Source organism: Pseudophryne corroboree, unplaced genomic scaffold, assembly GCF_028390025.1.
Source record: "Pseudophryne corroboree isolate aPseCor3 unplaced genomic scaffold, aPseCor3.hap2 scaffold_1375, whole genome shotgun sequence".
NCBI classification, from domain to species: domain Eukaryota; kingdom Metazoa; phylum Chordata; class Amphibia; order Anura; family Myobatrachidae; genus Pseudophryne; species Pseudophryne corroboree.
Genome location: NW_026968001.1, coordinates 12173 through 82931, shown reverse-complemented (window position 1 = coordinate 82931; position 70759 = coordinate 12173). Strand labels below are relative to the sequence as shown.

General features: G+C 39.9%; 12 non-coding genes and 2 pseudogenes across 12 annotated transcripts; 5 read left to right on the top strand and 9 right to left on the bottom strand.

Annotated features, from left to right (window-relative positions):
- Positions 1-849: 849 nt before the first annotated feature.
- Positions 850-1013, bottom strand: LOC134995144 (U1 spliceosomal RNA). The gene has a single exon (XR_010198008.1). It is a non-coding gene; the product is annotated as a U1 spliceosomal RNA (small nuclear RNA).
- A 152-nt stretch (positions 1014-1165) lies between these two features.
- LOC134995193 (U1 spliceosomal RNA) lies at positions 1166-1329 on the bottom strand. Its single transcript, XR_010198055.1, has one exon. It is a non-coding gene; the product is annotated as a U1 spliceosomal RNA (small nuclear RNA).
- Positions 1330-1999: 670 nt separating this feature from the next.
- On the bottom strand, positions 2000-2163 carry LOC134995208 (U1 spliceosomal RNA). The gene has a single exon (XR_010198069.1). It is a non-coding gene; the product is annotated as a U1 spliceosomal RNA (small nuclear RNA).
- Positions 2164-2998: 835 nt separating this feature from the next.
- Positions 2999-3134, bottom strand: LOC134995210 (U1 spliceosomal RNA; annotated as a pseudogene).
- A 152-nt stretch (positions 3135-3286) lies between these two features.
- Positions 3287-3450, bottom strand: LOC134995182 (U1 spliceosomal RNA). The gene has a single exon (XR_010198044.1). It is a non-coding gene; the product is annotated as a U1 spliceosomal RNA (small nuclear RNA).
- A 152-nt stretch (positions 3451-3602) lies between these two features.
- On the bottom strand, positions 3603-3766 carry LOC134995178 (U1 spliceosomal RNA). The gene has a single exon (XR_010198040.1). It is a non-coding gene; the product is annotated as a U1 spliceosomal RNA (small nuclear RNA).
- Positions 3767-4440: 674 nt separating this feature from the next.
- Positions 4441-4603, bottom strand: LOC134995191 (U1 spliceosomal RNA). Its single transcript, XR_010198053.1, has one exon. It is a non-coding gene; the product is annotated as a U1 spliceosomal RNA (small nuclear RNA).
- Positions 4604-4755: 152 nt separating this feature from the next.
- Positions 4756-4919, bottom strand: LOC134995169 (U1 spliceosomal RNA). Its single transcript, XR_010198031.1, has one exon. It is a non-coding gene; the product is annotated as a U1 spliceosomal RNA (small nuclear RNA).
- Positions 4920-44698: 39779 nt separating this feature from the next.
- LOC134995180 (U1 spliceosomal RNA) lies at positions 44699-44862 on the top strand. The gene has a single exon (XR_010198042.1). It is a non-coding gene; the product is annotated as a U1 spliceosomal RNA (small nuclear RNA).
- A 59-nt stretch (positions 44863-44921) lies between these two features.
- On the top strand, positions 44922-45038 carry LOC134995161 (U5 spliceosomal RNA). The gene has a single exon (XR_010198024.1). It is a non-coding gene; the product is annotated as a U5 spliceosomal RNA (small nuclear RNA).
- Positions 45039-45312: 274 nt separating this feature from the next.
- Positions 45313-45428, top strand: LOC134995154 (U5 spliceosomal RNA). Its single transcript, XR_010198017.1, has one exon. It is a non-coding gene; the product is annotated as a U5 spliceosomal RNA (small nuclear RNA).
- A 275-nt stretch (positions 45429-45703) lies between these two features.
- Positions 45704-45819, top strand: LOC134995158 (U5 spliceosomal RNA). Its single transcript, XR_010198021.1, has one exon. It is a non-coding gene; the product is annotated as a U5 spliceosomal RNA (small nuclear RNA).
- Positions 45820-60258: 14439 nt separating this feature from the next.
- Positions 60259-60421, top strand: LOC134995199 (U1 spliceosomal RNA). The gene has a single exon (XR_010198061.1). It is a non-coding gene; the product is annotated as a U1 spliceosomal RNA (small nuclear RNA).
- A 2083-nt stretch (positions 60422-62504) lies between these two features.
- Positions 62505-62683, bottom strand: LOC134995148 (U1 spliceosomal RNA; annotated as a pseudogene).
- Positions 62684-70759: the final 8076 nt, after the last annotated feature.

Here is a 70759-nt window from a genome sequence, read left to right as displayed (position 1 = left end):
CAGTACATTACTAATAGTCCAGTGCTGCATCTTGCTGCTCAGTGTCAGTTCTAGTATCCTCATCAGTGCTCACTATCACTGCTCATTGCATTGTGGTGTTCTGTATACTACAGTAACATAGTAATATAGTATATATAGAGGAGCGGGTTCGGTTCTCCGAGAACCGAATTCCCGACGAACTCCACGTGGTTTACACTGGTCCGTGGCAGGCTCGGTTGTTCCCGCCTGACTCGGAAAACCTGAACAAGGGAAAATGTCATCATCCCGCTGTCGGATTCTCGCGAGATTCGGATTCCATATAAAGAGCTGCGCGTTGCCGCCATTTTTACTCGTGCATTGAAGAGAGAGCGGAGAGGACGTGGCTATGTTCTCTCAGTGGAAATCTCAATATCAGTGCCCAGTATCAGTGGTTACTTATTGCTGCTCAGTAATACTAGTAGTGTGTCTCTCCTGCTCAGTGTCAGTTCTCAGTAGTATCCTCATCAGTGCTCAGTATCACTGCTCATTGTCTTGTGCTGCATTGTGGTGCTCAGCATACAACAGTACATTACTAATAGTCCAGTGCTGCATCTTGCTGCTCATGTTGGCTATGCCCCAGCCCCTGAAGCATTCAAGCTGATTTCTTGCAGCAGCTGGGCACTGTAACAGCTCCAGAGCTGCTCTGTAAGGCAAGTAAAAGGGTGTTGGCCCTGCAGCACTACCTGTAGTTTGCATTGTGCGTTGGAAGGCACAAAGTAAGCAGACAGGAGAAGTCAGGAGAGTGCACAAGGGCATAGAAGGCAGGGGCTCAAGAAAAGAGAAGTGGAAACAGACAGCAAACTAGGCTGGAGAGAGACCTGAGACAAAGAGATCTGAATTATACGAGTAGCCGACCAGAGGAAACACAAATTATGCAGTCAAGTGTCCCACATTTGGGGAAATCGTAGGAGCAGCACACCCAGAGTGCAATGGGTGAGCCTTGCCCTGGTAGAAGCACCTTCCTGATCATAGTATCTCACTTGGCAGGTAAGTAGGAGTTGGGCTTGAGCTGGGGAGGGTCGCTGCTCGGGCACCCCCCTGTCAAGTGAAGGAGATCCAACTGAGGCAGCACAAGGAAACTCTCAAAAAAAGAACAAGGCTAGAGGAAGATCTGAGACAAAGAAATCTGACTTTTACCAGAGCTGACCAGAGGAAAGCACAAACACAGTCCCCCACTACCACAAATAATGCAGTCGAGTTTCCCACATTTGGGGAAATCACAGGGGTCAGCATACCCAGAATGCAATGAATGAACCTCACCCTGGGAGAACAATCTTCATGACCATGGTATCTCCTATGCAAAATAAGTATGATTTGGGATAGGGCTGGGGAGGGCCGCTGCTCAGGCACATCTCTTTCAAGTAAAGGAGATTCAACTGAGGCAGCACAAGGGAACTCTCATCTGGGGACAACAACTGCAGGGAGAACACATATTTTCAGATGAACATGGGAGAGCTGAAGGCTGCCTAATACTGAAGCACCCCAAACAACAAACCAAATGCAACAACTAGTACAAGCATTCCTGGGGGAAGGTCTGCAGAAGACGGATTTGCATACGGTGATGTCATCCAAGCAGTGGGCCAAAGTTGGCTGGAACCCTCATCTGCATATGAAAAGAGAAAAGGGGTATGCAGGGCATGGCGGCCTTTTGCGGCGCTTGGATGACCCTTAGTTCGCATTAAACACCTCCACCCTCCGTCGGTGTGGGGCTCATGTTGGCTATGCCCCAGCCCCTGAAGCATTCAAGCTGATTTCTTGCAGCAGCTGGGCACTGTAACAGCTCCAGAGCTGCTCTGAAAGGCAAGTAAAAGGGTGTGGGCCCTGCAGCACTACCTGTAGTTTGCATTGTGCGTTGGAAGGCACAAAGTAAGCAGACAGGAGAAGTCAGGAGAGTGCACAAGGGCATAGAAGGCAGCGGCTCAAGAAAAGAGAAGTGGAAACAGACAGCAAACTAGGCTGGAGAGAGACCTGAGACAAAGAGATCTGAATTATACGAGTAGCCGACTAGAGGAAACACAAATTATGCAGTCAAGTGTCCCACATTTGGGGAAATCGTAGGAGCAGCACACCCAGAGTGCAATGGGTGAGCCTTGCCCTGGGAGAAGCACCTTCCTGATCATAGTATCTCACCTGGCAGGTAAGTAGGAGTTGGGCTAGAGATGGGGAGGGTCGCTGCTCGGGCACCCCCCTGTCAAGTGAAGTTCTGCAGAAGACGGATTTGCATACGGTGATGTCATCCAAGCAGTGGGTCAAAGTTGGCTTCAACCCTCATCTGCATATGAAAAGAGAAAAGGGGCGTGCAGGGCATGGCGGCCTTTTGCGGTGCTTGGATGACCCCTAGTTCGCATTAAACACCTCCACCCTCCTTTGGTGTGGGGCTCATGTTGGCCATGCCCCATCCCCTGAAGATGAACATGGGAGGGCAGAAGGCTGCCTAATACTGAAGCACCCCCAAACAACAAACCAAATGCAACAACTAGTGCAAGCATTCCTGGGGGAAGGCCTGCCGCAGATGGATTTGCATATGGTGATGTCATCCAAGCAGTGGGTCAAAGTTGGCTTCAACCCTCGTCTGCATATGAAAAGAGAAAAGGGGCGTGCAGGGCATGGTGGCCTTTTGCGGCGCTTGGCTGACCCCTAGTTTGCATTAAACACCTCCACCCTCCTTTGGTGTGGGGCTCATGTTGGCTATGCCCCAGCCCCTGAAGCATTCAAGCTGATTTCTTGCAGCAGCTGGGCACTGTAACAGCTCCAGAGCTGCTCTGTAAGGCAAGTAAAAGGGTGTGGGCCCTGCAGCACTACCTGTAGTTTGCATTGTGCATTGGAAGGCACAAAGTAAGCAGACGGGAGGAGAAGTCAGGATAGTGCACAAGGGTATAGAAGGGAGCGGCTGAAGAAAAGAGAAGTGGAAACAGACAGCAAACTAGGCTGGAGAGAGACCTGAGACAAAGAGATCTGAATTATACGAGAGCCGACGAGGGGAAACACAAATTATGCAGTCAAGTTTCCCACATTTGGGGAAATCGCAGGAGCAGCACACCCAGAGTGCAATGGTTGAGCCTTGCCCTGGGAGAAGCACCTTCATGATCATAGTATCTCACCTGGCAGGTAAGTAGGAGTTGGGCTAGAGCTGGGGAGGGTCGCTGCTCGGGTTCCCCCCTGTGAAGTGAAGGAGATCCAACTGAGGCAGCACCAGGGAACTCTCGAAAGAAGAACAAGGCTAGAGGAAGATCTGAGACAAAGAAATCTGACTTTTACCAGAGCTGACCAGAGGAAAGCACAAACACAGTCCCCCACTACCACAAATAATGCAGTCGAGTTTCCCACATTTGGGAAAATCACAGGGGTCAGCATACCCAGAATGCAATGGGTGAGCCTTGCCCTGGGAGAAGCACCTTCATGATCATAGTATCTCACCTGGCAGGTAAGTAGGAGTTGGGCTAGAGCTGGGGAGGGTCGCTGCTCGGGTACCCCCCTGTCAAGTGAAGGAGATCCAACTGAGGCAGCACAATGGAACTCTCGAAAGAAGAACAAGGCTAGAGGAAAATCTGAGACAAAGAAATCTGACTTTTACCAGAGCTGACCAGAGGAAAGCACAAACACAGTCCCCCACTACCACAAATAATGCAGTCAAGTTTCCCACATTTGGGGAAATCACAGGGGTCAGCATACCCAAAATGCAATGAATGAACCTCACCCTGGGAGAACAATCTTCATGACCATGGTATATCCTATGCAAAATAAGTATGATTTGGAATAGGGCTGGGGAGGGCCGCTGCTCATGCACATCTCTGTCAAGTAAAGGAGATTCAACTGAGGCAGCACAAGGGAACTCTCATCTGGGGACAACAACTGCAGGGAGAACACATATTTTCAGATGAACATGGGAGGGCAGAAGGCTGCCTAATACTGAAGCACCCCCAAACAACAAACCAAATGCAACAACTAGTGCAAGCATTCCTGGGGGAAGTTCTGCAGAAGACGGATTTGCATACGGTGATGTCATCCAAGCAGTGGGTCAAAGTTGGCTTCAACCCTCATCTGCATATGAAAAGAGAAAAGGGGCGTGCAGGGCATGGCGGCCTTTTGCGGTGCTTGGATGACCCCTAGTTCGCATTAAACACCTCCACCCTCCTTTGGTGTGGGGCTCATGTTGGCCATGCCCCATCCCCTGAAGCATTCAAGCTGATTTCTTGCAGCAGCTGGGCACTGTAACAGCTCCAGAGCTGCTCTGTAAGGCAAGTAAAAGGGTGTGGGCCCTGCAGCACTACCTGTAGTTTGCATTGTGCATTGGAAGGCACAAAGTAAGCAGACGGGAGGAGAAGTCAGGATAGTGCACAAGGGTATAGAAGGGAGCGGTTGAAGAAAAGAGAAGTGGAAACAGACAGCAAACTAGGCTGGAGAGAGACCTGAGACAAAGAGATCTGAATTATACGAGAGCCGACCAGGGGAAACACAAATTATGCAGTCAAGTTTCCCACATTTGGGGAAATCGCAGGGGCAGCACACCCAGAGTGCAATGGGTGAGCCTTGCCCTGGGAGAAGCACCTTCATGATCATAGTATCTCACCTGGCAGGTAAGTAGGAGTTGGGCTAGAGCTGGGGAGGGTCGCTGTTCGGGCACCCCCCTGTCAAGTGAAAGAGATCCAACTGAGGCAGCACAAGGGAACTCTCGAAAGAAGAACAAGGCTAGAGGAAGATCTGAGACAAAGAAATCTGACTTTTACCAGAGCTGACCAGAGGAAAGCACAAACACAGTCCCCCACTACCACAAATAATGCAGTCGAGTTTCCCACATTTGGGAAAATCACAGGGGTCAGCATACCCAGAATGCAATGAATGAACCTCACCCTTGGAGAACAATCTTCATGACCATGGTATCTCCTATGCAAAATAAGTATGATTTGGGATAGGGCTGGTGAGGGCAGCTGCTCAGGCACATCTCTGTCAAGTAAAGGAGATTCAACTGAGGCAGCACAAGTGAACTCTCATCTGGGGACAACAACTGCAGGGAGACCACATCTTTTCAGATGAACATGGGAGGGCGGAAGGCTGCCTAATACTGAAGCACCATCAAATATCAAACCATATGCAACAACTAGTACAAGCACTCCTGGGGGAAGGTCTGCAGCAGACGGATTTGCATACGGTGATGTTATCCAAGCAGTGGGCCAAAGTTGACTGGAACCCTCATCTGCATATGAAAAGAGAAAAGGGGCATGCAGGGCATGGCGGCCTTTTGCAGTGCTTGGATGACCCCTAGTTCGCATTAAACACCTCCCCCCTCCTTTGGTGTGGGGCTCATGTTGGCCATGCCCCATCCCCTGAAGCATTCAAGCTGATTTCTTGCAGCAGCTGGGCACTGTAACAGCTCCAGAGCTGCTCTGTAAGGCAAGTAAAAGGGTGTGGGCCCTGCAGCACTACCTGTAGTTTGCATTCTAGTGTCTTTCGTTTGGGAGAAAAATGCAAAGGTACAATACAGCTTTTCCTTGCCGATATCTCTCTTTTGCAAAGAGCTAGGCATTGGAAAATTCAGGGCTATACCGTGTAGATGAAGCACTAACAGGAGGCTTTTAAATTTTCATTCTAGTGTCTTTCGTTTGGGAGAAAAATGCAAAGGTACAATACAGCTTTTCCTTGCCAATATCTCTCTTTTGCAAAGAGCTAGGCATTGGAAAATTCAGGGCTATAACGTGTAGATGAAGCACTAACAGGAGGCTTTAAAATTTTCATTCTAGTGTCTTTCGTTTGGGAGAAAAATGCAAAAGTACAGTGCAGCTTTTCCTTGCCGATATCTCTCTTTTGCAAAGAGATAGGCATTGGAAAATTCAGGGCTATAACGTGTAGATGAAGCACTAATAGGAGGCTTTAAAATTTTCATTCTAGTGTCTTTCGTTTGGGAGAAAAAAGCAAAGGTACAATACAGCTTTTCCTTGCCGATATCTCTCTTTTGCAAAGAGATAGGCATTGGAAAATTCAGGGCTATAACGTGTAGATGAAGCACTAACAGGAGGCTTTAAAATTTTCATTCTAGTGTCTTTCGTTTGGGAGAAAAATGCAAAGGTACAATACAGCTTTTCCTTGCCGATATCTCTCTTTTGCAAAGAGCTAGGCATTGGAAAATTCAGGGCTATAACGTGTAGATGAAGCACTAACAGTAGGCTTTAAAATTTTCATTCTAGTGTATTTCGTTTGGGAGAGAAATGCAAAGGTACAATACAGCTTTTCCTTGCCAATATCTCTCTTTTGCAAAGAGCTAGGCATTGGAAAATTCAGGGCTATAACGTGTAGATGAAGCACTAACAGGAGGCTTTAAAATTTTCATTCTAGTGTCTTTCGTTTGGGAGAAAAATGCAAAAGTACAATGCAGCTTTTCCTTGCCGATATCTCTCTTTTGCAAAGAGATAGGCATTGGAAAATGCAGGGCTATAACGTGTAGATGAAGCACTAACAGGAGGCTTTAAAATTTTCATTCTAGTGTCTTTCGTTTGGGAGAAAAATGCAAAGGTACAATACAGCATTTCCTTGCCGATATCTCTCTTTTGCAAAGAGATAGGCATTGGAAAATTCAGGGCTATAACGTGTAGATGAAGCACTAACAGGAAGCTTTAAAATTTTCATTCTAGTGTCTTTCGTTTGGGAGAAAAATGCAAAGGTACAATACAGCTTTTCCTTGCCGATATCTCTCTTTTGCAAAGAGATAGGCATTGGAAAATTCAGGGCTATAACGTGTAGATGAAGCACTAACAGGAGGCTTTAACATTTTCATTCTAGTGTACTTCGTTTGGGAGAAAAATGCAAAGGTACAATACAGCTTTTCCTTGCCGATATCTCTCTTTTGCAAAGAGATAGGCATTGGAAAATTCAGGGCTATAACGTGTAGATGAAGCACTAATAGGAGGCTTTAAAATTTTCATTCTAGTGTCCTTCGTTTGGGAGAAAAATGCAAAGGTACAATACAGCTTTTCCTTGCCGATATCTCTCTTTTGCAAAGAGATAGGCATTGGAAAATTCAGGGCTATAACGTGTAGATGAAGCACTAACAGGAGGCTTTAAAATTTTCATTCTAGTGTCTTTCGTTTGGGAGAAAAATGCAAAGGTACAATACAGTTTTTCCTTGCCGATATCTCTCTTTTGCAAAGAGATAGGCATTGGAAAATTCAGGGCTATAACGTGTAGATGAAGCACTAACAGGAGGCTTTAAAATTTTCATTCTAGTGTCTTTCGTTTGGGAGAAAAATGCAAAGGTACAATACAGCTTTTCCTTGCCAATATCTCTCTTTTGCAAAGAGCTAGGCATTGGAAAATTCAGGGCAATAACGTGTAGATGAAGCACTAACAGGAGGCTTTAAAATTTTCATTCTAGTGTCTTTCGTTTGGGAGAAAAATGCAAAAGTACAATGCAGCTTTTCCTTGCCGATATATCTCTTTTGCAAAGAGATAGGCATTGGAAAATGCAGGGCTATAACGTGTAGATGAAGCACTAACAGGAGGCTTTAAAATTTTCATTCTAGTGTCTTTCGTTTGGGAGAAAAATGCAAAGGTACAATACAGCATTTCCTTGCCGATATCTCTCTTTTGCAAAGAGATAGGCATTGGAAAATTCAGGGCTATAACGTGTAGATGAAGCACTAACAGGAGGCTTTAAAATTTTCATTCTAGTGTCTTTCGTTTGGGAGAAAAATGCAAAGGTACAATACAGCTTTTCCTTGCCGATATCTCTCTTTTGCAAAGAGCTAGGCATTGGAAAATTCAGGGCTATACCGCGTACATGAAGCACTAACAGGAGGCTTTTAAATTTTCATTCTAGTGTCTTTCGTTTGGGAGAAAAATGCAAAGGTACAATACAGCTTTTCCTTGCCAATATCTCTCTTTTGCAAAGAGCTAGGCATTGGAAAATTCAGGGCTATAACGTGTAGATGAAGCACTAACAGGAGGCTTTAAAATTTTCATTCTAGTGTCTTTCGTTTGGGAGAAAAATGCAAAAGTACAATGCAGCTTTTCCTTGCCAATATCTCTCTTTTGCAAAGAGCTAGGCATTGGAAAATTCAGGGCTATAACGTGTAGATGAAGCACTAACAGGAGGCTTTAAAATTTTCATTCTAGTGTCTTTCGTTTGGGAGAAAAATGCAAAAGTACAATGCAGCTTTTCCTTGCCGATATCTCTCTTTTGCAAAGAGATAGGCATTGGAAAATGCAGGGCTATAACGTGTAGATGAAGCACTAACAGGAGGCTTTAAAATTTTCATTCTAGTGTCTTTCGTTTGGGAGAAAAATGCAAAGGTACAATACAGCATTTCCTTGCCGATATCTCTCTTTTGCAAAGAGATAGGCATTGGAAAATTCAGGGCTATAACGTGTAGATGAAGCACTAACAGGAGGCTTTAAAATTTTCATTCTAGTGTACTTCGTTTGGGAGAAAAATGCAAAGGTACAATACAGCTTTTCCTTGCCGATATCTCTCTTTTGCAAAGAGATAGGCATTGGAAAATTCAGGGCTATAACGTGTAGATGAAGCACTAATAGGAGGCTTTAAAATTTTCATTCTAGTGTCCTTCGTTTGGGAGAAAAATGCAAAGGTACAATACAGCTTTTCCTTGCCGATATCTCTCTTTTGCAAAGAGATAGGCATTGGAAAATTCAGGGCTATAACGTGTAGATGAAGCACTAACAGGAGGCTTTAAAATTTTCATTCTAGTGTCTTTCGTTTGGGAGAAAAATGCAAAGGTACAATACAGCTTTTCCTTGCCGATATCTCTCTTTTGCAAAGAGCTAGGCATTGGAAAATTCAGGGCTATAACGTGTAGATGAAGCACTAACAGGAGGCTTTAAAATTTTCATTCTAGTGTCTTTCGTTTGGGAGAAAAATGCAAAGGTACAATACAGCTTTTCCTTGCCGATATCTCTCTTTTGCAAAGAGATAGGCATTGGAAAATTCAGGGCTATAACGTGTAGATGAAGCACTAACAGTAGGCTTTAACATTTTCATTCTAGTGTCTTTCGTTTGGGAGAAAAATGCAAAGGTACAATACAGCTTTTCCTTGCCGATATCTCTCTTTTGCAAAGAGATAGGCATTGGAAAATGCAGGGCTATAACGTGTAGATGAAGCACTAACAGGAGGCTTTACAATTTTCATTCTAGTGTCTTTCGTTTGGGAGAAAAATGCAAAAGTACAATGCAACTTTTCCTTGCCGATATCTCTCTTTTGCAAAGAGATAGGCATTGGAAAATGCAGGGCTATAACGTGTAGATGAAGCACTAACAGGAGGCTTTAAAATTTTCATTCTAGTGTCTTTCGTTTGGGAGAAAAATGCAAAGGTACAATACAGCATTTCCTTGCCGATATCTCTCTTTTGCAAAGAGATAGGCATTGGAAAATTCAGGGCTATTACGTGTAGATGAAGCACTAACAGGAGGCTTTAAAATTTTCATTCTAGTGTCCTTCGTTTGGGAGAAAAATGCAAAGGTACAATACAGCTTTTCCTTGCCGATATCTCTCTTTTGCAAAGAGATAGGCATTGGAAAATTCAGGGCTATAACGTGTAGATGAAGCACTAACAGGAGGCTTTAAAATTTTCATTCTAGTGTCTTTCGTTTGGGAGAAAAATGCAAAGGTACAATACAGCTTTTCCTTGTCGATATCTCTCTTTTGCAAAGAGCTAGGCATTGGAAAATTCAGGGCTATAACGTGTAGATGAAGCACTAACAGTAGGATTTAAAATTTTCATTCTAGTGTCTTTCGTTTGGGAGAAAAATGCAAAGGTACAATACAGCTTTTCCTTGCCGATATCTCTCTTTTGCAAAGAGATAGGCATTGGAAAATTCAGGGCTATAACGTGTAGATGAAGCACTAACAGGAGGCTTTAAAATTTTCATTCTAGTGTCTTTCGTTTGGGAGAAAAATGCAAAGGTACAATACAGTTTTTCCTTGCCGATATCTCTCTTTTGCAAAGAGATAGGCATTGGAAAATTCAGGGCTATAACGTGTAGATGAAGCACTAATAGGAGGCTTTAACATTTTCATTCTAGTGTCCTTCGTTTGGGAGAAAAATGCAAAGGTACAATACAGCTTTTCCTTGCCGATATCTCTCTTTTGCAAAGAGATAGGCATTGGAAAATTCAGGGCTATAACGTGTAGATGAAGCACTAACAGGAGGCTTTAAAATTTTCATTCTAGTGTCTTTCGTTTGGGAGAAAAATGCAAAGGTACAATACAGCTTTTCCTTGCCGATATCTCTCTTTTGCAAAGAGCTAGGCATTGGAAAATTCAGGGCTATAACGTGTAGATGAAGCACTAACAGTAGGCTTTAACATTTTCATTCTAGTGTCTTTCGTTTGGGAGAAAAATGCAAAGGCACAATACAGCTTTTCCTTGCCGATATCTCTCTTTTGCAAAGAGATAGGCATTGGAAAATTCAGGGCTATAACGTGTAGATGAAGCACTAACAGGAGGCTTTAAAATTTTCATTCTAGTGTCTTTCGTTTGGGAGAAAAATGCAAAAGTACAATGCAGCTTTTCCTTGCCGATATCTCTCTTTTGCAAAGAGATAGGCATTGGAAAATGCAGGGCTATAACGTGTAGATGAAGCACTAACAGGAGGCTTTAAAATTATCATTCTAGTGTCTTTCGTTTGGGAGAAAAATGCAAAAGTACAATACACTTTTCCTTGCCGATATCTCTCTTTTGCAAAGAGATAGGCATTGGAAAATTCAGGGCTATAACGTGTAGATGAAGCACTAATAGGAGGCTTTAACATTTTCATTCTAGTATCCTTCGTTTGGGAGAAAAATGCAAAGGTACAATACATCTTTTCCTTGCCGATATCTCTCTTTTGAAAAGAGATAGGCATTGGAAAATTCAGGGCTATAACGTGTAGATGAAGCACTAACAGGAGGCTTTAAAATTTTCATTCTAGTGTCTTTCGTTTGGGAGAAAAATGCAAAGGTACAATACAGCTTTTCCTTGCCGATATCTCTCTTTTGCAAAGAGCTAGGCATTGGAAAATTCAGGGCTATAACGTGTAGATGAAGCACTAACAGTAGGCTTTAAAATTTTCATTCTAGTGTCTTTCGTTTGGGAGAAAAATGCAAAGGTACAATACAGCTTTTCCTTGCCGATATCTCTCTTTTGCAAAGAGCTAGGCATTGGAAAATTCAGGGCTATAACGTGCAGATGAAGCACTAACAGTAGGATTTAAAATTTTCATTCTAGTATCTTTCGTTTGGGAGAAAAATGCAAAGGTACAATACAGCTTTTCCTTGCCGATATCTCTCTTTTGCAAAGAGATAGGCATTGGAAAATTCAGGGCTATAACGTGTAGATGAAGCACTAACAGGAGGCTTTAAAATTTTCATTTTAGTGTCTTTCGTTTGGGAGAAAAATGCAAAGGTACAATACAGTTTTTCCTTGCCGATATCTCTCTTTTGCAAAGAGATAGGCATTGGAAAATTCAGGGCTATAACGTGTAGATGAAGCACTAATAGGAGGCTTTAAAATTTTCATTCTAGTGTCCTTCGTTTGGGAGAAAAATGCAAAGGTACAATACAGCTTTTCCTTGCTGATATCTCTCTTTTGCAAAGAGATAGGCATTGGAAAATTAAGGGCTATAACGTGTAGATGAAGCACTAACAGGAGGCTTTAAAATTTTCATTCTAGTGTCTTTCGTTTGGGAGAAAAATGCAAAGGTACAATACAGCTTTTCCTTGCCGATATCTCTCTTTTGCAAAGAGCTAGGCATTGGAAAATTCAGGGCTATAACGTGTAGATGAAGCACTAACAGTAGGCTTTAACATTTTCATTCTAGTGTCTTTCGTTTGGGAGAAAAATGCAAAGGTACAATACAGCATTTCCTTGCCGATATCTCTCTTTTGCAAAGAGCTAGGCATTGGAAAATTCAGGGCTATAACGTGTAGATGAAGCACTAACAGTAGGCTTTAAAATTTTCATTCTAGTGTCTTTCGTTTGGGAGAAAAATGCAAAGGTACAATACAGCTTTTCCTTGCCGATATCTCTCTTTTGCAAAGAGATAGGCATTGGAAAATTCAGGGCTATAACGTGTAGATGAAGCACTAACAGGAGGCTTTAAATTTTTCATTCTAGTGTCCTTCGTTTGGGAGAAAAATGCAAAGGTACAATACAGCTTTTCCTTGCCGATATCTCTCTTTTGCAAAGAGATAGGCATTGGAAAATTCAGGGCTATAACGTATAGATGAAGCACTAACAGGAGGCTTTAAAATTTTCATTCTAGTGTCTTTCGTTTGGGAGAAAAATGCAAAAGTACAATGCAGCTTTTCCTTGCCGATATCTCTCTTTTGCAAAGAGATAGGCATTGGAAAATGCAGGGCTATAACGTGTAGATGAAGCACTAACAGGAGGCTTTAAAATTTTCATTCTAGTGTCTTTCGTTTGGGAGAAAAATGCAAAGGTACAATACAGCTTTTCCTTGCCGATATCTCTCTTTTGCAAAGAGATAGGCATTGGAAAATTCAGGGCTATTACGTGTAGATGAAGCACTAACAGGAGGCTTTAACATTTTCATTCTAGTGTACTTCGTTTGGGAGAAAAATGCAAAGGTACAATACAGCTTTTCCTTGCCGATATCTCTCTTTTGCAAAGAGATAGGCATTGGAAAATTCAGGGCTATAACGTGTAGATGAAGCACTAATAGGAGGTTTTAAAATTTTCATTCTAGTGTCCTTCGTTTGGGAGAAAAATGCAAAGGTACAATACAGCTTTTCCTTGCCGATATCTCTCTTTTGCAAAGAGATAGGCATTGGAAAATTCAGGGCTATAACGTGTAGATGAAGCACTAACAGGAGGCTTTAAAATTTTCATTCTAGTGTCTTTCGTTTGGGAGAAAAATGCAAAGGTACAATACAGCTTTTCCTTGCCGATATCTCTCTTTTGCAAAGAGCTAGGCATTGGAAAATTCAGGGCTATAACGTGTAGATGAAGCACTAACAGGAGGCTTTAAAATTTTCATTCTAGTGTCTTTCGTTTGGGAGAAAAATGCAAAGGTACAATACAGCTTTTCCTTGCCGATATCTCTCTTTTGCAAAGAGATAGGCATTGGAAAATTCAGGGCTATAACGTGTATATGAAGCACTAACAGGAGGCTTTAAAATTTTCATTCTAGTGTCTTTCGTTTGGGAGAAAAATGCAAAGGTACAATACAGCTTTTCCTTGCCGATATCTCTCTTTTGCAAAGAGATAGGCATTGGAAAATTCAGGGCTATAACGTGTAGATGAAGCACTAACAGTAGACTTTAAAATTTTCATTCTAGTGTCTTTCGTTTGGGAGAAAAATGCAAAGGTACAATACAGCTTTTCCTTGCCAATATCTCTCTTTTGCAAAGAGCTAGGCATTGGAAAATTCAGGGCTATAACGTGTAGATGAAGCACTAACAGGAGGCTTTAAAATTTTCATTCTAGTGTCTTTCGTTCGGGAGAAAAATGCAAAGGTACAATACAGTTTTTCCTTGCCGATATCTCTCTTTTGCAAAGAGATAGGCATTGGAAAATTCAGGGCTATAACGTGTAGATGAAGCACTAACAGGAGGCTTTAAAATTTTCATTCTAGTGTCCTTCGTTTGGGAGAAAAATGCAAAGGTACAATACAGCTTTTCCTTGCCAATATCTCTCTTTTGCAAAGAGCTAGGCATTGGAAAATTCAGGGCTATAACGTGTAGATGAAGCACTAAAAGGAGGCTTTAAAATTTTCATTCTAGTGTCTTTCGTTTGGGAGAAAAATGTAAAAGTACAATGCAGCTTTTCCTTGCCGATATCTCTCTTTTGCAAAGAGATAGGCATTGGAAAATTCAGGGCTATAACGTGTAGATGAAGCACTAACAGGAGGCTTTAAAATTTTCATTCTAGTGTCTTTCGTTTGGGAGAAAAATGTAAAAGTACAATGCAGCTTTTCCTTGCCGATATCTCTCTTTTGCAAAGAGATAGGCATTGGAAAATTCAGGGCTATAACGTGTATATGAAGCACTAACAGGAGGCTTTAAAATTTTCATTCTAGTGTCTTTCGTTTGGGAGAAAAATGCAAAGGTACAATACAGCTTTTCCTTGCCGATATCTCTCTTTTGCTAAGAGATAGGCATTGGAAAATTCAGGGCTATAACGTGTAGATGAAGCACTAAAAGGAGGCTTTAAAATTTTCATTCTAGTGTCCTTCGTTTGGGAGAAAAATGCAAAGGTACAATACAGCTTTTCCTTGCCGATATCTCTCTTTTGCAAAGAGATAGGCATTGGAAAATTCAGGGCTATAACGTGTAGATGAAGCACTAATAGGAGGCTTTAAAATTTTCATTCTAGTGTCCTTCGTTTGGGAGAAAAATGCAAAGGTACAATACAGCTTTTCCTTGCCGATATCTCTCTTTTGCAAAGAGATAGGCATTGGAAAATTCAGGGCTATAACGTGTAGATGAAGCACTAACAGGAGGCTTTAAAATTTTCATTCTAGTGTCTTTCGTTTGGGAGAAAAATGCAAAGGTACAATACAGCTTTTCCTTGCCGATATCTCTCTTTTGCAAAGAGCTAGGCATTGGAAAATTCAGGGCTATAACGTGTAGATGAAGCACTAACAGTAGACTTTAAAATTTTCATTCTAGTGTCTTTCGTTTGGGAGAAAAATGCAAAGGTACAATACAGCTTTTCCTTGCCAATATCTCTCTTTTGCAAAGAGCTAGGCATTGGAAAATTCAGGGCTATAACGTGTAGATGAAGCACTAACAGGAGGCTTTAAAATTTTCATTCTAGTGTCTTTCGTTTGGGAGAAAAATGCAAAGGTACAATACAGTTTTTCCTTGCCGATATCTCTCTTTTGCAAAGAGATAGGCATTGGAAAATTCAGGGCTATAACGTGTAGATGAAGCACTAACAGGAGGCTTTAAAATTTTCATTCTAGTGTCTTTCGTTTGGGAGAAAAATGCAAAGGTACAATACAGCTTTTCCTTGCCGATATCTCTCTTTTGCAAAGAGATAGGCATTTGAAAATTCAGGGCTATAACGTGTAGATGAAGCACTAACAGGAGGCTTTAAAATTTTCATTCTAGTGTCCTTCGTTTGGGAGAAAAATGCAAAGGTACAATACAGCTTTTCCTTGCCGATATCTCTCTTTTGCAAAGAGATAGGCATTGGAAAATTCAGGGCTATAACGTGTAGATGAAGCACTAATAGGAGGCTTTAAAATTTTCATTCTAGTGTCCTTCGTTTGGGAGAAACATGCAAAGGTACAATACAGCTTTTCCTTGCCGATATCTCTCTTTTGCAAAGAGATAGGCATTGGAAAATTCAGGGCTATAACGTGTAGATGAAGCACTAACAGGAGGCTTTAAAATTTTCATTCTAGTGTCTTTCGTTTGGGAGAAAAATGCAAAGGTACAATACAGCTTTTCCTTGCCGATATCTCTCTTTTGCAAAGAGCTAGGCATTGGAAAATTCAGGGCTATAACGTGTAGATGAAGCACTAATAGGAGGCTTTAAAATTTTCATTCTAGTGTCTTTCGTTTGGGAGAAAAATGCAAAAGTACAATGCTGCTTTTCCTTGCCAATATCTCTCTTTTGCAAAGAGCTAGGCATTGGAAAATTCAGGGCTATAACGTGTAGATGAAGCACTAACAGGAGGCTTTAAAATTTTCATTCTAGTGTCTTTCGTTTGGGAGAAAAATGCAAAGGTACAATACAGTTTTTCCTTGCCGATATCTCTCTTTTGCAAAGAGATAGGCATTGGAAAATTCAGGGCTATAACGTGTAGATGAAGCACTAACAGGAGGCTTTAAAATTTTCATTCTAGTGTCTTTTGTTTGGGAGAAAAATGCAAAGGTACAATACAGCTTTTCCTTGCCGATATCTCTCTTTTGCAAAGAGATAGGCATTTGAAAATTCAGGGCTATAACGTGTAGATGAAGCACTAACAGGAGGCTTTAAAATTTTCATTCTAGTGTCCTTCGTTTGGGAGAAAAATGCAAAGGTTCAATACAGCTTTTCCTTGCCGATATCTCTCTTTTGCAAAGAGATAGGCATTGGAAAATTCAGGGCTATAACGTGTAGATGAAGCACTAATAGGAGGCTTTTAAATTTTCATTCTAGTGTCCTTCGTTTGGGAGAAACATGCAAAGGTACAATACAGCTTTTCCTTGCCGATATCTCTCTTTTGCAAAGAGATAGGCATTGGAAAATTCAGGGCTATAACGTGTAGATGAAGCACTAACAGGAGGCTTTAAAATTTTCATTCTAGTGTCTTTCGTTTGGGAGAAAAATGCAAAGGTACAATACAGCTTTTCCTTGCCGATATCTCTCTTTTGCAAAGAGCTAGGCATTGGAAAATTCAGGGCTATAACGTGTAGATGAAGCACTAATAGGAGGCTTTAAAATTTTCATTCTAGTGTCTTTCGTTTGGGAGAAAAATGCAAAAGTACAATGCTGCTTTTCCTTGCCGATATCTCTCTTTTGCAAAGAGATAGGCATTGGAAAATTCAGGGCTATAACGTGTAGATGAAGCACTAACAGGAGGCTTTAAAATTTTCATTCTAGTGTCCTTCGTTTGGGAGAAAAATGCAAAGGTACATTACAGCTTTTCCTTGCCAATATCTCTCTTTTGCAAAGAGCTAGGCATTGGAAAATTCAGGGCTATAACGTGTAGATGAAGCACTAACAGGAGGCTTTAAAATTTTCATTCTAGTGTCTTTCGTTTGGGAGAAAAATGCAAAGGTACAATACAGCATTTCCTTGCCGATATCTCTCTTTTGCAAAGAGATAGGCATTGGAAAATTCAGGGCTATTACGTGTAGATGAAGCACTAAAAGGAGGCTTTAAAATTTTCATTCTAGTGTCTTTCGTTTGGGAGAAAAATGTAAAAGTACAATGCCGCTTTTCCTTGCCGATATCTCTCTTTTGCAAAGAGATAGGCATTGGAAAATTCTGGGCTATAACGTGTAGATGAAGCACTAACAGGAGGCTTTAAAATTTTCATTCTAGTGTCTTTCGTTTGGGAGAAAAATGTAAAAGTACAATGCAGCTTTTCCTTGCCGATATCTCTCTTTTGCAAAGAGATAGGCATGAGAAAATTCAGGGCTATAAAGTGTATATGAAGCACTAACAGGAGGCTTTAAAATTTTCATTCTAGTGTCTTTCGTTTGGGAGAAAAATGCAAAGGTACAATACAGCTTTTCCTTGCTGATATCTCTCTTTTGCTAAGAGATAGGCATTGGAAAATTCAGGGCTATAACGTGTAGATGAAGCACTAACAGGAGGCTTTAAAATTTTCATTCTAGTGTCCTTCGTTTGGGAGAAAAATGCAAAGGTACAATACAGCTTTTCCTTGCCGATATCTCTCTTTTGCAAAGAGATAGGCATTGGAAAATTCAGGGCTATAACGTGTAGATGAAGCACTAATAGGAGGCTTTAAAATTTTCATTCTAGTGTCCTTCGTTTGGGAGAAAAATGCAAAGGTACAATACAGCTTTTCCTTGCCGATATCTCTCTTTTGCAAAGAGATAGGCATTGGAAAATTCAGGGCTATAACGTGTAGATGAAGCACTAACAGGAGGCTTTAAAATTTTCATTCTAGTGTCTTTCGTTTGGGAGAAAAATGCAAAGGTACAATACAGCTTTTCCTTGCCGATATCTCTCTTTTGCAAAGAGCTAGGCATTGGAAAATTCAGGGCTATAACGTGTAGATGAAGCACTAACAGGAGGCTTTAAAATTTTCATTCTAGTGTCTTTCGTTTGGGAGAAAAATGCAAAGGTACAATACAGTTTTTCCTTGCCGATATCTCTCTTTTGCAAAGAGATAGGCATTGGAAAATTCAGGGCTATAACGTGTAGATGAAGCACTAACAGGAGGCTTTAAAATTTTCATTCTAGTGTCTTTCGTTTGGGAGAAAAATGCAAAGGTACAATACAGCATTTCCTTGCCGATATCTCTCTTTTGCAAAGAGATAGGCATTGGAAAATTCAGGGCTATTACGTGTAGATGAAGCACTAAAAGGAGGCTTTAAAATTTTCATTCTAGTGTCTTTCGTTTGGGAGAAAAATGTAAAAGTACAATGCAGCTTTTCCTTGCCGATATCTCTCTTTTGCAAAGAGATAGGCATTGGAAAATTCAGGGCTATAACGTGTAGATGAAGCACTAACAGGAGGCTTTAAAAATTTCATTCTAGTGTCTTTCGTTTGGGAGAAAAATGTAAAAGTACAATGCAGCTTTTCCTTGCCGATATCTCTCTTTTGCAAAGAGATAGGCATGAGAAAATTCAGGGCTATAACGTGTATATGAAGCACTAACAGGAGGCTTTAAAATTTTCATTCTAGTGTCTTTCGTTTGGGAGAAAAATGCAAAGGTACAATACAGCTTTTCCTTGCCGATATCTCTCTTTTGCTAAGAGATAGGCATTGGAAAATTCAGGGCTATAACGTGTAGATGAAGCACTAACAGGAGGCTTTAAAATTTTCATTCTAGTGTCCTTCGTTTGGGAGAAAAATGCAAAGGTACAATACAGCTTTTCCTTGCCGATATCTCTCTTTTGCAAAGAGATAGGCATTGGAAAATTCAGGGCTATAACGTGTAGATGAAGCACTAATAGGAGGCTTTAAAATTTTCATTCTAGTGTCCTTCGTTTGGGAGAAAAATGCAAAGGTACAATACAGCTTTTCCTTGCCGATATCTCTCTTTTGCAAAGAGATAGGCATTGGAAAATTCAGGGCTATAACGTGTAGATGAAGCACTAACAGGAGGCTTTAAAATTTTCATTCTAGTGTCTTTCGTTTGGGAGAAAAATGCAAAGGTACAATACAGCTTTTCCTTGCCGATATCTCTCTTTTGCAAAGAGCTAGGCATTGGAAAATTCAGGGCTATAACGTGTAGATGAAGCACTAACAGTAGACTTTAAAATTTTCATTCTAGTGTCTTTCGTTTGGGAGAAAAATGCAAAGGTACAATACAGCTTTTCCTTGCCAATATCTCTCTTTTGCAAAGAGCTAGGCATTGGAAAATTCAGGGCTATAACGTGTAGATGAAGCACTAACAGGAGGCTTTAAAATTTTCATTCTAGTGTCTTTCGTTTGGGAGAAAAATGCAAAGGTACAATACAGTTTTTCCTTGCCGATATCTCTCTTTTGCAAAGAGATAGGCATTGGAAAATTCAGGGCTATAACGTTTAGATGAAGCACTAACAGGATGCTTTAAAATTTTCATTCTAGTGTCTTTCGTTTATGAGAAAAATGCAAAGGTACAATACAGCTTTTCCTTGCCGATATCTCTCTTTTGCAAAGAGATAGGCATTTGAAAATTCAGGGCTATAACGTGTAGATGAAGCACTAACAGGAGGCTTTAAAATTTTCATTCTAGTGTCCTTCGTTTGGGAGAAAAATGCAAAGGTACATTACAGCTTTTCCTTGCCGATATCTCTCTTTTGCAAAGAGATAGGCATTGGAAAATTCAGGGCTATAACGTGTAGATGAAGCACTAACAGGAGGCTTTAAAATTTTCATTCTAGTGTCTTTCGTTTGGGAGAAAAATGTAAAAGTACAATGCAGCTTTTCCTTGCCGATATCTCTCTTTTGCAAAGAGATAGGCATGAGAAAATTCAGGGCTATAACGTGTATATGAAGCACTAACAGGAGGCTTTAAAATTTTCATTCTAGTGTCTTTCGTTTGGGAGAAAAATGCAAAGGTACAATACAGCTTTTCCTTGCCGATATCTCTCTTTTGCTAAGAGATAGGCATTGGAAAATTCAGGGCTATAACGTGTAGATGAAGCACTAACAGGAGGCTTTAAAATTTTCATTCTAGTGTCCTTCGTTTGGGAGAAAAATGCAAAGGTACAATACAGCTTTTCCTTGCCGATATCTCTCTTTTGCAAAGAGATAGGCATTGGAAAATTCAGGGCTATAACGTGTAGATGAAGCACTAATAGGAGGCTTTAAAATTTTCATTCTAGTGTCCTTCGTTTGGGAGAAAAATGCAAAGGTACAATACAGCTTTTCCTTGCCGATATCTCTCTTTTGCAAAGAGATAGGCATTGGAAAATTCAGGGCTATAACGTGTAGATGAAGCACTAACAGGAGGCTTTAAAATTTTCATTCTAGTGTCTTTCGTTTGGGAGAAAAATGCAAAGGTACAATACAGCTTTTCCTTGCCGATATCTCTCTTTTGCAAAGAGCTAGGCATTGGAAAATTCAGGGCTATAACGTGTAGATGAAGCACTAACAGTAGACTTTAAAATTTTCATTCTAGTGTCTTTCGTTTGGGAGAAAAATGCAAAGGTACAATACAGCTTTTCCTTGCCAATATCTCTCTTTTGCAAAGAGCTAGGCATTGGAAAATTCAGGGCTATAACGTGTAGATGAAGCACTAACAGGAGGCTTTAAAATTTTCATTCTAGTGTCTTTCGTTTGGGAGAAAAATGCAAAGGTACAATACAGTTTTTCCTTGCCGATATCTCTCTTTTGCAAAGAGATAGGCATTGGAAAATTCAGGGCTATAACGTTTAGATGAAGCACTAACAGGAGGCTTTAAAATTTTCATTCTAGTGTCTTTCGTTTGGGAGAAAAATGCAAAGGTACAATACAGCTTTTCCTTGCCGATATCTCTCTTTTGCAAAGAGATAGGCATTTGAAAATTCAGGGCTATAACGTGTAGATGAAGCACTAACAGGAGGCTTTAAAATTTTCATTCTAGTGTCCTTCGTTTGGGAGAAAAATGCAAAGGTACATTACAGCTTTTCCTTGCCGATATCTCTCTTTTGCAAAGAGATAGGCATTGGAAAATTCAGGGCTATAACGTGTAGATGAAGCACTAACAGGAGGCTTTAAAATTTTCATACTAGTGTCTTTCGTTTGGGAGAAAAATGCAAAGGTACAATACAGCTTTTCCTTGCCAATATCTCTCTTTTGCAAAGAGCTAGGCATTGGAAAATTCATGGCTATAACGTGTAGATGAAGCACTAACAGGAGGCTTTAAAATTTTCATTCTAGTGTCTTTCGTTTGGGAGAAAAATGCAAAGGTACAATACAGCATTTCCTTGCCGATATCTCTCTTTTGCAAAAAGATAGGCATTGGAAAATTCAGGGCTATTACGTGTAGATGAAGCACTAAAAGGAGGCTTTAAAATTTTAATTCTAGTGTCTTTCGTTTGGGAGAAAAATGTAAAAGTACAATGCAGCTTTTCCTTGCCGATATCTCTCTTTTGCAAAGAGATAGGCATTGGAAAATTCAGGGCTATAACGTGTAGATGAAGCACTAACAGGAGGCTTTAAAATTTTCATTCTAGTGTCTTTCGTTTGGGAGAAAAATGCAAAGGTACAATACAGTTTTTCCTTGCCGATATCTCTCTTTTGCAAAGAGATAGGCATTGGAAAATTCAGGGCTATAACGTGTAGATGAAGCACTAACAGGAGGCTTTAAAATTTTAATTCTAGTGTCTTTCGTTTGGGAGAAAAATGCAAAGGTACAATACAGCATTTCCTTGCCGATATCTCTCTTTTGCAAAAAGATAGGCATTGGAAAATTCAGGGCTATAACGTGTAGATGAAGCACTAACAGGAGGCTTTAAAATTTTCATTCTAGTGTCTTTCGTTTGGGAGAAAAATGCAAAGGTACAATACAGCTTTTCCTTGCCGATATCTCTCTTTTGCAAAGAGATAGGCATTGGAAAATTCAGGGCTATAACGTGTAGATGAAGCACTAACAGGAGGCTTTAAAATTTTCATTCTAGTGTCTTTCGTTTGGGAGAAAAATGCAAAGGTACAATACAGCTTTTCCTTGCCGATATCTCTCTTTTGCAAAGAGATAGGCATGAGAAAATTCAGGGCTATAACGTGTATATGAAGCACTAACAGGAGGCTTTAAAATTTTCATTCTAGTGTCTTTCGTTTGGGAGAAAAATGCAAAGGTACAATACAGCTTTTCCTTGCCGATATCTCTCTTTTGCTAAGAGAGGCATTGGAAAATTCAGGGCTATAACGTGTAGATGAAGCACTAACAGGAGGCTTTAAAATTTTCATTCTAGTGTCCTTCGTTTGGGAGAAAAATGCAAAGGTACAATACAGCTTTTCCTTGCCGATATCTCTCTTTTGCAAAGAGATAGGCATTGGAAAATTCAGGGCTATAACGTGTAGATGAAGCACTAATAGGAGGCTTTAAAATTTTCATTCTAGTGTCCTTCGTTTGGGAGAAAAATGCAAAGGTACAATACAGCTTTTCCTTGCCGATATCTCTCTTTTGCAAAGAGATAGGCATTGGAAAATTCAGGGCTATAACGTGTAGATGAAGCACTAACAGGAGGCTTTAAAATTTTCATTCTAGTGTCTTTCGTTTGGGAGAAAAATGCAAAGGTACAATACAGCTTTTCCTTGCCGATATCTCTCTTTTGCAAAGAGCTAGGCATTGGAAAATTCAGGGCTATAACGTGTAGATGAAGCACTAACAGTAGACTTTAAAATTTTCATTCTAGTGTCTTTCGTTTGGGAGAAAAATGCAAAGGTACAATACAGCTTTTCCTTGCCAATATCTCTCTTTTGCAAAGAGCTAGGCATTGGAAAATTCAGGGCTATAACGTGTAGATGAAGCACTAACAGGAGGCTTTAAAATTTTCATTCTAGTGTCTTTCGTTTGGGAGAAAAATGCAAAGGTACAATACAGTTTTTCCTTGCCGATATCTCTCTTTTGCAAAGAGATAGGCATTGGAAAATTCAGGGCTATAACGTTTAGATGAAGCACTAACAGGAGGCTTTAAAATTTTCATTCTAGTGTCTTTCGTTTGGGAGAAAAATGCAAAGGTACAATACAGCTTTTCCTTGCCGATATCTCTCTTTTGCACAGAGATAGGCATTTGAAAATTCAGGGCTATAACGTGTAGATGAAGCACTAACAGGAGGCTTTAAAATTTTCATTCTAGTGTCCTTCGTTTGGGAGAAAAATGCAAAGGTACATTACAGCTTTTCCTTGCCGATATCTCTCTTTTGCAAAGAGATAGGCATTGGAAAATTCAGGGCTATAACGTGTAGATGAAGCACTAACAGGAGGCTTTAAAATTTTCATTCTAGTGTCTTTCGTTTGGGAGAAAAATGCAAAGGTACAATACAGCTTTTCCTTGCCAATATCTCTCTTTTGCAAAGAGCTAGGCATTGGAAAATTCAGGGCTATAACGTGTAGATGAAGCACTAACAGGAGGCTTTAAAATTTTCATTCTAGTGTCTTTCGTTTGGGAGAAAAATGCAAAGGTACAACACAGCATTTCCTTGCCGATATCTCTCTTTTGCAAAGAGATAGGCATTGGAAAATTCAGGGCTATTACGTGTAGATGAAGCACTAAAAGGAGGCTTTAAAATTTTCATTCTAGTGTCTTTCGTTTGGGAGAAAAATGTAAAAGTACAATGCAGCTTTTCCTTGCCGATATCTCTCTTTTGCAAAGAGATAGGCATTGGAAAATTCAGGGCTATAACGTGTAGATGAAGCACTAACAGGAGGCTTTAACATTTTCATTCTAGTGTCTTTCGTTTGGGAGAAAAATGCAAAGGTACAATACAGTTTTTCCTTGCCGATATCTCTCTTTTGCAAAGAGATAGGCATTGGAAAATTCAGGGCTATAACGTGTAGATGAAGCACTAATAGGAGGCTTTAAAATTTTCATTCTAGTGTCCTTCGTTTGGGAGAAAAATGCAAAGGTACAATACAGCTTTTCCTTGCCGATATCTCTCTTTTGCAAAAAGATAGGCATTGGAAAATTCAGGGCTATAACGTGTAGATGAAGCACTAACAGGAGGCTTTAAAATTTTCATTCTAGTGTCTTTCGTTTGGGAGAAAAATGCAAAGGTACAATACAGCTTTTCCTTGCCGATATCTCTCTTTTGCAAAGAGATAGGCATTGGAAAATTCAGGGCTATAACGTGTAGATGAAGCACTAACAGGAGGCTTTAAAATTTTCATTCTAGTGTCTTTCGTTTGGGAGAAAAATGCAAAGGTACAATACAGCTTTTCCTTGCCGATATCTCTCTTTTGCAAAGAGATAGGCATTGGAAAATTCAGGGCTATAACGTGTAGATGAAGCACTAACAGGAGGCTTTAAAATTTTCATTCTAGTGTCTTTCGTTTGGGAGAAAAATGCAAAAGTACAATGCTGCTTTTCCTTGCCGATATCTCTCTTTTGCAAAGAGATAGGCATTGGAAAATGCAGGGCTATAACATGTAGATGAAGCACTAACAGGAGGCTTTAAAATTTTCATTCTAGTGTCTTTCGTTTGGGAGAAAAATGCAAAAGTACAATGCTGCTTTTCCTTGCCGATATCTCTCTTTTGCAAAGAGATAGGCATTGGAAAATGCAGGGCTATAACGTGCAGATGAAGCACTAACAGGAGGCTTTAAAATTTTCATTCTAGTGTCTTTCGTTTGGGAGAAAAATGCAAAGGTACAATACAGCTTTTCCTTGCCAATATCTCTCTTTTGCAAAGAGCTAGGCATTGGAAAATGCAGGGCTATAACGTGTAGATGAAGCACTAACAGGAGGCTTTACAATTTTCATTCTAGTGTCTTTCGTTTGGGAGAAAAATGCAAAGGTACAATGCTGCTTTTCCTTGCCGATATCTCTCTTTTGCAAAGAGATAGGCATTGGAAAATGCAGGGCTATAACGTGTAGATGAAGCACTAACAGGAGGCTTTTAAATTTTCATTCTAGTGTCCTTCGTTTGGGAGAAAAATGCAAAGGTACAATACAGTTTTTCCTTGCCGATATCTCTCTTTTGAAAAGAGATAGGCATTGGAAAATTCAGGGCTATAACGTGTAGATGAAGCACTAACAGGAGGCTTTAAAATTTTCATTCTAGTGTCTTTCGTTTGGGAGAAAAATGCAAAGGTACAATACAGCTTTTCCTTGCCAATATCTCTCTTTTGCAAAGAGCTAGGCATTGGAAAATTCAGGGCTATAACGTGTAGATGAAGCACTAACAGGAGGCTTTAAAATTTTCATTCTAGTGTCTTTCGTTTGGGAGAAAAATGCAAAAGTACAATGCAGCTTTTCCTTGCCGATATCTCTCTTTTGCAAAGAGATAGGCATTGGAAAATGCAGGGCTATAACGTGTAGATGAAGCACTAACAGTAGGCTTTAAAAATTTCATTCTAGTGTCTTTCGTTTGGGAGAAAAATGCAAAGGTACAATACAGCTTTTCCTTGCCGATATCTCTCTTTTGCAAAGAGATAGGCATTGGAAAATTCAGGGCTATAACGAGTAGATGAAGCACTAACAGGAGGCTTTAAAATTTTCATTCTAGTGTCTTTCGTTTGGGAGAAAAATGCAAAGGTACAATACAGTTTTTCCTTGCCGATATCTCTCTTTTGCAAAGAGATAGGCATTGGAAAATTCAGGGCTATAACGTGTAGATGAAGCACTAATAGGAGGCTTTAAAATTTTCATTCTAGTGTCCTTCGTTTGGGAGAAAAATGCAAAGGTACAATACAGCTTTTCCTTGCCGATATCTCTCTTTTGCAAAGAGATTGGCATTGGAAAATTCAGGGCTATAACGTGTAGATGAAGCACTAACAGGAGGCTTTAAAATTTTCATTCTAGTGTCTTTCGTTTGGGAGAAAAATGCAAAGGTACAATACAGCTTTTCCTTGCCGATATCTCTCTTTTGCAAAGAGATAGGCATTGGAAAATTCAGGGCTATAACGTGTAGATGAAGCACTAACAGGAGGCTTTAAAAATTTCATTCTAGTGTCTTTCGTTTGGGAGAAAAATGCAAAGGTACAATACAGCTTTTCCTTGCCGATATCTCTCTTTTGCAAAGAGATAGGCATTGGAAAATTCAGGGCCATAACGTGTAGATGAAGCACTAACAGGAGGCTTTAAAATTTTCATTCTAGTGTCTTTCGTTTGGGAGAAAAATGCAAAGGTACAATACAGCTTTTCCTTGCCAATATCTCTCTGTTGCAAAGAGCTAGGCATTGGAAAATTCAGGGCTATAACGTGTAGATGAAGCACTAACAGGAGGCTTTAAAATTTTCATTCTAGTGTCTTTCGTTTGGGAGAAAAATGCAAAGGTACAATACAGCATTTCCTTGCCGATATCTCTCTTTTGCAAAGAGATAGGCATTGGAAAATTCAGGGCTATTACGTGTAGATGAAGCACTAAAAGGAGGCTTTAAAATTTTCATTCTAGTGTCTTTCGTTTGGGAGAAAAATGTAAAAGTACAATGCAGCTTTTCCTTGCCGATATCTCTCTTTTGCAAAGAGATAGGCATTGGAAAATTCAGGGCTATAACGTGTAGATGAAGCACTAACAGGAGGCTTTAAAATTTTCATTCTAGTGTCTTTCGTTTGGGAGAAAAATGTAAAAGTACAATGCAGCTTTTCCTTGCCGATATCTCTCTTTTGCAAAGAGATAGGCATTGGAAAATTCAGGGCTATAACGTGTATATGAAGCACTAACAGGAGGCTTTAAAATTTTCATTCTAGTGTCTTTCGTTTGGGAGAAAAATGCAAAGGTACAATACAGCTTTTCCTTGCCGATATCTCTCTTTTGCTAAGAGATAGGCATTGGAAAATTCAGGGCTATAACGTGTAGATGAAGCACTAACAGGAGGCTTTAAAATTTTCATTCTAGTGTCCTTCGTTTGGGAGAAAAATGCAAAGGTACAATATAGCTTTTCCTTGCCGATATCTCTCTTTTGCAAAGAGATAGGCATTGGAAAATTCAGGGCTATAACGTGTAGATGAAGCACTAATAGGAGGCTTTAAAATTTTCATTCTAGTGTCCTTCGTTTGGGAGAAAAATGCAAAGGTACAATACAGCTTTTCCTTGCCGATATCTCTCTTTTGCAAAGAGATAGGCATTGGAAAATTCAGGGCTATAACGTGTAGATGAAGCACTAACAGGAGGCTTTAAAATTTTCATTCTAGTGTCTTTCGTTTGGGAGAAAAATGCAAAGGTACAATACAGCTTTTCCTTGCCGATATCTCTCTTTTGCAAAGAGCTAGGCATTGGAAAATTCAGGGCTATAACGTGTAGATGAAGCACTAACAGTAGACTTTAAAATTTTCATTCTAGTGTCTTTCGTTTGGGAGAAAAATGCAAAGGTACAATACAGCTTTTCCTTGCCAATATCTCTCTTTTGCAAAGAGCTAGGCATTGGAAAATTCAGGGCTATAACGTGTAGATGAAGCACTAACAGGAGGCTTTAAAATTTTCATTCTAGTGTCTTTCGTTTGGGAGAAAAATGCAAAGGTACAATACAGTTTTTCCTTGCCGATATCTCTCTTTTGCAAAGAGATAGGCATTGGAAAATTCAGGGCTATAACGTGTAGATGAAGCACTAACAGGAGGCTTTAAAATTTTCATTCTAGTGTCTTTCGTTTGGGAGAAAAATGCAAAAGTACAATGCTGCTTTTCCTTGCCGATATCTCTCTTTTGCAAAGAGATAGGCATTGGAAAATGCAGGGCTATAACGTGTATATGAAGCACTAACAGGAGGCTTTAAAATTTTCATTCTAGTGTCTTTCGTTTGGGAGAAAAATGCAAAGGTACAATACAGCTTTTCCTTGCCGATATCTCTCTTTTGCAAAGAGATAGGCATTGGAAAATTCAGGGGTATTACGTGTAGATGAAGCACTAAAAGGAGGCTTTAAAATTTTCATTCTAGTGTCTTTCGTTTGGGAGAAAAATGTAAAAGTACAATGCAGCTTTTCCTTGCCGATATCTCTCTTTTGCAAAGAGATAGGCATTGGAAAATTCAGGGCTATAACGTGTAGATGAAGCACTAACAGGAGGCTTTAAAATTTTCATTCTAGTGTCTTTCGTTTGGGAGAAAAATGCAAAGGTACAATACAGCATTTCCTTGCCGATATCTCTCTTTTGCAAAGAGATAGGCATTGGAAAATTCAGGGGTATTACGTGTAGATGAAGCACTAAAAGGAGGCTTTAAAATTTTCATTCTAGTGTCTTTCGTTTGGGAGAAAAATGTAAAAGTACAATGCAGCTTTTCCTTGCCGATATCTCTCTTTTGCAAAGAGATAGGCATTGGAAAATTCAGGGCTATAACGTGTAGATGAAGCACTAACAGGAGGCTTTAAAATTTTCATTCTAGTGTCTTTCGTTTGGGAGAAAAATGTAAAAGTACAATGCAGCTTTTCCTTGCCGATATCTCTCTTTTGCAAAGAGATAGGCATTGGAAAATTCAGGGCTATAACGTGTATATGAAGCACTAACAGGAGGCTTTAAAATTTTTCATTCTAGTGTCTTTCGTTTGGGAGAAAAATGCAAAGGTACAATACAGCTTTTCCTTGCCGATATCTCTCTTTTGCAAAGAGATAGGCATTGGAAAATTCAGGGCTATAACGTGTAGATGAAGCACTAACAGGAGGCTTTAAAATTTTCATTCTAGTGTCTTTCGTTTGGGAGAAAAATGCAAAGGTACAATACAGCTTTTCCTTGCCGATATCTCTCTTTTGCAAAGAGCTAGGCATTTGAAAATTCAGGGCTATAACGTGTAGATGAAGCACTAACAGTAGACTTTAAAATTTTCATTCTAGTGTCTTTCGTTTGGGAGAAAAATGCAAAGGTACAATACAGCTTTTCCTTGCCGATATCTCTCTTTTGCTAAGAGATAGGCATTGGAAAATTCAGGGCTATAACGTGTAGATGAAGCACTAACAGGAGGCTTTAAAATTTTCATTCTAGTGTCTTTCGTTTGGGAGAAAAATGCAAAGGTACAATACAGCATTTCCTTGCCGATATCTCTCTTTTGCAAAGAGATAGGCATTGGAAAATTCAGGGCTATTACGTGTAGATGAAGCACTAAAAGGATGCTTTAAAATTTTCATTCTAGTGTCTTTCGTTTGGGAGAAAAATGCAAAGGTACAATACAGCTTTTCCTTGCCAATATCTCTCTTTTGCAAAGAGCTAGGCATTGGAAAATTCAGGGCTATAACGTGTAGATTAAGCACTAACAGGAGGCTTTAAAATTTTCATTCTAGTGTCTTTCGTTTGGGAGAAAAATGCAAAGGTACAATACAGTTTTTCCTTGCCGATATCTCTCTTTTGCAAAGAGATAGGCATTGGAAAATTCAGGGCTATAACGTGTAGATGAAGCACTAACAGGAGGCTTTAAAATTTTCATTCTAGTGTCTTTCGTTTGGGAGAAAAATGCAAAGGTACAATACAGCTTTTCCTTGCCGATATCTCTCTTTTGCAAAGAGATAGGCATTTGAAAATTCAGGGCTATAACGTGTAGATGAAGCACTAACAGAAGGCTTTAAAATTTTCATTCTAGTGTCCTTCGTTTGGGAGAAAAATGCAAAGGTACAATACAGCTTTTCCTTGCCGATATCTCTCTTTTGCAAAGAGATAGGCATTGGAAAATTCAGGGCTATAACGTGTAGATGAAGCACTAATAGGAGGCTTTAAAATTTTCATTCTAGTGTCCTTCGTTTGGGAGAAACATGCAAAGGTACAATACAGCTTTTCCTTGCCGATATCTCTCTTTTGCAAAGAGCTAGGCATTGGAAAATTCAGGGCTATAACGTGTAGATGAAGCACTAATAGGAGGCTTTAAAATTTTCATTCTAGTGTCTTTCGTTTGGGAGAAAAATGCAAAAGTACAATGCTGCTTTTCCTTGCCGATATCTCTCTTTTGCAAAGAGATAGGCATTGGAAAATTCAGGGCTATAACGTGTAGATGAAGCACTAACAGGAGGCTTTAAAATTTTCATTCTAGTGTCTTTCGTTTGGGAGAAAAATGCAAAGGTACAATACAGCTTTTCCTTGCCGATATCTCTCTTTTGCAAAGAGATAGGCATTTGAAAATTCAGGGCTATAACGTGTAGATGAAGCACTAACAGAAGGCTTTAAAATTTTCATTCTAGTGTCCTTCGTTTGGGAGAAAAATGCAAAGGTACAATACAGCTTTTCCTTGCCGATATCTCTCTTTTGCAAAGAGATAGGCTTTGGAAAATTCAGGGCTATAACGTGTAGATGAAGCACTAATAGGAGGCTTTAAAATTTTCATTCTAGTGTCTTTCGTTTGGGAGAAAAATGCAAAAGTACAATGCTGCTTTTCCTTGCCGATATCTCTCTTTTGCAAAGAGATAGGCATTGGAAAATTCAGGGCTATAACGTGTAGATGAAGCACTAACAGGAGGCTTTAAAATTTTCATTCTAGTGTCCTTCGTTTGGGAGAAAAATGCAAAGGTACAATACAGCTTTTCCTTGCCAATATCTCTCTTTTGCAAAGAGCTAGGCATTGGAAAATTCAGGGCTATAACGTGTAGATGAAGCACTAACAGGAGGCTTTAAAATTTTCATTCTAGTGTCTTTCGTTTGGGAGAAAAATGCAAAGGTACAATACAGCTTTTCCTTGCCGATATCTCTCTTTTGCAAAGAGATAGGCATTTGAAAATTCAGGGCTATAACGTGTAGATGAAGCACTAACAGAAGGCTTTAAAATTTTCATTCTAGTGTCCTTCGTTTGGGAGAAAAATGCAAAGGTACAATACAGCTTTTCCTTGCCGATATCTCTCTTTTGCAAAGAGATAGGCATTGGAAAATTCAGGACTATAACGTGTAGATGAAGCACTAATAGGAGGCTTTAAAATTTTCATTCTAGTGTCCTTCGTTTGGGAGAAACATGCAAAGGTACAATACAGCTTTTCCTTGCCGATATCTCTCTTTTGCAAAGAGATAGGCATTGGAAAATTCAGGGCTATAACGTGTAGATGAAGCACTAACAGGAGGCTTTAAAATTTTCATTCTAGTGTCTTTCGTTTGGGAGAAAAATGCAAAGGTACAATACAGCTTTTCCTTGCCAATATCTCTCTTTTGCAAAGAGCTAGGCATTGGAAAATTCAGGGCTATAACGTGTAGATGAAGCACTAACAGGAGGCTTTAAAATTTTCATTCTAGTGTCTTTCGTTTGGGAGAAAAATGCAAAGGTACAATACAGAATTTCCTTGCCGATATCTCTCTTTTGCAAAGAGATAGGCTTTGGAAAATTCAGGGCTATTACGTGTAGATGAAGCACTAAAAGGAGGCTTTAAAATTTTAATTCTAGTGTCTTTCGTTTGGGAGAAAAATGTAAAAGTACAATGCAGCTTTTCCTTGCCGATATCTCTCTTTTGCAAAGAGATAGGCATTGGAAAATTCAGGGCTATAACGTGTAGATGAAGCACTAACAGGAGGCTTTAAAATTTTCATTCTAGTGTCTTTCGTTTGGGAGAAAAATGCAAAGGTACAATACAGCTTTTCCTTGCCGATATCTCTCTTTTGCAAAGAGATAGGCATTTGAAAATTCAGGGCTATAACGTGTAGATGAAGCACTAACAGAAGGCTTTAAAATTTTCATTCTAGTGTCCTTCGTTTGGGAGAAAAATGCAAAGGTACAATACAGCTTTTCCTTGCCGATATCTCTCTTTTGCAAAGAGATAGGCATTGGAAAATTCAGGGCTATAACGTGTAGATGAAGCACTAATAGGAGGCTTTAAAATTTTCATTCTAGTGTCCTTCGTTTGGGAGAAACATGCAAAGGTACAATACAGCTTTTCCTTGCCGATATCTCTCTTTTGCAAAGAGCTAGGCATTGGAAAATTCAGGGCTATAACGTGTAGATGAAGCACTAATAGGAGGCTTTAAAATTTTCATTCTAGTGTCTTTCGTTTGGGAGAAAAATGCAAAAGTACAATGCTGCTTTTCCTTGCCGATATCTCTCTTTTGCAAAGAGATAGGCATTGGAAAATTCAGGGCTATAACGTGTAGATGAAGCACTAACAGGAGGCTTTAAAATTTTCATTCTAGTGTCTTTCGTTTGGGAGAAAAATGCAAAGGTACAATACAGCTTTTCCTTGCCGATATCTCTCTTTTGCAAAGAGATAGGCATTTGAAAATTCAGGGCTATAACGTGTAGATGAAGCACTAACAGAAGGCTTTAAAATTTTCATTCTAGTGTCCTTCGTTTGGGAGAAAAATGCAAAGGTACAATACAGCTTTTCCTTGCCGATATCTCTCTTTTGCAAAGAGATAGGCTTTGGAAAATTCAGGGCTATAACGTGTAGATGAAGCACTAATAGGAGGCTTTAAAATTTTCATTCTAGTGTCTTTCGTTTGGGAGAAAAATGCAAAAGTACAATGCTGCTTTTCCTTGCCGATATCTCTCTTTTGCAAAGAGATAGGCATTGGAAAATTCAGGGCTATAACGTGTAGATGAAGCACTAACAGGAGGCTTTAAAATTTTCATTCTAGTGTCCTTCGTTTGGGAGAAAAATGCAAAGGTACAATACAGCTTTTCCTTGCCAATATCTCTCTTTTGCAAAGAGCTAGGCATTGGAAAATTCAGGGCTATAACGTGTAGATGAAGCACTAACAGGAGGCTTTAAAATTTTCATTCTAGTGTCCTTCGTTTGGGAGAAAAATGCAAAGGTACAATACAGCTTTTCCTTGCCGATATCTCTCTTTTGCAAAGAGATAGGCATTGGAAAATTCAGGACTATAACGTGTAGATGAAGCACTAATAGGAGGCTTTAAAATTTTCATTCTAGTGTCCTTCGTTTGGGAGAAACATGCAAAGGTACAATACAGCTTTTCCTTGCCGATATCTCTCTTTTGCAAAGAGATAGGCATTGGAAAATTCAGGGCTATAACGTGTAGATGAAGCACTAACAGGAGGCTTTAAAATTTTCATTCTAGTGTCTTTCGTTTGGGAGAAAAATGCAAAGGTACAATACAGCTTTTCCTTGCCAATATCTCTCTTTTGCAAAGAGCTAGGCATTGGAAAATTCAGGGCTATAACGTGTAGATGAAGCACTAACAGGAGGCTTTAAAATTTTCATTCTAGTGTCTTTCGTTTGGGAGAAAAATGCAAAGGTACAATACAGAATTTCCTTGCCGATATCTCTCTTTTGCAAAGAGATAGGCTTTGGAAAATTCAGGGCTATTACGTGTAGATGAAGCACTAAAAGGAGGCTTTAAAATTTTAATTCTAGTGTCTTTCGTTTGGGAGAAAAATGTAAAAGTACAATGCAGCTTTTCCTTGCCGATATCTCTCTTTTGCAAAGAGATAGGCATTGGAAAATTCAGGGCTATAACGTGTAGATGAAGCACTAACAGGAGGCTTTAAAATTTTCATTCTAGTGTCTTTCGTTTGGGAGAAAAATGTAAAAGTACAATGCAGCATTTCCTTGCCGATATCTCTCTTTTGCAAAGAGATAGGCATGAGAAAATTCAGGGCTATAACGTGTATATGAAGCACTAACAGGAGGCTTTAAAATTTTCATTCTAGTGTCTTTCGTTTGGGAGAAAAATGCAAAGGTACAATACAGCTTTTCCTTGCCGATATCTCTCTTTTGCTAAGAGATATGCATTGGAAAATTCAGGGCTATAACGTGTAGATGAAGCACTAACAGGAGGCTTTAAAATTTTCATTCTAGTGTCCTTCGTTTGGGAGAAAAATGCAAAGGTACAATACAGCTTTTCCTTGCCGATATCTCTCTTTTGCAAAGAGATAGGCATTGGAAAATTCAGGGCTATAACGTGTAGATGAAGCACTAATAGGAGGCTTTAAAATTTTCATTCTAGTGTCCTTCGTTTGGGAGAAAAATGCAAAGGTACAATACAGCTTTTCCTTGCCGATATCTCTCTTTTGCAAAGAGATAGGCATTGGAAAATTCAGGGCTATAACGTGTAGATGAAGCACTAACAGTAGACTTTAAAATTTTCATTCTAGTGTCTTTCGTTTGGGAGAAAACTGCAAAGGTACAATACAGCTTTTCCTTGCCAATATCTCTCTTTTGCAAAGAGCTAGGCATTGGAAAATTCAGGGCTATAACGTGTAGATGAAGCACTAACAGGAGGCTTTAAAATTTTCATTCTAGTGTCTTTCGTTTGGGAGAAAAATGCAAAGGTACAATACAGCTTTTCCTTGCCGATATCTCTCTTTTGCAAAGAGATAGGCATTTGAAAATTCAGGGCTATAACGTGTAGATGAAGCACTAACAGGAGGCTTTAAAATTTTCATTCTAGTGTCTTTCGTTTGGGAGAAAAATGCAAAGGTACAATACAGCTTTTCCTTGCCGATATCTCTCTTTTGCAAAGAGATAGGCATTGGAAAATTCAGGGCTATAACGTGTAGATGAAGCACTAATAGGAGGCTTTAAAATTTTCATTCTAGTGTCCTTCGTTTGGGAGAAAAATGCAAAGGTACAATACAGCTTTTCCTTGCCGATATCTCTCTTTTGCAAAGAGATAGGCATTGGAAAATTCAGGGCTATAACGTGTAGATGAAGCACTAACAGGAGGCTTTAAAATTTTCATTCTAGTGTCTTTCGTTTGGGAGAAAAATGCAAAGGTACAATACAGAATTTCCTTGCCGATATCTCTCTTTTGCAAAGAGATAGGCTTTGGAAAATTCAGGGCTATTACGTGTAGATGAAGCACTAAAAGGAGGCTTTAAAATTTTAATTCTAGTGTCTTTCGTTTGGGAGAAAAATGTAAAAGTACAATGCAGCTTTTCCTTGCCGATATCTCTCTTTTGCAAAGAGATAGGCATTGGAAAATTCAGGGCTATAACGTGTAGATGAAGCACTAACAGGAGGCTTTAAAATTTTCATTCTAGTGTCTTTCGTTTGGGAGAAAAATGTAAAAGTACAATGCAGCATTTCCTTGCCGATATCTCTCTTTTGCAAAGAGATAGGCATGAGAAAATTCAGGGCTATAACGTGTATATGAAGCACTAACAGGAGGCTTTAAAATTTTCATTCTAGTGTCTTTCGTTTGGGAGAAAAATGCAAAGGTACAATACAGCTTTTCCTTGCCGATATCTCTCTTTTGCTAAGAGATAGGCATTGGAAAATTCAGGGCTATAACGTGTAGATGAAGCACTAACAGGAGGCTTTAAAATTTTCATTCTAGTGTCCTTCGTTTGGGAGAAAAATGCAAAGGTACAATACAGCTTTTCCTTGCCGATATCTCTCTTTTGCAAAGAGATAGGCATTGGAAAATTCAGGGCTATAACGTGTAGATGAAGCACTAATAGGAGGCTTTAAAATTTTCATTCTAGTGTCCTTCGTTTGGGAGAAAAATGCAAAGGTACAATACAGCTTTTCCTTGCCGATATCTCTCTTTTGCAAAGAGATAGGCATTGGAAAATTCAGGGCTATAACGTGTAGATGAAGCACTAACAGTAGACTTTAAAATTTTCATTCTAGTGTCTTTCGTTTGGGAGAAAACTGCAAAGGTACAATACAGCTTTTCCTTGCCAATATCTCTCTTTTGCAAAGAGCTAGGCATTGGAAAATTAAGGGCTATAACGTGTAGATGAAGCACTAACAGGAGGCTTTAAAATTTTCATTCTAGTGTCTTTCGTTTGGGAGAAAAATGCAAAGGTACAATACAGTTTTTCCTTGCCGATATCTCTCTTTTGCAAAGAGATAGGCATTGGAAAATTCAGGGCTATAACGTTTAGATGAAGCACTAACAGGAGGCTTTAAAATTTTCATTCTAGTGTCTTTCGTTTGGGAGAAAAATGCAAAGGTACAATACAGCTTTTCCTTGCCGATATCTCTCTTTTGCAAAGAGATAGGCATTTGAAAATTCAGGGCTATAACGTGTAGATGAAGCACTAACAGGAGGCTTTAAAATTTTCATTCTAGTGTCCTTCGTTTGGGAGAAAAATGCAAAGGTACATTACAGCTTTTCCTTGCCGATATCTCTCTTTTGCAAAGAGATAGGCATTGGAAAATTCAGGGCTATAACGTGTAGATGAAGCACTAACAGGAGGCTTTAAAATTTTCATTCTAGTGTCTTTCGTTTGGGAGAAAAATGCAAAGGTACAATACAGCTTTTCCTTGCCAATATCTCTCTTTTGCAAAGAGCTAGGCATTGGAAAATGCAGGGCTATAACGTGTAGATGAAACACTAACAGGAGGCTTTACAATTTTCATTCTAGTGTCTTTCGTTTGGGAGAAAAATGCAAAGGTACAATGCTGCTTTTCCTTGCCGTTATCTCTCTTTTGCAAAGAGATAGGCATTGGAAAATGCAGGGCTATAACGTGTAGATGAAGCACTAACAGGAGGCTTTTAAATTTTCATTCTAGTGTCCTTCGTTTGGGAGAAAAATGCAAAGGTACAATACAGTTTTTCCTTGCCGATATCTCTCTTTTGAAAAGAGATAGGCATTGGAAAATTCAGGGCTATAACGTGTAGATGAAGCACTAACAGGAGGCTTTAAAATTTTCATTCTAGTGTCCTTCGTTTGGGAGAAAAATGCAAAAGTACAATGCTGCTTTTCCTTGCCGATATCTCTCTTTTGCAAAGAGATAGGCATTGGAAAATGCAGGGCTATAACGTGCAGATGAAGCACTAACAGGAGGCTTTAAAATTTTCATTCTAGTGTCTTTCGTTTGGGAGAAAAATGCAAAGGTACAATACAGCTTTTCCTTGCCAATATCTCTCTTTTGCAAAGAGCTAGGCATTGGAAAATGCAGGGCTATAACGTGTAGATGAAACACTAACAGGAGGCTTTACAATTTTCATTCTAGTGTCTTTCGTTTGGGAGAAAAATGCAAAGGTACAATGCTGCTTTTCCTTGCCGTTATCTCTCTTTTGCAAAGAGATAGGCATTGGAAAATGCAGGGCTATAACGTGTAGATGAAGCACTAACAGGAGGCTTTTAAATTTTCATTCTAGTGTCTTTCGTTTGGGAGAAAAATGCAAAGGTACAATACAGCTTTTCCTTGCCGATATCTCTCTTTTGCAAAGAGCTAGGCATTGGAAAATTCAGGGCTATAACGTGTAGATGAAGCACTAACAGTAGACTTTAAAATTTTCATTCTAGTGTCTTTCGTTTGGGAGAAAACTGCAAAGGTACAATACAGCTTTTCCTTGCCAATATCTCTCTTTTGCAAAGAGCTAGGCATTGGAAAATTAAGGGCTATAACGTGTAGATGAAGCACTAACAGGAGGCTTTAAAATTTTCATTCTAGTGTCTTTCGTTTGGGAGAAAAATGCAAAGGTACAATACAGTTTTTCCTTGCCGATATCTCTCTTTTGCAAAGAGATAGGCATTGGAAAATTCATGGCTATAACGTTTAGATGAAGCACTAACAGGAGGCTTTAAAATTTTCATTCTAGTGTCTTTCGTTTGGGAGAAAAATGCAAAGGTACAATACAGCTTTTCCTTGCCGATATCTCTCTTTTGCAAAGAGATAGGCATTTGAAAATTCAGGGCTATAACGTGTAGATGAAGCACTAACAGGAGGCTTTAAAATTTTCATTCTAGTGTCCTTCGTTTGGGAGAAAAATGCAAAGGTACATTACAGCTTTTCCTTGCCGATATCTCTCTTTTGCAAAGAGATAGGCATTGGAAAATTCAGGGCTATAACGTGTAGATGAAGCACTAACAGGAGGCTTTAAAATTTTCATTCTAGTGTCTTTCGTTTGGGAGAAAAATGCAAAGGTACAATACAGCTTTTCCTTGCCAATATCTCTCTTTTGCAAAGAGCTAGGCATTGGAAAATTCAGGGCTATAACGTGTAGATGAAGCACTAACAGGAGGCTTTAAAATTTTCATTCTAGTGTCTTTCGTTTGGGAGAAAAATGCAAAAGTACAATGCTGCTTTTCCTTGCCGATATCTCTCTTTTGCAAAGAGATAGGCATTGGAAAATTCAGGGCTATAACGTGTAGATGAAGCACTAACAGGAGGCTTTAAAATTTTCATTCTAGTGTCTTTCGTTTGGGAGAAAAATGCAAAAGTACAATGCTGCTTTTCCTTGCCGATATCTCTCTTTTGCAAAGAGATAGGCATTGAAAAATGCAGGGCTATAACATGTAGATGAAGCACTAACAGGAGGCTTTAAAATTTTCATTCTAGTGTCTTTCGTTTGGGAGAAAAATGCAAAAGTACAATGCTGCTTTTCCTTGCCGATATCTCTCTTTTGCAAAGAGATAGGCATTGGAAAATGCAGGGCTATAACGTGCAGATGAAGCACTAACAGGAGGCTTTAAAATTTTCATTCTAGTGTCTTTCGTTTGGGAGAAAAATGCAAAGGTACAATACAGCTTTTCCTTGCCAATATCTCTCTTTTGCAAAGAGCTAGGCATTGGAAAATGCAGGGCTATAACGTGTAGATGAAACACTAACAGGAGGCTTTACAATTTTCATTCTAGTGTCTTTCGTTTGGGAGAAAAATGCAAAGGTACAATGCTGCTTTTCCTTGCCGTTATCTCTCTTTTGCAAAGAGATAGGCATTGGAAAATGCAGGGCTATAACGTGTAGATGAAGCACTAACAGGAGGCTTTTAAATTTTCATTCTAGTGTCCTTCGTTTGGGAGAAAAATGCAAAGGTACAATACAGTTTTTCCTTGCCGATATCTCTCTTTTGAAAAGAGATAGGCATTGGAAAATTCAGGGCTATAACGTGTAGATGAAGCACTAACAGGAGGCTTTAAAATTTTCATTCTAGTGTCTTTCGTTTGGGAGAAAAATGCAAAGGTACAATACAGCTTTTCCTTACCAATATCTCTCTTTTGCAAAGAGCTAGGCATTGGAAAATTCAGGGCTATAACGTGTAGATGAAGCACTAACAGGAGGCTTTAAAAATTTCATTCTAGTGTCTTTCGTTTGGGAGAAAAATGCAAAGGTACAATACAGCTTTTCCTTGCCGATATCTCTCTTTTGCAAAGAGATAGGCATTGGAAAATGCAGGGCTATAACGTGTAGATGAAGCACTAACAGTAGGCTTTAAAAATTTCATTCTAGTGTCTTTCGTTTGGGAGAAAAATGCAAAGGTACAATACAGCTTTTCCTTGCCGATATCTCTCTTTTGCAAAGAGATAGGCATTGGAAAATTCAGGGCTATAACGTGTAGATGAAGCACTAACAGGAGGCTTTAAATTTTTCATTCTAGTGTCCTTCGTTTGGGAGAAAAATGCAAAGGTACAATACAGCTTTTCCTTGCCGATATCTCTCTTTTGCAAAGAAATAGGCATTGGAAAATTCAGGGCTATAACGTGTAGATGAAGCACTAACAGGAGGCTTTAAAATTTTCATTCTAGTGTCTTTCGTTTGGGAGAAAAATGCAAAGGTACAATACAGCTTTTCCTTGCCGATATCTCTCTTTTGCAAAGAGCTAGGCATTGGAAAATTCAGGGCTATAACGTGTAGATGAAGCACTAACAGTAGACTTTAAAATTTTCATTCTAGTGTCTTTCGTTTGGGAGAAAAATGCAAAGGTACAATACAGCTTTTCCTTGCCAATATCTCTCTTTTGCAAAGAGCTAGGCATTGGAAAATTCAGGGCTATAACGTGTAGATAAAGCACTAACAGGAGGCTTTAAAATTTTCATTCTAGTGTCTTTCGTTTGGGAGAAAAATGCAAAAGTACAATGCTGCTTTTCCTTGCCGATATCTCTCTTTTGCAAAGAGATAGGCATTGGAAAATTCAGGGCTATAACGTGTAGATGAAGCACTAACAGGAGGCTTTAAAATTTTCATTCTAGTGTCCTTCGTTTGGGAGAAAAATGCAAAGGTACAATACAGCTTTTCCTTGCCAATATCTCTCTTTTGCAAAGAGCTAGGCATTGGAAAATTCAGGGCTATAACGTGTAGATGAAGCACTAACAGGAGGCTTTAAAATTTTCATTCTAGTGTCTTTCGTTTGGGAGAAAAATGCAAAGGTACAATACAGCATTTCCTTGCCGATATCTCTCTTTTGCAAAGAGATAGGCATTGGAAAATTCAGGGCTATAACGTGTAGATGAAGCACTAACAGGAGGCTTTAAAATTTTCATTCTAGTGTCTTTCGTTTGGGAGAAAAATGTAAAAGTACAATGCAGCTTTTCCTTGCCGATATCTCTCTTTTGCTAAGAGATAGGCATTGGAAAATTCAGGGCTATAACGTGTAGATGAAGCACTAAAAGGAGGCTTTAAAATTTTCATTCTAGTGTCCTTCGTTTGGGAGAAAAATGCAAAGGTACAATACAGCTTTTCCTTGCCGATATCTCTCTTTTGCAAAGAGATAGGCATTGGAAAATTCAGGGCTATAACGTGTAGATGAAGCACTAATAGGAGGCTTTAAAATTTTCATTCTAGTGTCCTTCGTTTGGGAGAAACATGCAAAGGTACAATACAGCTTTTCCTTGCCGATATCTCTCTTTTGCAAAGAGATAGGCATTGGAAAATTCAGGGCTATAACGTGTAGATGAAGCACTAACAGGAGGCTTTAAAATTTTCATTCTAGTGTCTTTCGTTTGGGAGAAAAATGCAAAGGTACAATACAGCTTTTCCTTGCCGATATCTCTCTTTTGCAAAGAGCTAGGCATTGGAAAATTCAGGGCTATAACGTGTAGATGAAGCACTAATAGGAGGCTTTAAAATTTTCATTCTAGTGTCTTTCGTTTGGGAGAAAAATGCAAAAGTACAATGCTGCTTTTCCTTGCCGATATCTCTCTTTTGCAAAGAGATAGGCATTGGAAAATGCAGGGCTATAACATGTAGATGAAGCACTAACAGGAGGCTTTAAAATTTTCATTCTAGTGTCTTTCGTTTGGGAGAAAAATGCAAAGGTACAATACAGCTTTTCCTTGCCAATATCTCTCTTTTGCAAAGAGCTAGGCATTGGAAAATGCAGGGCTATAACGTGTAGATGAAGCACTAACAGGAGGCTTTACAATTTTCATTCTAGTGTCTTTCGTTTGGGAGAAAAATGCAAAGGTACAATGCTGCTTTTCCTTGCCGATATCTCTCTTTTGCAAAGAGATAGGCATTGGAAAATGCAGGGCTATAACGTGTAGATGAAGCACTAACAGGAGGCTTTTAAATTTTCATTCTAGTGTCCTTCGTTTGGGAGAAAAATGCAAAGGTACAATACAGTTTTTCCTTGCCGATATCTCTCTTTTGAAAAGAGATAGGCATTGGAAAATTCAGGGCTATAACGTGTAGATGAAGCACTAACAGGAGGCTTTAAAATTTTCATTCTAGTGTCTTTCGTTTGGGAGAAAAATGCAAAGGTACAATACAGCTTTTCCTTGCCAATATCTCTCTTTTGCAAAGAGCTAGGCATTGGAAAATTCAGGGCTATAACGTGTAGATGAAGCACTAACAGGAGGCTTTAAAATTTTCATTCTAGTGTCTTTCGTTTGGGAGAAAAATGCAAAAGTACAATGCAGCTTTTCCTTGCCGATATCTCTCTTTTGCAAAGAGATAGGCATTGGAAAATGCAGGGCTATAACGTGTAGATGAAGCACTAACAGTAGGCTTTAAAAATTTCATTCTAGTGTCTTTCGTTTGGGAGAAAAATGCAAAAGTACAATGCAGCTTTTCCTTGCCGATATCTCTCTTTTGCAAAGAGATAGGCATTGGAAAATTCAGGGCTATAACGTGTAGATGAAGCACTAATAGGAGGCTTTAAAATTTTCATTCTAATGTCCTTCGTTTGGGAGAAAAATGCAAAGGTACAATACAGCTTTTCCTTGCCGATATCTCTCTTTTGCAAAGAGATAGGCATTGGAAAATTCAGGGCTATAACATGTAGATGAAGCACTAACAGGAGGCTTTAAAATTTTCATTCTAGTGTCTTTCGTTTGGGAGAAAAATGCAAAGGTACAATACAGCTTTTCCTTGCCGATATCTCTCTTTTGCAAAGAGATAGGCATTGGAAAATTCAGGGCTATAACGTGTAGATGAAGCACTAACAGGAGGCTTTAAAATTTTCATTCTAGTGTCCTTCGTTTGGGAGAAAAATGCAAAGGTACAATACAGCTTTTCCTTGCCGATATCTCTCTTTTGCAAAGAGATAGGCATTGGACAAATTCAGGGCTATAACGTCTAGATGAAGCACTAACAGGAGGCTTTAAAATTTTCATTCTAGTGTCTTTCGTTTGGGAGAAAAATGCAAAGGTACAATACAGCTTTTCCTTGCCGATATCTCTCTTTTGCAAAGAGCTAGGCATTGGAAAATTCAGGGCTATAACGTGTAGATGAAGCACTAACAGGAGGCTTTAAAATTTTCATTCTAGTGTCTTTCGTTTGGGAGAAAAATGCAAAGGTACAATACAGCTTTTCCTTGCCAATATCTCGATTTTGCAAAGAGCTAGGCATTGGAAAATTCAGGGCTATAACGTGTAGATGAAGCACTAACAGGAGGCTTTAAAATTTTCATTCTAGTGTCTTTCGTTTGGGAGAAAAATGCAAAGGTACAATACAGTTTTTCCTTGCCGATATCTCTCTTTTGCAAAGAGATAGGCATTGGAAAATTCAGGGCTATAACGTGTAGATGAAGCACTAACAGGAGGCTTTAAAATTTTCATTCTAGTGTCCTTCGTTTGGGAGAAAAATGCAAAGGTACAATACAGCTTTTCCTTGCCAATATCTCTCTTTTGCAAAGAGCTAGGCATTGGAAAATTCAGGGCTATACCGTGTAGATGAAGCACTAACAGGAGGCTTTTACATTTTCATTCTAGTGTCCTTCGTTTGGGAGAAAAATGCAAAGGTACAATACAGCTTTTCCTTGCCGATATCTCTCTTTTGCAAAGAGCTAGGCATTGGAAAATTCAGGGCTATAACGTGTAGATGAAGCACTAACAGGAGGCTTTAAAATTTTCATTCTAGTGTCTTTCGTTTGGGAGAAAAATGCAAAGGTACAATACAGTTTTTCCTTGCCGATATCTCTCTTTTGCAAAGAGATAGGCATTGGAAAATTCAGGGCTATAACGTGTAGATGAAGCACTAACAGGAGGCTTTAAAATTTTCATTCTAGTGTCCTTCGTTTGGGAGAAAAATGCAAAGGTACAATACAGCTTTTCCTTGCCAATATCTCTCTTTTGCAAAGAGCTAGGCATTGGAAAATTCAGGGCTATACCGTGTAGATGAAGCACTAACAGGAGGCTTTTACATTTTCATTCTAGTGTCCTTCGTTTGGGAGAAAAATGCAAAGGTACAATACAGCTTTTCCTTGCCGATATCTCTCTTTTGCAAAGAGATAGGCATTGGAAAATTCAGGGCTATAACGTGTAGATGAAGCACTAACAGGAGGCTTTAAAATTTTCATTCTAGTGTCTTTCGTTTGGGAGAAAAATGCAAAGGTACAATACAGCTTTTCCTTGCCGATATCTCTCTTTTGCAAAGAGATAGGCATTTGAAAATTCAGGGCTATAACGTATAGATGAAGCACTATCAGGAGGCTTTAAAATTTTCATTCTAGTGTCCTTCGTTTGGGAGAAAAATGCAAAGGTACAATACAGCTTTTCCTTGCCGATATCTCTCTTTTGCAAAGAGATAGGCATTGGAAAATTCAGGGCTATAACGTGTAGATGAAGCACTAATAGGAGGCTTTAAAATTTTCATTCTAGTGTCCTTCGTTTGGGAGAAAAATGCAAAGGTACAATACAGCTTTTCCTTGCCGATATCTCTCTTTTGCAAAGAGATAGGCATTGGAAAATTCAGGGCTATAACGTGTAGATGAAGCACTAACAGGAGGCTTTAAAATTTTCATTCTAGTGTCTTTCGTTTGGGAGAAAAATGCAAAGGTACAATACAGCTTTTCCTTGCCGATATCTCTCTTTTGCAAAGAGCTAGGCATTGGAAAATTCAGGGCTATAACGTGTAGATGAAGCACTAATAGGAGGCTTTAAAATTTTCATTCTAATGTCCTTCGTTTGGGAGAAAAATGCAAAGGTACAATACAGCTTTTCCTTGTCGATATCTCTCTTTTGCAAAGAGATAGGCATTGGAAAATTCAGGGCTATAACGTGTATATGAAGCACTAACAGGAGGCTTTAAAATTTTCATTCTAGTGTCTTTCGTTTGGGAGAAAAATGCAAAGGTACAATACAGCTTTTCCTTGCCGATATCTCTCTTTTGCAAAGAGCTAGGCATTGGAAAATTCAGGGCTATAACGTGTAGATGAAGCTCTAACAGTAGACTTTAAAATTTTCATTCTAGTGTCTTTCGTTTGGGAGAAAAATGCAAAGGTACAATACAGCTTTTCCTTGCCAATATCTCTCTTTTGCAAAGAGCTAGGCATTGGAAAATTCAGGGCTATAACGTGTAGATGAAGCACTAACAGGAGGCTTTAAAATTTTCATTCTAGTGTCTTTCGTTTGGGAGAAAAATGCAAAGGTACAATACAGCTTTTCCTTGCCGATATCTCTCTTTTGCAAAGAGATAGGCATTGGAAAATTCAGGGCTATAACGTGTAGATGAAGCACTAACAGGAGGCTTTAAAATTTTCATTCTAGTGTCTTTCGTTTGGGAGAAAAATCAGCTTGAATGCTTCAGGGGCTGGGGCATAGCCAACATGAGCCCCACACCGAAGGAGGGTGGAGGTGTTTAATGCAAACTAGGGGTCAGACAAGCGCCGCAAAAGGCCACCATGCCCTGCACGCCCCTTTTCTGTTTTCATATGCAGACGAGGGTTGAAGCCAACTTTGACCCACTGCTTGGATGACATCACCATATGCAAATCCATCTGCGGCAGGCCTTCCCCCAGGAATGCTTGCACTAGTTGTTGCATTTGGTTTGTTGTTTGGGGGTGCTTCAGTATTAGGCAGCCTTCTGCCCTCCCATGTTCATCTGAAAATATGTGTTCTCCCTGCAGTTGTTGTCCCCAGATGAGAGTTCCCTTGTGCTGCCTCAGTTGAATCTCCTTAACTTGACAGAGATGTGCCTGAGCAGCGGCCCTCCCCAGCTCTATCCCAAATCATACTTATTTTGCATAGGAGATACCATGGTCATGAAGATTATTCTCCCAGGGTGAGGTTCATTCATTGCATTCTGGGTATGCTGACCCCTGTGATTTCCCCAAATGTGGGAAACTCGACTGCTTTATTTGTGGTAGTGGGGGACTGTGTTTGTGTTTTCCTCTGGTCAGCTCTGGTAAAAGTCAGATTTCTTTGTTTCAGAGCCTTGTTCTTCTTTTGAGAGTTCCCTTGTGCTAGTTCTTCAGAACGAACAAATCTTTTGCCTTTTACTAAAGATTTCCGTGGAGAGGAGCAAAACTGAGTTTTATCTCAATTTTTGCATGCCCCGTCTTATTGGGGTTTCTTTTATCAGTTTAAAGATAGAACGAGTGTGCTTTAATGTAAGCTCATTTGCGTAGAAATGACAGTAAATGTTTGTTTCTTTTCAAACAGAACTTTCTTGACTATACTAATTGCTTGAAAGATCTGGGAGCACATGGAAAAGAGTACAAACCATGTTTATAGCAAGGGGAAGCCTGGTGAGAAATCTGCTTTCTTTCTCTCAAATTGGGTGCTCACTTTGAGCTGAATGAGGACTGCTGGCATGGCACTCAGGCGACAGGTAGAATCTTGGTCATGCTGTGGTTTCTCTTCAGAACGAACAAATCTTTCGCCTTTTACTAAAGATTTCCGTGGAGAGGAGCAAAACTGAGTTTTATCTCAATTTTTGCATGCCCCATCTTATTGGGGTTTTATTTTATTGGTTTAAAGATAGAACGAGTGTGCTTTAATGTAAGCTCATTTGCATAGAAATGACAGTAAATGTTTGTTTCTTTTCAAACAGAACTTTCTTGACCACACTAATTGTTTGAAAGATCTGGGAGCACATGGAAAAGAGTACAAACCATGTTTATAGCAAGGGGAAGCCTGGTGAGAAATCTGCTTTCTTTCATTCAAATTGGGTGCTCACTTTGAGCTGAATGAGAACTGCTGGCATGGCACTCAGGCGACAGGTGGAATCTTGGTCATGCTCTGGTTTCTCTTCAGAACTAACAAATATTTCGCCTTTTATTAAAGATTTCCGTGGAGAGGAGCAAAACTGAGTTTTATCTCAATTTTTGCATGCCCCATATTATTGGGGTTTCTTTTATCAGTTTAAAGACAGAACGAGTGTGCTTTCTTGTTAGCTTTAATGTAAGTTTATTTGCATAACAATGACAGTAAATGTTTGTTTCTTTTCAAACAGAACTTTCTTGACCATGCTACTTGCTTGAAAGATCTGGGAGCACATGGAAAACAGTACAAACCATGCAGTATCACAAGAGCCTTTATTTGATCTTTCATGAAGATAGAGCAGAATTGAGGACACGTCAACAATTTCTGCCGAAGGTGGTTCATCTTTCCACATGGTGCCTTTGGCCACTGACACCTTCGTTGAGTCAAAGTCTCTGGCTGTGGTCAGAACTTTGAAAATTTATGTCACCAGAACGGTTCAGATTAGGAAAACAGAGGCTCTGTTTGTCCTGTATGCTCCCAACATGATTGGGTGTCCTGCTTCCATGCAGACCATTATGCGCTGGATCTGTGGTAAAATTCAGCATGCTCATTCCACGACAGGATTGCCGTTACTGAATTAGGTGAAGACCCATTCTACTAGAAAGGTGGGTTCATCCTGGGCAGCTGGTCGGGGAGTCTCGGCATTGCAACTTTGCCGAGCAGCTATTTAGTAAACACTTTTGCTAAGTTTTACAAGTTTGATACCTTGGCTGATGATAACCTCAAGTTGGGTCATTCGGTGCTGCAGAGTCGTACGCACTCTCCCACCCGTTCAAGAGCTTTGGTATAACCCCATGGTTCTTAATGTGACCCCAGCATCCTCTAGGTCGTATGAGAAAATAGGATTTTAATACCTACCGGTAAATCCTTTTCTCTTAGTACGTAGAGGATGCTGGGCACCCGTCCCAGTCCATACTGTGTCTGCAGTTATTACTTGTGGTTATACACATGTTGTGTTACGGTTCTGGTCAGCTTTTTGCTGCAATTGTTCATGCCGTTGGCTTGTGTTCTGTTGAATGCCACGTTCTGCGGCATGCTTAAGGTGTGAGCTGGTAAGATGCTCACCTTAGTTTAACAATAAATCCTTTCCTCGAAATGTCCGTCTCCCTGGGCACAGTTCCTATAACTGGAGTCTGGAGGAGGGGCATAGAGGGAGGAGCCAGTTCACACCCTTTGAAAGTCTTAAAGTGCCCATGTCTCTTGCGGATCCCGTCTATACCCCATGGTTCTTAATGTGACCCCAGCATCCTCTACGGACTAAGAGAAAAGGATGCCCTTGTGTACTATCCTGACTTCTCCTCCCGTCTGCTTACTTTGTGCCTTCCAACGCACAATGCGAACTACAGGTGGTGCTGCAGGGCCCACACCCTTTTACTTGCCTTACAGAGCAGCTCTGGAGCTGTTACAGTGCCCAGCTGCTGCAAGAAATCAGCATGAATGCTTCAGGGGATGGGTCATGGCCAACATGAGCCCCACACCAAAGGAGGGTGGGGGTGTTTAATGCGAACTAGGGGTCATCCAAGCACTGCAAAAGGCCGCCATGCCCTGCATGCCCCTTTTCTCTTTTTATATGCAGATGAGGGTTCCAGCCAACTTTGGCCCACTGCTTGGATGACATCACCGTATGCAAATCCGTCTGCTGCAGACCTTCCCCCAGGAATGCTGTTACTAGTTGTTGGATATGGTTTGATATTTGATGGTGCTTCAGTATTAGGCAGCCTTCCGCCATCCCATGTTCATCTGAAAAGATGTGGTCTCCCTGCAGTTGTTGTCCCCAGACGAGAGTTCCCTTGTGCTTCCTCAGTTGAATCTCCTTAACTTGACGGGGGAGGGGCTGCCCGAGCTGCCACCCTCCCCAGCCCTATCCCAACTCATACTTATTTTACATATTAGATCTCTTGATCATGAAGATTGTTCTCACAGGGTGAGGTTCATCCATTATATTTTAAAATAGGAAGGTACAAATTACATATTTGAATTGCATCTATGTGCTGGATTCAAATGTCCCCCCCCCTTCCTTTCTCAATTGTGCCCGTCAGCAGCTATTCTAAGGTTGCTGCCAATGGGTGTGACACATTAATTTCTTCTGTGGGGTACACTGGACTCCACAAGGATTCACATTGGGGTGTAGAGTAGGATCTTGATCTGAGGCACCAACCGGCTCAAAGCTTTTGACTGTTCCCAAGAAGCTCAGTGCATTCTCCTCTATAACCCCGCTTCCATGAACAGGGAGCTCAGTTTGTAGTTGGTGCCTTCAGTAGCAGGCCAATTAACAGGGGCCTGCCTCAGGCAGCCTATTCTTAGCTATTAATTTTGACAAGAAAAGAAGAACTTGTTTTATGAGAATCTACAAGGGCTGCAGCAGGCTAGGTCTAATAGACATCTTTACTGCAGCTTCATCACTCCCAGCGGCGCTATATACTCCCGTGCCCTGGTTGCTGGGTCACTGCAGCGGAGGCTCCGGTTTCATCCTAAGGTCAGTCACACACACACCACCCTTCCGGATCACGAGGCCGCTGATGAAGGGGAGCGAGGCCGTAGGGGGTGGGCCGTGTGCGCACTGCGGTGGACACTGATTACTGGGCAGCCGCTCCACTAGCCACCAGGTACAGTTAAGGAGCACAGGTCTGGGGGTTTTTCTCCTATATTAACCCAATTTTGTACTGCCCGCAGCGCATTGTGATAGGTAATAGGGCCTGATTCAGGTTGGATTGCAATCACAATAAGCGATCCAACTGCAAAAATTGCTAAGAGCATACGCATGTGCCTGCATTTTCTGCGGCACCCCGCAGAGAATGTGATCGCCTCTGCCTGTCAATCGGGGTGGGGAAGGGGGGGAGAGGTGGGTCAGCAACACTCCATTTCCAAGTCAGGGATGGAGCGGTGCGGGGGCAAGGCTTCAAAATGGGGTCTGCAACGGAGGAGACACAGGGGGCGTGGTCACAGCGGCTGTATGACATCACATTCAGCCGCTGTGATCACAAAAATGGTGGCGGCTTCCTGCGCGCACATACAGTCTGCACCAGCAGGAGCCTACACCATTTTTTATGATCACGCTGAACTGCAGTGCGACTGCAATTACAGCATGGTCAAGAAGGGAGGCGTCATGCTGGGTGGCCATGCCCTGTCACTGTGCAGGAGCCAGCACCGCTCACACACTAGTCCCCGGGTGCAGCCCCCAACCCCCGGGACACCCGGAGCAACAAAATGTAGATTCAGGCCACCAGGCCACGCCCCTACCTATGAAACCATGCCTCCTTTTTACCATTGCGCTGCTTATCTGCGCGCACTGCATTACAATCTCCCTCGCCACCTCTCTGTGTGTCACCAGTGATAGTGACACCTCTGCCATGCTTGTAGCAGCTGGTCCTAAGATCTACGCCTCAAACCCTGAGTGTTTGCCCTTGTGACTTGTTGATCATCATAGCGAAGCAGATGCTTACAGAAAACTGCAGGGGCTTAGATTGAAAATAAAAAAATTGATGGGTATAAGGTAGAGAGGAGCGGGTTCGGTTCTCCGAGAACCGAATTCCCCACGAACTCCACGTGGTTTACACTGGTCCGAGGCAGGCTCGGTTGTTCCCGCCTGACTCGGAAAACCTGAACAAGGGAAAATGTCATCATCCCGCTGTCGGATTCTCGCGAGATTCGGATTCCATATAAAGAGCTGCGCGTTGCTGCCATTTTTACTCGTGCATTGAAGAGAGAGCGGAGAGGACGTGGCTATGTTCTCTCAGTGGAAATCTCAATATCAGTGCTCAGTATCAGTGGTTACTTATTGCTGCTCAGTAATACTAGTAGTGTGTCTCTCCTGCTCAGTGTCAGTTCTCAGTAGTATCCTCATCAGTGCTCAGTATCACTGCTCATTGTCTTGTGCTGCATTGTGGTGCTCAGCATACTACAGTACATTACTAATAGTCCAGTGCTGCATCTTGCTGCTCAGTGTCAGTTCTAGTATCCTCATCAGTGCTCACTATCACTGCTCATTGCATTGTGGTGTTCTGTATACTACAATAACATAGTAATATAGTAACATAGTTTTTGAGGTTGAATAGAGGCAAATTGCCCATCGTGTTCAACCTGTTTTAAGTTGTGATGATTCTACATACTTGCTGAATAATGTTTTATGACTAGTTAGCTACTATAACTCATGTTACCCCCGGATTAACCATGTTGATATTTTAAGTATTATAACCTTGGATAGCTTTTTCATTCAGAAATGTATCCATTCCTTTTTTAAATCCAATTACAGAGTCCGCCATTACCACCTTCCCTGGCAGGGAATTCCACATCCTGATTGCCCTAACAGTGAAGAAACCTTTCCTCCATTGCGTTCTGAACTTTCCTCCAGTCGCAGCGAGTGACCACGTGTTCTTTTAATAAATAATTCCTCTGATAACTCTTTGTTATGTATCTTTACATATTTGAAGATATTAATAATATCTCCTCTTAGGCACCTCTTTTCTAGTGTATAAATATTCAGCCTAGTAAGTCTTTCCTTATAGTCCAGTACTTTTAGGCCTTTAATCAATTTAGTCTTCAGGATCTCTTACACTTCCATGAGCAGCAGAGTAGTGCAATGGAAGCATGCTGGGCCCATAACCCAGAGGTCGATTGATCGAAACTATCCTCTGCTATGTGCATTTTTTTTTTTATAATTAAAGTAATCAAAAACTGGGATTGATATTTTGGCTCTTTTATTTTTACTTAAAGTACAATAACTTTTATCATTTTAATTTGTTTTAATAGCATATTGACAGCATTGTTTTCTTTAAAAAATCCACTTAATTTTCTTTACCCTATTACTGAAATGGTAATTGACAAAAACAAACTACATTGTCACCAGAAGAGCAATGCAAAATGTACAAGTGATATATGAAAATCATCTTCCATCTTGAATTTCAATGATGCATTGGGACAACAATTTGTGAGAAACATCTTCACCCACAAAGAAAGATTTTCTTAATTCCTTACCTGTGTGCTGATTAGATATCACCTTGTTTTCACATTAAACAGACTTCCCCGTGAGGAAGCAGCAAGGATGCAGTGACGTTTCCTGGTGTCAACCTGTATTATTTCAGTAGACATTGAAATGAGGATGCATCTTTGATGCCTTTCCAATGAAGCAAGTTTATTTCAGTAATAGGTGAAAAACCATTCCTACAAAGGTGTTAATCAGAGACTTGGCTTTGTGGACACTTTTCAGAGAGCAAATTTGTTAGCATAAACATAAAATCAGAAAATGAAGAGCTGTTTAATCACTCAATTGGACTTTTCTGCCAGCATATTTTTTTTCTCTGCAACCCACTGCTAAATTGTGCTTCCTAGCTGTTTTTTTATAAAATCACTTAATCAAATCTAACTCTGATTACATCAGAGAAGGCCAGGTACCCTACACCATAAGGGGGTTTTTTGAAATTTTGACTTGTCTACTTAAAGATCACCAAAATCTGATTACAATGTCAATTACATCCCTGGGTGGGATTGAACCACCAACCTTTTGGTTAATAGCCAAACATGCTAACCGATTGCGCCACAGAGACACCTTGCAAAAGTCAATACTGACAAAGGCTAATAATCATTCATCTAGAACGTTTCCTAGAAAAACTTTAAAAAGTCAATAATCTGGAGAATTTTTGTAAGAAACACATTGGTACTTTCCCATGATGAGTGAGTGCTTCAGGATTTCTTGCACTTACATGGGCTATTAACCAAAAGGTTGGTGGTTCAATCCCACCCAGGGATGTAATTGACCTTGTCATCAGATTTTGGTGATCTTTAAGTAGACAAGTCAAAATTTCAAACCCCCTCTTATGGTGTAGGGTACCTGGCCTTCTCTGACGTAATCAGAGTTAGATTTAATTAAGTGATTTTATAAAAAACAGCTAGGAAGCACAATTTAGCAGTGGGTTGCAGAGAAAAAAATAACATTTTAAACCTACCGGTAATTTTTTTTTCTCGTAGTCCGTAGAGGATGATGGGGACTCCGTAAGGACCATGGGGGATAGACGGGCTCCGCAGCAGACATGGGCACTTTAAGAAAGACTTTAGATCTGGGTGTGCACTGGCTCCTCCCTCTATGCCCCTCCTCCATACCTCAGTTAGAGAAACTGTGCCCAGAGGAGACAGACAGTTCGAGGAAAGGATTTTTGTTAATCCAAGGTCAAGATTCATACCAGCCACACCAATCACACCGTATAACTTGTGATATACTACCCAGTTAACAGTATGAATCAAATCTAACTCTGATTACATCAGAGAAGGCCAGGTACCCTACACCATAACAGGGGTTTTCGAAATTTTGACTTGTCTACTTAAAGATCAACAAAATCTGATTACAAGTTCAATTACGTCCCTGGGTGGGATTGAACCACCAACCTTTTGGTTAATAGCCGTACACACTAACTGATTGCGCCACAGCGAAACTTTGCAAAAGTACATACTGACAAAGGCTAATAAGCATTCATCTAGAACGATTCCTAGAAAAACTTTAAAAAGTCAATAATCTGGAGAGTTTTTGTAAGATGTTTCTTCCAGCAACCAATGAAGAAACACATTGGTACTTTCGCATGATGAGTGAGTGCTTCAGGATCTCTTGCACTTACATGTGCAGCAGAGTACTGTAATGGAAGCATGCTGGGTCCATAACCCAGAGATAGGCAGATTGAAACTATCCTCTGCTATATGACTTGTCTACTTAAATATTACCAAAATTTGATGACAAGGTCAATTACGTCCCTGGATGGGATTGAACCACCAACCTTTTGATTAATAGCTGAACACACTAACCGATTGCGCCACAGAGACACTTTGCAAAAAGTACATACTGACAAAGACTAATAAGCATTCATCTAGAACGTTTCCTAGAAAAACTTTAAAAAGTCAATAATCTGGAGAGTTTTTGTAAGATGTTTCTTCCAGCAACCAATGAAGAAACACATTGGTACTTTCCCATGATGAGTGAGTGCTTCAGGATCTCTTGCACTTACATGTGCAGCAGAGTACTGCAATGGAAGCATGCTGGGCCCATAACCCAGAGGTAGGCAGATTGAAACTATCCTTTGCTATATGCATTTTTTTTTTGTTCATTAAAGTAATCCAAAACTGGGATTGATATTTTAGCTTTTATTTTTACTTAAAGTACAATAACTTTTACCATTTTAATTTGTTTTAATAGTATATTGACAGTGTTGTTTTCTTTCAAAAATCCAATTAATTTTCTTTACCCGATTATTAAAATGGTAATTGACAAAAACAAACTACATTGTCACCAGAAGAGCAATACAAAATGTACAAGTGATATATTAAAATCATCTTTCCAGCTTGAATTTCAATGATGCATTGGGGCAACGATTTTGTGAGAAACATCTTCACCCTTAAATAAAGATTTTCTTTATTCCTTACCTGTGTGCTAATTAGATATCACCTTGTTTTCACATTAAACAGACTTCCACATGAGAAAGCAGCAAGGATGCAGTGGCGTTAATGTTTCCTGGTGTCAACCTGTATTATTTCAGTAGATATTGAAATGAGGATGCATCTTGCTGCCTTTCCAATGAAGCAAGTTTAATTTAGTAATAGGTGAAAAACCATCCCTACAAATATGTTAATCAGATACTTGGCTTTGTGGACACTTTTCAGAGAACAAATTTGTAATCATAAAAATAAAGCCAGAAAATGAAGAGCTGTTTAATAACTCAATTGGATTTTTCTGCCAGCATTTTTCTTTTTCTCTGCAACCCACTGCTAAATTGTGCTTCCTAGCTGTTTTTTTATAAAATCACTTAATCAAATCTAACTCTGATTACATCAGAGAAGGCCAGGTACCCTATACCATAAGAGGGGGTTTGCAATTTTGACTTGTCTACTTAAATATCACCAAAATCTGATAACAAGGTCAATTAAGTCCCTGGGTGGGATTGAACCACCAACCTTTTGGTTAACAGCCTTACACACTAACTGATTGCGCCACAGCGACACTTTGCAAAAAGCACATACTGACAAAGACTAATAAGCATTCATCTAGAACGTTTCCTAGAAAAACTTTAAAAAGTCAATAATCTGGAGAGTTTTTGTAAGATGTTTCTTCCAGCAACCAATGAAGAAACACATTGGTACTTTCGCATGATGAGTGAGTGCTTCAGGATCTCTTGCACTTACATGTGCAGCAGAGTACTGCAATGGAAGCATGCTGGGCCCATAACCCAGAGGTAGGCAGATTGAAACTATCCTTTGCTATATGAATTTTTTTTTTTGTTCATTAAAGTAATCCAAAACTGGGATTGATATTTTAGCTTTTATTTTTACTTAAAGTACAATAACTTTTACCATTTTAATTTGTTTTAATAGTATATTGACAGTATTGTTTTCTTTCAAAAATCCACTTAATTTTCTTTACCCTATTATTAAAATGGTAATTGACAAAAACAAACTACATTGTCACCATAAGAGCAATACAAAATGTACAAGTGATATATTAAAATCATCTTTCCAGCTTGAATTTCAATGATGCATTGGGGCAACGATTTTGTGAGAAACATCTTCACCCTTAAATAAAGATTTTCTTAATTCCTTACCTGTGTGCTAATTAGATATCACCTTGTTTTCACATTAAACAGACTTCCACATGAGAAAGCAGCAAGGATGCAGTGGCGTTAATGTTTCCTGGTATCAACCTGTATTATTTCAGTAGATATTGAAATGAGGATGCATCTTGCTGCCTTTCCAATGAAGCAAGTTTAATTTAGTAATAGGTGAAAAACCATCCCTACAAATATGTTAATCAGATACTTGGCTTTGTGGACACTTTTCAGAGAACAAATTAGTTAGTATAAAAATAAAGCCAGAAAATGAAGAGCTGTTTAATCACTCAATTGGATTTTTCTGCCAGCATATTTCTTTTTCTCTGCAACCCACTGCCAAATTGTGCTTCCTAGCTGTTTTTATAAAATCACTGAATCAAATCTAACTCTGATTACATCAGAGAAGGCCAGGTACCCTACACCATAACAGGGGGTTTGAAATTTTGACTTGTCTACTTAAAGATCACCAAAATCTGATAACAAGGTCAATTAAGTCCCTGGGTGGGATTGAACAACCAACCTTTTGGTTAATAGCCTTACACACTAACTGATTGCGCCACAGCTACACTTTGCAAAAGTACATACTGACAAAGGCTAATAAGCATTCATCTAGAACGATTCCTAGAAACATTTTAAAAAGTCAATAATGTGGAGAGTTTTTGTAAGATGTTTCTTCCATCAACCAATGAAGAAACACATTGGTACTTTCCCATGATAAGTGAGTGCTTCAGGACCTCTTGCACTTACATGTGCAGCAGAGTACTGTAATGGAAGCATGCTGGGTCCATAACCCAGAGGTAGGCAGATTGAAACTATCCTCTGCTATATGCATTTTTTTTTGTTAATTAAAGTAATCCAAAACTGGGATTGATATTTTTGCTCTTTTATTTTTACTTAAAGTACAATAACTTTTACCATTTTAATTTGTTTTAAGAGTATATTGACAGTATTGTTTTCTTTCAAAAATCCACTTAATTTTCTTTACCCGATTATTAAAATGGTAATTGACAAAAACAAACTACATTGTCACCAGAAGAGCAATACAAAATGTACAAGTGATATATTAAAATCATCTTTCCAGCTTGAATTTCAATGATGCATTGGGGCAACGATTTTGTGAGAAACATCTTCACCCTTAAATAAAGATTTTCTTAATTCCTTACCTGTGTGCTAATTAGATATCACCTTGTTTTCACATTAAACAGACTTCCACATGAGAAAACAGCAAAGATGCAGTGGCGTTAATGTTTCCTGGTGTCAACCTGTATTATTTCCGTAGATATTGAAATGAGGATGCATCTTGCTGCCTTTCCAATGAAGCAAGTTTAATTTAGTAATAGGTGAAAAACCATCCCTACAAAGATGTTAATCAGATACTTGGCTTTGTGGACACTTTTCAGAGAACAAATTTGTAATCATAAAAATAAAGCCAGAAAATGAAGAGCTGTTTAATCACTTAATTGGATTTTTCTGCCAGCATTTTTCTTTTTCTCTGCAACCCACTGCTAAATTGTGCTTCCTAGCTGTTTTTTTATAAAATCACTTAATCAAATCTAACTCTGATTACATCAGAGAAGGCCAGGTACCCTACACCATAAGAGGGGGTTTGCAATTTTGACTTGTCTACTTAAATATTACCAAAATCTGATCACAAGGTCAATTACGTCCCTGGATGGGATTGAACCACCAACCTTTTGATTAATAGCTGAACACACTAACCGATTGCGCCACAGAGACACTTTGCGAAAAGTACATACTGACAAAGACTAATAAGCATTCATCTAGAACGTTTCCTAGAAAAACTTTAAAAAGTCAATAATCTGGAGAGTTTTTGTAAGATGTTTCTTCCAGCAACCAATGAAGAAACACATTGGTACTTTCGCATGATGAGTGAGTGCTTCAGGATCTCTTGCACTTACATGTGCAGCAGAGTACTGCAATGGAAGCATGCTGGGCCCATAACCCAGAGGTAGGCAGATTGAAACTATCCTTTGCTATATGCATTTTTTTTTTGTTCATTAAAGTAATCCAAAACTGGGATTGATATTTTAGCTTTTATTTTTACTTAAAGTACAATAACTTTTACCATTTTAATTTGTTTTAATAGTATATTGACAGTATTGTTTTCTTTCAAAAATCCTATTAATTTTCTTTACCCGATTATTAAAATGGTAATTGACAAAAACAAACTACATTGTCACCAGAAGAGCAATACAAAATGTACAAGTGATATATTAAAATCATCTTTCCAGCTTGAATTTCAATGATGCATTGGGGCAACGATTTTGTTAGAAACATCTTCACCCTTAAATAAAGATTTTCTTAATTCCTTACCTGTGTGCTAATTAGATATCACCTTGTTTTCAAATTAAACAGACTTCCACATGAGAAAGCAGCAAGGATGCAGTGGCGTTAATGTTTCCTGGTGTCAACCTGTATTATTTCAGTAGATATTGAAATGAGGATGCATCTTGCTGCCTTTCCAATGAAGCAAGTTTAATTTAGTAATAGGTGAAAAACCATCCCTACAAATATGTTAATCAGATACTTGGCTTTGTGGACACTTTTCAGAGAACAAATTCGTTAGCATAAAAATAAAGCCAGAAAATGAAGAGCTGTTTAATCACTCAATTGGATTTTTCTGCCAGCATATTTCTTTTTCTCTGCAACCCACTGCTAAATTGTGCTTCCTAGCTGTTTTTTTTATAAAATCACTGATTCAAATCTAACTCTGATTACATCAGAGTAGGCCAGGTACCCTACACCATAAGAAGGGGGTTTGAAATTTTGACTTGTCTACTTAAAGATCACCAAAATCTGATAACAAGGTCAATTACATCCCTGCGTGGGATTGAACCACCAACCCTGTGATTAATAACCAAACACACCAACAGATTGCGCCACAGAGACACTTTACAAACGTACATACTGACAAAGGCTAATAAGCATTCATCTAGAACGTTTCCTAGAAAAACTTTAAAAAGTCAATAATCTGGAGAGTTTTTGTAAGATGTTTCTTCCATCAACCAACGAAGAAACACATTGGTACTTTCCCATGATGAGTGAGTGCTTCAGGATCTCTTGCACTTACATGTGCAGCAGAGTACTGCAATGGAAAAATGCTGGGCCCATAACCCAGAGGTAGGCAGATTGAAACTATCCTCTGCTATATGCATTTTTTTTTGTTAATTAAAGTAATCCAAAACTGGGATTGATATTTTTGCTCTTTTATTTTTACTTAAAGTGCAATAACTTTTACCTTTTTAATTTGTTTTAATAGTATATTGACAGTATTGTTTTCTTTCAAAAATCCACTTAATTTTCTTTACCCTATTATTAAAATGGTAATTGACAAAAACAAACTACATTGTCACCAGAAGAGCAATACAAAATGTACAAGTGATATATTAAAATCATCTTTCCAGCTTGAATTTCAATGATGCATTGGGGTAACGATTTTGTGAGAAACACCTTCACCCTTGAATAAAGATTTTCTTAATTCCTTACCTGTGTGCTAATTAGATATCACCTTGTTTTCACATTAAACAGACTTCAACATGCGAAAGCAGCAAGGATGCAGTGGCGTTAATGTTTCCTGGTGTCAACCTGTATTATTTCAGTAGACATTGAAATGAGGATGCATCTTGCTGCCTTTCCAATGAAGCAAGTTTAATTTAGTAATAGGTGAAAAACCATCCCTACAAAGGTGTTAATCAGAGACTTGGCTTTGTGGACACTTTTCAGAGAACAAATTTGTTAGCATAAAAATAAAGCCAGAAAATGAAGAGCTGTTTAATCACTCAATTGGATTTTTTTGCCAGCATATTTCTTTTTCTCTGCAACCCACTGCTAAATTGTGCTTCCTAGCTGTTTTTATAAAATCACTGAATCAAATCTAACTCTGATTACATCAGAGAAGGCCAGGTACCCTACACCATAACAGGGGGTTTGAAATTTTGACTTGTCTACTTAAAGATCACCAAAATCTGATAACAAGGTCAATTACGTCCCTGGGTGGGATTGAACCACCAACCTTTTGGTTAATAACCATACACACTAACTGATTGCGCCACAGCGACACTTTGCAAAAGTACATACTGACAAAGGCTAATAAGCATTCATCTAGAACGCTTCCTAGAAACATTTTAAAAAGTCAATAATGTGGAGAGTTTTTGTAAGATGTTTCTTCCATCAACCAATGAAGAAACACATTGGTACTTTCCCATGATAAGTGAGTGCTTCAGGACCTCTTGCACTTACATGTGCAGCAGAGTACTGTAATGGAAGCATGCTGGGTCCATAACCCAGGGGTAGGCAGATTGAAACTATCCTCTGCTATATGCATTTTTTTTTGTTAATTAAAGTAATCCAAAACTGGGATTGATATTTTTGCTCTTTTATTTTTACTTAAAGTACAATAACTTTTACCATTTTAATTTGTTTTAATAGTATATTGACAGTATTGTTTTCTTTCAAAAATCCAATTAATTTTCTTTACCCGATTATTAAAATGGTAATTGACAAAAACAAACTACATTGTCACCAGAAGAGCAATACAAAATGTACAAGTGATATATTAAAATCATCTTTCCAGCTTGAATTTCAATGATGCATTGGGGCAACGATTTTGTGAGAAACATCTTCACCCTTAAATAAAGATTTTCTTAATTCCTTACCTGTGTGCTAATTAGATATCACCTTGTTTTCACATTAAACAGACTTCCACATGAGAAAGCAGCAAGTTTGCAGTGGCGTTAATGTTTCCTGGTGTCAACCTGTATTATTTCTGTAGATATTGAAATGAGGATGCATCTTGCTGCCTTTCCAATGAAGCAAGTTTAATTTAGTAATAGGTGAAAAACCATCCCTACAAAGGTGTTAATCAGAGACTTGGCTTTGTGGACACTTTTCACAGAACAAATTTGTTAGCATAAAAATAAAGCCAGAAAATGAAGAGCTGTTTAATCACTCAATTGGATTTTTTTGCCAGCATATTTCTTTTTCTCTGCAACCCACTGCTAAATTGTGCTTCCTAGCTGTTTTTTATAAAATCACTGAATCAAATCTAACTCTGATTACATCAGAGAAGGCCAGGTACCCTACACCATAAGAGGGGGTTTGAAATTTTTACTTGTCTACATAAAGATCACCAAAATCTGATAACAAGGTCAATTACGTCCCTGGGTGGGATTGAACCACCAACTTTTTGGTTAATAGCCTTACACACTAACTGATTGCGCCACAGCGACACTTTGCAAAAGCATATACTGAAAAAGGCTAATAAGCATTCATCTAGAACGTTTCCTAGAAACATTTTAAAAAGTCAATAATGTGGAGAGTTTTTGTAAGATGTTTCTTCCATCAACCAATGAAGAAACACATTGGTACTTTCCCATGATGAGTGAGTGCTTCAGGATCTCTTGCACTTACATGTGCAGCAGAGTACTGTAATGGAAGCATGCTGGGTCCATAACCCAGAGGTAGGCAGATTGAAACTATCCTCTGCTATATGCATTTTTTTTGTTAATTAAAGTAATCCAAAACTGGGATTGACATTTTTGCTCTTTTATTTTTACTTAAAGTACAATAACTTTTACCATTTTAATTTGTTTTAATAGTATATTGACAGTATTGTTTTCTTTCAAAAATTCACTTAATTTTCTTTTCTGTGTGCTAATTAGATAGCACCTTGTTTTCACATTAAATAGACTTCCACATGAGAAAGCAGCAAGGATGCAGTGGCGTTAATGTTTCCTGGTGGTAGTGGGGGACTGTGTTTGTGCTTTCCTCTGGTCAGCTCTGGTAAAAGTCAGATTTCTTTGTCTCAGATCTTCCTCTAGCCTTGTTGTTCTTTCGAGAGTTCCCTTGTGCTGCCTCAGTTGGATCTCCTTCACTTGACAGGGGCGTACCCGAGCAGCGACCCTCCCCAGCACTAGCCCAACTCCTACTTACCTGCCAGGTGAGATACTATGATCATGAAGGTGCTTCTCCCAGGGCAAGGCTCACCCATTGCACTCTGGGTGTGCTGCTCCTGCGATTTCCCCAAATGTGGGAAACTTGACTGCATAATTTGTGTTTCCCCTGGTCGGCTCTCGTATAATTCAGATCTCTTTGTCTCAGGTCTCTCTCCAGCCTAGTTTGCTGTCTGTTTCCACTTCTCTTTTCTTAAACCGCTCCCTTCTATGTCCTTGCGCACCTTAATTAAATCTAACTCTGATTACGTCAGAGAAGGCCAGGTACCCTACACCATAAGAGGGGGTTTGAAATTTTGACTTGTCTACTTAAAGATCACCAAAATCTGATCACAAGGTCAATTACATCACTGGGTGGGAACCTTTTGGTTAATAGCCCATGTAAGTGCAAGAGATCCTGAAGCACTCACTCATCATGGGAAAGTACCAATGTGTTTCTTACAAAAATTCTCCAGATTATTGACTTTTTAAAGTTTTTCTAGGAAACGTTCTAGATGAATGCTTATTAGCCTTTGTCAGTATGTACTTTTGCAAAGTGTCGCTGTGGCGCAATCAGTCAGTGTGTATGGCTATTAACCTAAAGGTTGGTGATTCAATCCCACCCAGGGACGTAATTGACCTTGTTATCAGATTTTGGTGATCTTTAAGTAGACAAGTCAAAATTTCAAACCCCCTCTTATGGTGTAGGGTACCCGGCCTTCTCTGATGTAATCAGAGTTAGATTTGATTAAGTGATTTTATAAAAAACAGCTAGGAAGCACAATTTAGCAGTGGGTTGCAGAGAAAAAAAATTATGCTGGCAGAAAAGTCCAATTGAGTGATTAAACAGCTCTTCATTTTCTGATTTTATGTTTATGCTAACAAATTTGCTCTCTGAAAAGTGTCCACAAAGCCAAGTCTCTGATTAACACCTTTGTAGGAATGATTATCCACCTATTACTGAATTAAACTTGCTTCATTGGAAAGGAAGCAAGATGCATCCTCATTTCAATGTCTACTGAAATAATACAGGTTGACACCAGGAAACATAAACGTCACTGCATCCTTGCTGCTTCCTCATGGGGAAGTCTGTTTAATGTGAAAACAAGGTGATATCTAATCAGCACACAGGTAAGGAATTAAGAAAATCTTTCTTTATGGGTGAAGATGTTTCTCACAAAATTGTTGCACCAAGGCATCATTGAAATTAAAGCTGGAAAGATGATTTTAATATATCACTTGTATATTTTGTACTGCTCTTCTGGTGACAATGTAGTTTGTTTTTGTCAATTACCATTTTAATAATAGGGTAAAGAAAATTAAGTGGATTTTTGAAAGAAAACAATACTGTCAATATACTATTAAAACAAATTAAAATGGTAAAAGTTATTGTACTTTAAGTAAAAATAAAAGAGCAAAAATATCAATCCCAGTTTTGGATTACTTTAATTAACAAAAAACAATGCATATAGCAGAGGATAGTTTCAATCTGCCTACCTCTGGGTTATGGACCCAGCATGCTTCCATTACAGTACTCTGCTGCACATGTAAGTGCAAGAGATCCTGAAGCACTCACTCATCATGGGAAAGTACCAATGTGTTTCTTCATTGGTTGATGGAAGAAACATCTTACAAAAACTCTCCAGATTATTGACTTTTTAAAGTTTTTCTAGGAAACGTTCTAGATGAATGCTTATTAGCCTTTGTCAGTATGTACTTTCGCAAAGTGTCTCTGAGGCACAAACAGTTAGCGTGTTCAGTTGTTAACCAAAAGGTTGGTGGTTCAATCCCACCTAGGGACGTAATTGACCTTGTTATCAGATTTTGGTGATCTTTAAGTAGACAAGTCAAAATTTCGAAAACCCCTGTTATGGTGTAGGGTACCTGGCCTTCTCTGATGTAATCAGAGTTAGATTTGATTAAGTGATTTTATAAAAAAAACAGCCACGAAGCACAATTTAGCAGTGGGTTGCAGAGAAAAAGAAATATGCTGGCAGAAAAATCCAATTGAGTGATTAAACAGCTCTTCATTTTCTGGCTTTATTTTTATGCTAACAAATTTGTGCTCTGAAAAGTGTCCACAAAGCCAAGTATCTTATTAACACCTTTGTAGGGATGGTTTTTCACCTATTATTAAATTAAACTTGCTTCATTGGAAAGGCAGCAAGTGATGTCATCCAAGCAGTGGGTCAAGGTTGGCTTCAAACCTCGTCTGCTTATGAAAAGAGAAAAGGGGTATGCAGGGCATGGCGGCCTTTTGCGGTGCTTGGATGACCCCTAGTTCGCATTAAATAATGCAGTCGAGTTTCCCACATTTGGGGAAATCACAGGGGTCAGCATACCCAGAATGCAATGAATGAACCGCACCCTGGGAGAACAGTCTTCATGACCATGGTATCTCCTATGCAAAATAAGTATGATTTGGGATAGGGCTGGGGAGGGCCGCTGCTCAGGCACATCTCTGTCAAGTAAAGGAGATTCAACTGAGGCAGCACAAGGGAACTCTCATCTGGGGACAACAACTGCAGGGAGAACACATATTTTCAGATGAACATGGGAGGGCAGAAGGCTGCCTAATACTGAAGCACCCCCAAACAACAAACCAAATGCAACAACTAGTGCAAGCATTCCTGGGGGAAGGCCTGCAGCAGATGGATTTGCATATGGCGATGTCATCCAAGCAGTGGGTCAAAGTTGGCTTCAACCCTCGTCTGCATATGAAAAGAGAAAAGGGGCGTGCAGGGCATGGCGGCCTTTTGCGGCACTTGGATGACCCCTAGTTCGCATTAAACACCTCCACCCTCTGTCGGTGTGGGGCTCATGTTGGCTATGCCCCAGCCCCTGAAGGATTCAAGCTGATTTCTTGCAGCAGCTGGGCACTGTAACAGCTCCAGAGCTGCTCTGTAAGGCAAGTAAAAGGGTGTGGGCCCTGCAGCACTACCTGTAGTTCGCATTGTGCAAGACCCCTAGTTCGCATTAAACACCCCCACCCTCCTTCGGTGTGGGGCTCATGTTGGCCATGCCCCAGCCCCTGAAGCATTCACGCTGATTTCTTGCAGCAGCTGGGCACTGTAACAGCTCAAGAGCTGCTCTGTAAGGCAAGTAAAAGGGTGTGGGCCCTGCAGCACTACCTGTAGTTTGCATTGTGCATTGGAAGGCACAAAGTAAGCAGACGGGAGGAGAAGTCAGGATAGTGCACAAGGGTATAGACGGGAGGGGATCAAGAAAAAAGAAGTGGAAACAGACAGCAAACTAGGCTTCCAATGCACAATGCAAACTACAGGTAGTGCTGCAGGGCCCACACCCTTTTACTTGCCTTACAGAGCAGCTCTGGAGCTGTTTAATCACTCAATTGGATTTTTCTGCCAGCATAATTTTTATCTTACGTCCTAGAGGATGCTGGGGACTCCGTAAGGACCATGGGGGATAGACGGGCTCCGCAGGAGACATGGGCACTTTAAGAAAGACTTTAGATCTGGGTGTGCACTGGCTCCTCCCTCTATGCCCCTCCTCCAGACCTCAGTTTACTACTGTGCCCAGAGGAGACTGGGTGCTTTTCAGGGAGCTCTCCTGAGTTTCCTGACAGAAAGTATATTTGTTAGATTTTTTTATTTTCAGGGAGCCTGCTGGCAACAGACTCCCTGCATCGAGGGGCGGAGGGGAGAGATGCACACCTACTTCTGTGAGTTGATAGGCTCTGCTTCTTAGGCTACTGTACAGCATTAGCTCCAGAGGGATCGGTACGCAGGTCTCACCCTCGCCGTCCGTCCCAGAGCCGCGCCGCCGTCCCCCTCGCAGAGCCGGAAGATAGAAGCCGGGTGAGTATGAGAAGAAAAGAAGACTTCAGAGGCGGCGGAAGACTTCATGATCTTCACTGAGGTAACGCACAGCAGTAAAGCTGTGCTCCATTGCTCCCATACACCTCACACACGGCAGTCAGTGTAAGGGTGAAGGGCGCAGGGGGGACGCCCTGGGCAGCAATATAGACCTCTCTTTGGCAAAATAAATATATATGCAGCTAGGCACTGTATATATATATAAGAGCCCCCGCCATTTTTTTATGGGGGGGGCTATTTGAGCGGGACAGAAGCCCGTCGCTGAGGGGGTGGGGCTTCTCCCTCAGCACTCCCCAGCGCCATTTTCTCCACAGCACCGCTGAGGGGAAGCTCCATGGACTCTCCCCTGCTTATACCACGGTAGAAAGAGGGTCTTAAAGAAGAGGGGGCACATAATTAGGCGCATATATATATGGAAATACAGCGCTACTGGGTAAACATAAAATGATTGTGTTTTTTTCCTGGGTCATATAGCGCTGGGGTGTGTGCTGGCATACTTTCTCTCTCTGTCTCTCCAAAGGGCCTTGTTGGGGAACTGTCCTCAGATAAGAGGATTCCCTGAGTGTATGGTGTGTCGGTACACGTGTGTCGACATGTCTGAGGTAGAAGGCTCTCCTAGAGAGGAGCAGGAGCAAATTAATGTGGTGTCTCCATCGACAACGCCGACACCTGACTGGATGGATATGTGGAATGTTTTAAGTGCTAATGTAAACTTATTACACAAGAGATTAGACAAAGCTGAAGCTAGGGAACAGTCAGGGAGTCAACCCATGCCTGTCCCTATGTCGCAGGGACCTTCGGGGTCTCAAAAGCGCCCACTATCCCAAATAGTTGACACAGATACCGACACAGATTCTGACTCCAGTGTCGACTACGATGATGCAAAGTTACAACCAAAATTGGCTAAATGTATTCGATATATGATTATTGCAATAAAAGATGTTTTGCACATCACAGAGTCCCCTGTCCCTGACACGAGGGTACACATGTATAAGGGAAAGAAACCTGAGATAACCTTTCCCCCCTCACATGAGTTGAACGAATTATGTGAAAAAGCTTGGGAATCTCCAGACAAAAAGCTGCAGATTCCCAAAAGGATTCTTATGGCGTATCCTTTCCCGCCAATGGACAGGATACGGTGGGAATCCTCCCCTAGGGTGGATAAAGCATTGACACGCTTATCCAAAAAGGTAGCGCTGCCATCCCAGGATACGGCTACCATCAGGGACCCTGCTGACCGCAAGCAGGAGGTTACCCTAAAGTCCATTTACACACATTCTGGTACCTTACTCAGACCGGCAATTGCGTCGGCCGAGGTTGTAGCGCGGTGGCAGCATGGACAGATACCTTATCAGCAGAGATTGAGACCCTAGATAAGGATGCTATGTTATTGACCATAGGGCATATAAAAGATGCTGTCCTATATATGAGAGATGCTCAAAGTGACATTAGTCTACTGGGTTCTAGAATAAACGCTATGTCGATTTCTGCTAGACGAGTCCTATGGACCCGGCAATGGACAGGTGATGCCGACTCAAAAAGGCATATGGAGGTTTTACCTTACAGGTGTGAGGAATTGTTTGGGGAAGGTCTCTCGGACCTTGTCTCCACAGCTACAGCTGGTAAATCAAATTTTTTGCCTTATATTCCCTCACAGCCTAAGAAAGCACCACATTATCAAATGCAGTCCTTTCGATCACAGAGAAACAAGAAAGTACGAGGTGCGTCCTTTCTTGCCAGAGGTAAGGGCAGAGGGAAGAAGCTGCACAACACAGCTAGTTCCCAGGAACAGAAGTCCTCCCCGGCCTCTACAAAATCCACCGCATGACGCTGGGGCTCCGCTAAAGGAGTCCGCCCAGTTGGGGGCACGTCTTCGTGTTTTCAGCCACATCTGGGTTCATTCGCAGGTGGATCCCTAGGCAATAGAAATTGTTTCTCAGGGTTACAAGCTGAAATTCGAAGAGGTGCCTCCTCGCCGGTTTTTCAAATCGGCCCTACCATCTTCTCCCCAGGAAAGGGAGATAGTGTTAAATGCAATTCACAAATTGTATCTTCAACAGGTGGTGGTCAAGGTTCCCCTGCTTCAACAAGGAAAGGGAAATTATTCGACCCTGTTTGTAGTCCCAAAACCGGACGGTTTGGTCAGACCCATATTAAATTTAAAATCCCTGAACCTATACTTGAAAAGGTTCAAGTTCAAGATGGAATCGCTAAGAGCGGTCATCGCCAGCCTAGAAGGGGGGGATTTTATGATATCTCTGGACATAAAGGATGCATACCTTCATGTACTCATTTATCCACCTCATCAGGCGTACCTAAGATTTGCGGTACAGTATTGTCATTACCAATTTCAGACGTTGCCGTTTGGTCTCTCCAGAATTTTCTCCGAGAATTTTCACCAAGGTAATGACGGAAATTATGGTGCTCCTGCGAAAGCAAGGTGTCACAATTATCCCGTACTTGAACGATCTCCTCATAAAAGCGAGATCAAGAGAGCAGTTGCTGAACAGCGTATAACTTTCATTGAAGGTGTTACAGCAAAACGGCTGGATTCTCAATATCCCGAAGTCGCAGTTGGTTCCTACGACTCGTCTGACTTTGCTTGGGCATTATTCTGGATACGGACCAGAAAAGGGTTTATCTTCCGATAGAAAAGGCCCAGGAACTCATGACTCTGGTCAGGAACCTATTGAAACCAAAACAGGTGTCAGTGCATCACTGCACTCGAGTCCTGGGAATGATGGTGGCATCATACGAGGCCATTCCCTTCGGCAGGTTCCATGCGAGGATCTTGCAATGGGACCTACTGGACAAGTGGTCCGGGTCACATCTACAGATTCATCAGTTGATCACCCTGTCCCCTAGGGCCAGGGTATCTCTCCTGTGGTGGCTGCAGAGTGCTCACCTTCTAGAGGGCCGCAGGTTCGGCATTCAGGACTGGATCCTGGTGACCACGAACGCGAGCCTCCGAGGTTGGGGAGCAGCCACACAGGGAAGAAATTTCCAAGGTCTTTGGTCAAGTCAGGAGACTTGTCTTCACATCAACATCCTGGAGCTAAGGGCCATATACAACGCCCTATGTCAAGCGGAGACCTTACTTCGCGACCAACCAGTTCTGATCCAGTCAGACAACGTCACCGCAGTAGTTCATGTAAACCGCCAAGGCGGCACAAGGAGCAGAGTGGCGATGGCGGAAGCCACCAGAATTCTTCGCTGGGCGGAGAATCATGTAAGCGCACTGTCAGCAGTGTTCATTCCGGGAGTGGACAACTGGGAAGCAGACTTCCTCAGCAGACACGACCTACATCCAGGAGAGTGGGGACTCCATCAGGAAGTCTTCGCACAGATTGCAAGTCGGTGGGGACTGTTCCAGATAGACATGATGGCGTCCCGCCTCAACAAAAAGCTACAGAGGTATTGCACCAGGTCAAGAGACCCTCAGGCAGTAGCTGTTTAAACAGCTCTTCATTTTCTGATTTTATGTTTATGCTAACAAATTTGCTCTCTGAAAAGTGTCCACAAAGCCAAGTCTCTGATTAACACCTTTGTAGGAATGGTTTTTCACCTATTACTGAATTAAACTTGCTTCATTGGAAAGGCAGCAAGATGCATCCTCATTTCAATGTCTACTGAAATAATACAGGTTGACACCAGGAAACATAAACGCCACTGCATCCTTGCTGCTTTCGCATGTGGAAGTCTGTTTAATGTGAAAACAAGGTGATATCTAATTAGCACACAGGTAAGGAATTAAGAAAATCTTTATTTAAGGGTGAAGGTGTTTCTCACAAAATCGTTGCCCCAATGCATCATTGAAATTCAAGCTGGAAAGATGATTTTAATATATCACTTGTACATTTTGTATTGCTCTTCTGGTGACAATGTAGTTTGTTTTTGTCAATTACCATTTTAATAATAGGGTAAAGAAAATTAAGTGGATTTTTGAAAGAAAACAATACTGTCAATATACTATTAAAACAAATTAAAATGGTAAAAGTTATTGTACTTTAAGTAAAAATAAAAGAGCAAAAATATCAATCCCAGTTTTGGATTACTTTAATTAACAAAAAAAAATGCATATAGCAGAGGATAGTTTCAATCTGCCTACCTCTGGGTTATGGGCCCAGCATGTTTCCATTGCAGTACTCTGCTGCACATGTAAGTGCAAGAGATCCTGAAGCACTCACTCATCATGGGAAAGTACCAATGTGTTTCTTCGTTGGTTGATGGAAGAAACATCTTACAAAAACTCTCCAGATTATTGACTTTTTAAAGTTTTTCTAGGAAACGTTCTAGATGAATGCTTATTAGCCTTTGTCAGTATGTATGTTTGTAAAGTGTCTCTGTGGCGCAATCGGTTAGTGTGTTTGGTTATTAATCAAAGGGTTGGTGGTTCAATCCCACCCAACGATGTAATTGACCTTGTTATCAGATTTTGGTGATCTTTAAGTAGACAAGTCAAAATTTCAAACCCCCTTCTTATGGTGTAGGGTACCTGGCCTACTCTGATGTAATCAGAGTTAGATTTGAATCAGTGATTTTATAAAAAAACAGCTAGGAAGCACAATTTAGCAGTGGGTTGCAGAGAAAAAGAAATATGCTGGCAGAAAAATCCAATTGAGTGATTAAACAGCTCTTCATTTTCTGGCTTTATTTTTATGCTAACTAATTTGTTCTCTGAAAAGTGTCCACAAAGCCAAGTATCTGATTAACATATTTGTAGGGATGGTTTTTCACCTATTACTAAATTAAACTTGCTTCATTGGAAAGGCAGCAAGATGCATCCTCATTTCAATATCTACTGAAATAATACAGGTTGACACCAGGAAACATTAACGCCACTGCATCCTTGCTGCTTTCTCATGTGGAAGTCTGTTTAATGTGAAAACAAGGTGATATCTAATTAGCACACAGGTAAGGAATAAAGAAAATCTTTATTTAAGGGTGAAGATGTTTCTCACAAAATCGTTGCCCCAATGCATCATTGAAATTCAAGCTGGAAAGATGATTTTAATATATCACTTGTACATTTTGTATTGCTCTTCTGGTGACAATGTAGTTTGTTTTTGTCAATTACCATTTTAATAATCGGGTAAAGAAAATTAATTGGATTTTTGAAAGAAAACAACACTGTCAATATACTATTAAAACAAATTAAAATGGTAAAAGTTATTGTACTTTAAGTAAAAATAAAAGCTAAAATATCAATCCCAGTTTTGGATTACTTTAATGAACAAAAAAAAAATGCATATAGCAAAGGATAGTTTCAATCTGCCTACCTCTGGGTTATGGGCCCAGCATGCTTCCATTGCAGTACTCTGCTGCACATGTAAGTGCAAGAGATCCTGAAGCACTCACTCATCATGGGAAAGTACCAATGTGTTTCTTCATTGGTTGCTGGAAGAAACATTTTACAAAAACTCTCCAGATTATTGACTTTTTAAAGTTTTTCTAGGAAACGTTCTAGATGAATGCTTATTAGTCTTTGTCAGTATGTACTTTTTGCAAAGTGTCTCTGTGGCGCAATCGGTTAGTGTGTTCAGCTATTAATCAAAAGGTTGGTGGTTCAATCCCATCCAGGGACGTAATTGACCTTGTCATCAAATTTTGGTAATATTTAAGTAGACAAGTCATATAGCAGAGGATAGTTTCAATCTGCCTACCTCTGGGTTATGGACCCAGCATGCTTCCATTACAGTACTCTGCTGCACATGTAAGTGCAAGAGATCCTGAAGCACTCACTCATCATGCGAAAGTACCAATGTGTTTCTTCATTGGTTGCTGGAAGAAACATCTTACAAAAACTCTCCTTATTATTGACTTTTTAAAGTTTTTCTAGGAATCGTTCTAGATGAATGCTTATTAGCCTTTGTCAGTATGTACTTTTGCAAAGTTTCGCTGTGGCGCAATCAGTTAGTGTGTACGGCTATTAACCAAAAGGTTGGTGGTTCAATCCCACCCAGGGATGTAATTGAACTTGTAATCAGATTTTGTTGATCTTTAAGTAGACAAGTCAAAATTTCGAAAACCCCTGTTATGGTGTAGGGTACCTGGCCTTCTCTGATGTAATCAGAGTTAGATTTGATTCATACTGTTAACTGGGTAGTATATCACAAGTTATACGGTGTGATTGGTGTGGCTGGTATGAATCTTGACCTTGGATTAACAAAAATCCTTTCCTCGAACTGTCTGTCTCCTCTGGGCACAGTTTCTCTAACTGAGGTATGGAGGAGGGGCATAGAGGGAGGAGCCAGTGCACACCCAGATCTAAAGTCTTTCTTAAAGTGCCCATGTCTGCTGCGGAGCCCGTCTATCCCCCATGGTCCTTACGGAGTCCCCATCATCCTCTACGGACTACGAGAAAAAAAAATTACCGGTAGGTTTAAAATGTTATTTTTTTCTCTGCAACCCACTGCTAAATTGTGCTTCCTAGCTGTTTTTTATAAAATCACTTAATTAAATCTAACTCTGATTACGTCAGAGAAGGCCAGGTACCCTACACCATAAGAGGGGGTTTGAAATTTTGACTTGTCTACTTAAAGATCACCAAAATCTGATGACAAGGTCAATTACATCCCTGGGTGGGATTGAACCACCAACCTTTTGGTTAATAGCCCATGTAAGTGCAAGAAATCCTGAAGCACTCACTCATCATGGG